Source organism: Chelon labrosus (genome assembly GCF_963514085.1).
Source record: "Chelon labrosus genome assembly, chromosome: 23".
Taxonomy (NCBI): Eukaryota; Metazoa; Chordata; class Actinopteri; order Mugiliformes; family Mugilidae; genus Chelon; species Chelon labrosus.
This window is the reverse complement of record NC_140356.1, coordinates 20,427,142-20,497,202: the sequence shown is the minus strand read 5'-3', so window position 1 is coordinate 20,497,202 and position 70,061 is coordinate 20,427,142. Positions and strand designations below refer to the sequence as shown.

At 41.9% G+C, this 70,061-nt stretch overlaps 5 protein-coding genes across 7 annotated transcripts in view; all 5 read left to right on the top strand.

The window, feature by feature from the left end:
• The window catches only part of LOC311508457 (uncharacterized protein), a 2,482-nt gene extending 2,380 nt beyond the window's left edge, over window positions 1-102 (top strand). Inside the window, exon 5 of the mRNA XM_084573220.1 lies at window positions 1-102. This exon is cut by the window's left edge and continues 356 nt beyond it. The gene's annotated coding sequence lies outside the window, so the exon portion shown is untranslated.
• Window positions 103-18,704: 18,602 nt separating this feature from the next.
• shank3b (SH3 and multiple ankyrin repeat domains 3b) lies at window positions 18,705-35,315 on the top strand (the record flags this gene model as incomplete). Its single annotated transcript, XM_084573008.1, has 26 exons — window positions 18,705-18,872; window positions 19,017-19,220; window positions 19,974-20,045; window positions 20,706-20,814; window positions 20,895-21,046; window positions 21,351-21,480; window positions 22,232-22,269; window positions 22,617-22,733; window positions 22,851-22,928; window positions 23,520-23,586; window positions 23,674-23,896; window positions 24,722-24,909; window positions 24,992-25,105; window positions 25,484-25,559; window positions 26,218-26,300; window positions 26,455-26,579; window positions 26,893-27,025; window positions 27,270-27,350; window positions 27,449-27,466; window positions 28,849-28,979; window positions 29,279-29,372; window positions 29,585-30,205; window positions 30,291-30,569; window positions 30,750-32,037; window positions 32,314-32,340; window positions 33,023-35,315. 26 exons carry the CDS (start codon window positions 18,705-18,707, stop codon window positions 33,615-33,617), a joined length of 5,211 nt encoding a protein of 1,736 aa, XP_084429134.1. The 3' UTR covers window positions 33,618-35,315.
• A 4,893-nt stretch (window positions 35,316-40,208) lies between these two features.
• On the top strand, window positions 40,209-51,223 carry LOC311508488 (thymidine phosphorylase-like). The gene is made up of 10 exons (XM_084573258.1): window positions 40,209-41,654; window positions 41,977-42,100; window positions 42,868-43,070; window positions 43,847-43,945; window positions 44,239-44,368; window positions 45,875-45,993; window positions 49,319-49,481; window positions 50,126-50,353; window positions 50,445-50,585; window positions 50,664-51,223. Exons 1-10 carry the CDS (start codon window positions 41,652-41,654, stop codon window positions 50,819-50,821), a joined length of 1,368 nt encoding a protein of 455 aa, XP_084429384.1. The 5' UTR covers window positions 40,209-41,651; the 3' UTR covers window positions 50,822-51,223.
• Window positions 51,224-55,218: 3,995 nt separating this feature from the next.
• On the top strand, window positions 55,219-65,542 carry LOC311508712 (thymidine phosphorylase-like). Of its 3 annotated transcripts, XM_084573639.1 has the most exons (11): window positions 55,220-56,184; window positions 57,376-58,025; window positions 58,351-58,474; window positions 59,271-59,473; window positions 60,272-60,370; window positions 60,664-60,793; window positions 61,896-62,014; window positions 62,174-62,336; window positions 62,977-63,204; window positions 63,296-63,436; window positions 63,512-65,542. In XM_084573639.1, exons 2-11 carry the CDS (start codon window positions 58,023-58,025, stop codon window positions 63,667-63,669), a joined length of 1,368 nt encoding a protein of 455 aa, XP_084429765.1. In that variant the 5' UTR covers window positions 55,220-56,184; window positions 57,376-58,022; the 3' UTR covers window positions 63,670-65,542. The 3 variants fall into 3 exon arrangements, with proteins under 3 accessions (XP_084429767.1, XP_084429765.1, XP_084429766.1); XM_084573641.1 differs by lacking the exon at window positions 57,376-58,025 and having other exon boundaries at window positions 55,219-56,184; XM_084573640.1 differs by lacking the exon at window positions 55,220-56,184 and having other exon boundaries at window positions 56,261-58,025.
• A 137-nt stretch (window positions 65,543-65,679) lies between these two features.
• Window positions 65,680-70,061, top strand: part of LOC311508713 (thymidine phosphorylase-like) — an 8,153-nt gene continuing 3,771 nt past the window's right edge. Inside the window, exons 1-5 of the mRNA XM_084573642.1 lie at window positions 65,680-67,656; window positions 67,982-68,105; window positions 68,564-68,766; window positions 69,496-69,594; window positions 69,888-70,017. Coding sequence (XP_084429768.1) covers window positions 67,654-67,656; window positions 67,982-68,105; window positions 68,564-68,766; window positions 69,496-69,594; window positions 69,888-70,017 — 559 coding nt within the window. The 5' untranslated portion in view covers window positions 65,680-67,653. The remainder of the gene's footprint in view (window positions 67,657-67,981; window positions 68,106-68,563; window positions 68,767-69,495; window positions 69,595-69,887; window positions 70,018-70,061) is intronic.

Sequence of the window (70,061 nt, the reverse complement as noted above, 5' to 3'; positions counted from 1 at the left end):
AAGTTTAAACTTGGTCCAGATCTGATCATTTTAAAAGTCAAAAGTGTCTCTAACTTTAACGATGCCAACAACATGATGCTGCTGTTAGCTTCAGGTTGTCTCTACCGTCACAGGAAACCAGGACAAACGATAGTTTAACAAGTTGCTACCAAAAGGTTTCTGTCCTTCTGACCCTGTGAGATCAGCACCGTCGGACATTTTGGATTATTTTTTACTAAAGACTTAAGTTTCTCTTCAGATTCGTTCAGATTCGTCCTCTGTCTGGTTTCCAGATTTAAAAGCATCATCGGATCAGACTGACGTGTTTGTGTTTTTTATTTTTTTTCATTCTTTATTTTGTGAACAAGTCAAGTCCGTCATATCTCAAAATCCAGACCCAAACCATCAGGGATGAAAGAAGATCTGAAAAGGTGGAAGAACAGTTGGATTTAACTCTAAATCTAGTCTAGAACCAGTTTAAAGCTGGTCCAAGACTAAGACCCAAATTAGTCTAAACCCAGTTAAAACCGAAGACCAGTATCAGTTTTAAGTCAATCCAATCAAGTCAGAAACCAGCCTTAGACCAAGTCCAAATCTGGTACGAATCTGGACCAAGTCACAAACTAGTCCAGAATCAAGTCCACATCTAGTCTAAGACCAGATGAAATCAACTCCAAGACTATCTAAACCCAGCTAAACCACCAAGACCAACATCGCTCAAAAACTAGTTCAGATTCTGGTATAAACTTCTCATAAACTAGTCTTAGACTCAGTCTAAACCCAGTCTAAAACCAAATCCAATATCACGCCAAAATGAATTTTAAACACCAAATCTAAAATAAGTCTAAGACCAAGTCTAAATCCGGTCAACATCAAGTCAGAAACTGGTCCCACATCAAGATATCACCACGTTTAGACAATCTTAATGTTTTACTGCTAAAAAGAAGAAGTCCAGATGTTTTCACTCAGTTTTAGCTCCTCTATCTCGTCTGGTGTACACTTTAAAGAAGACAACACTAGTTATTACTTAGAATGAAGCTACAGTATCTCGTCTTCAGCAGTAAGGACGGATACTGATGGTTCTGAGCCGACAGCAGGAGATTAAACACTTTTTATTCTTGTTGGCTTCAACCTCCTTCCGTCCAGCAGAGGACGCTGTAGCTCTGTTATGAAGACACTTGGACTTCAAAGCAGGAAACTAGAAAGTCAGTGTTAGTTCAGTTCTTCCATCCAGCAGATTAGTTTAGTCACAGGATGCTTCTTCGTCTTCTTCTTCTTCTTCTTCAGTATCAACTAATGTCCAGATGCGTTCATTAGTTTTTTGTATCTCTAGTCAACTGGTTGATTATTTCATCCATGCACAAACATTTGTTCATAGTTTTAGTTTTTTTTCTAGTATCATACTCACTGCTTCAGATTTCCAAAAGTCGATCTCCTTCTCGTTGACGTCATGTGTGAAAGATCTGTGACCTGTGATTGGTTGAGAACAAAAGTGTCTGAAGCATAGTCTGTATATAAACATGGACACCACGTCTCCTCTTCCTCTCATTGGTCAAACTGACTCTATGTTCCCGGGGATACGGGCGGCGCCATCTTGTGAGTTTGGATCCAGAGTCTGATCAGTACGGTCTGAGGGCGGAGCCACGTGGAGCCGTGATATTGATGCCCCGCCCACACTTCCTCCAGACTCACTCATGTTTTAGTTTCATTAATACTACGCTCTGCTCTACCTCCACCTGTTACAAGGACATGATGGATTATACACTGGACTTGTTTATTTTATTTTTTTACAACTCTCTTGGTCCCACGGGACCGCTTTACGGAGCGGTTGGCATGGCAACTCGTGGTCGCCATCACGTCACATCCTGTTTCTACAGCGTCTAAAACAAAACTTATCCAAAAAATTGAAACTTGAACATTCGTCAACATTATATTAACGACCTAAAATGACAGAAACCATCCTTGAAAATAATATTTGTGTATTTTAGTGTTTTAGTTTGGCTCGCCCACTAACATGGAGGGGGTGGAGCTTATGACCTATACTGCAGCCAGCCACCAGGGGGAGCTCTACTTTCTTTGGCTTCACTTTAGAGGAGCTGTTCATCTTTATACCGTCTATGGTCTGGGCCAAATCACAACAAGGATTTTATGAGTCTATAATTCTCAGATTTGACACTAATCAGACCAAAACATGGTGCAGGCTGAACCCAGCATACGCTGCAGTGCATTCTGGGCTCTCTCTCTGATACCATATGTGGCTGCATCACAAACAGTTGTCTCATTGATTCCATTTAAGCTCCATCTGTTGTCGCCGTTTGTCTCGGCTCATTCAGGAGGGAACCGACTTTACTTCAAACAGACGCAGAATGAACATCTAAAACCACGGGAAGGAAAAAAAGTTTGGGAAAAGTCTGAAGGAGCTGATGTTTGTTTGATCAGTTTGATATAAAATAAAGAAAATAATTAAACAGAATTAAAGCTTGTCCCTGTTACCTCCCGATAAATTTGTTATCAGAATGAACCAGATGCTAAGAGTCGTTGGTATCGAGTCGTCTACTCTGATCAAACTCCTGTTGAACTCACTTATTAGTAACCGCTAGCTGGTTAGCGTAGCAGCAACAAATCTGCAACTTTTTCTCCATGGACTGATGGTAGCCTTATCTTTAGCATTAGGTTAGCCTCATATAGTTTTAATGCAGAAAAAGCTAATAAAAGCTAATAATCAAGAAACAGTAACAGTAGTCACCTTGCTAGCTGTTAGCCTTGCTGGCTTCTAGATGCTAACAGTTGCGTATCAGCAGTGTTCTCATGATCCACAGCTGATTTCACCAACTGAACGTCAAACATTTAGCGTTAACAACTTTTTAATAGGAAAGTTAGCTTGCTAACAGTTAGCCTATGTAGCTTCTAGATGCTAACACTTGCCTAGCATTGGTGTTCTCACAACTTATTACTGATGACACCACCTGAATATGTCACAACTACCTATGTAAACTGTCGTTCGTACAGAAGGGGGCGCAGCAGAGAGTTACCTGCTCGTTAGCTTGCTAACTGTTAGCTTTGGTGGCTAACAGCTGATGCTACCACTTAAACACCAAACAGTCCATGTGCACAACTTCCGATGTTATCGACATTTGTTCAGTCTGAGCCGTTAACGTCGGTTCACATCATGAAGTTTTAACCAGTGGTTAACTTTTAATCTGCAGCAGAGCGGGGTTCAACCTCTGGTCCGTGGACGGATGTGAGGACGGCCGCCAGCGTCACAGGATCAGGGACATGAATGAATGAATGAATGAATGAAGAGGCCTGATCTCTGCAGTCAGAGTAAACACAGTCCGCCTCCAGAAGCGTCGGCGGGTGAAAGGTTGACATGTGGAGGAAACACCAATCAGGAGTCACATGACTCCGGGAGCACGTGGGCTCTGATTGGTCGAAAAGAAGAAGGAGAAAAAAAAAGATGTTTAAAGGAATTTAATGAAAACATTTTTCATGCATCATCTTCATCAGCAGCTCAGTGATCACCTCTGCTGGTGATGATGATGATGATGAGGATGAGGATGATGATGAGGATTGCTGAAGCCTTTTTTTTTTTTTTTTTTGCAATGACACCGTTGCCATGGTTACGGGGCCGCTCCTCCACACCCACGCTGCTTACCCCTCTCTCTCTCTCTCTCTCTCATCCTCACAGAGAGAGAGAGAGAGAGAGAGAGGTGTGTTTTCTAACCCACGCATTGGAGTGGGAGACAACGTGCACGCTCACATGCACACACACACACACACATACACACACACACACACACACATACAGCGAGTGTGTGTCATGCTAGCAGTGTGTGGGCTGAACCGATCAGCCTTCCACTCATCCTGCCTCTCCCTCTCTCTCCCTCTTCTTCTTCTTCTTATTCTCTCTTTCCGTCTCCAGATACTCCTTCTCCTTTTTTCCCCCACCTTCCATCACCTCTTCCTCCTCTTCCTCCTCCTCCTCTCTCTCTCTCTCTCTCTCTCTCTCTCTCTCTCTCCATCCGTCTCTTTCTTTTCTGTTCAGTTCATCATGATGGAGAACGAGTCGGTGATCTTCTTCTGGGTGAGTCTCTCTGCAGCGCTGTGTGTAGATGAGTGTGTGTTTGTGTTCTCATCATATGTTCGCCTCGATGTGTGTGTTAGTGTGTGGGTGTGTGTGTGTGTGTGTGTGTGTGTGCAGGTGTGTGCGTTAGTGTGTAATTGTGTGTCGGTCACTTGCTGCCGTTCTGTAACTTTAAAGATGTGATTATGTTTTCTTTATAGTTGACCTTTTTTTACATTCTTTCATCTTTCCTTTCCTTTCCTTTCCTTTCCTTGTCTCATCTTTCCTTTCCTTGTCTCATCTTTCCTTTCCTTTCCTTTCCTTTCCTTTCCTTGTCTCATCTTTCCTTTCCTTTCCTTTCCTTGTCTCATCTTTCCTTTCCTTTCCCTTCCTTTCCTTTCCTTTCCTTTCCTTGTCTCCTGTTTCCTTTCCTTTCCTTGTCTCATCTTTCCTTTCCCTTTCTCTTCCTCCTCCATTCATCTTTTTTCATGCTTTTACAAATTTTCTTTCCTCAGCGTTTCTTTCCTTTCTTTTCCTCCTGTCTTCTCTCTCTTTCTCTCTCTCTCTCTCTCTCTCTCTTTATTTCCTGTTTCCTCCAGCATCACTTTACTGTCCTGTGTGTTATGTGTGTGTTGTGTGCGTTATATAAGCTCAGCAGTGAGTGTGTAGGCCGTTGTCTCAGACCGAATATCTAAAGACATGATCTGCCCCCCCTCCCATCCCAAAAAAAACATTCAAGCACTTCAAAGAGGAACAGGAAGTGGATCTTCTTCTTCTTCTTCTTCTTCTCTTGCATCACTGACACTCTTTAACACCTGGGGTTGTTGCGGGAACGCCTTAAGCCCAGAGGCTGAACATCTGCGTTAGCATCGGCTAGCTGGCTAAATCCACAGAGAGCGTTATTTATGCTCAGCTAAGGGAGAACGCTGCAGCTAGCGGCTAGAGGCTAACCGGTTAGCAAGCTAGGAAATGTAGAGTCATGGTTAAAGGATCATGGGGCATCAGACGTAGTTAAGGTGTCATGGTCTTGAATGGTAACGTCAACTGTGAGTCTGGAGAACGCTGCTGCACTGAGGCTAACATTTAGCATGCTAACAAGTGGCTAGCTTAAAGGGTGAAATGTAAAGACATAATTAAATAATGAGGTTGTTACATTATGGGTCTTATTAAACTCCTCTTCCTCAGATCAGCCCTGCTGAGTAGGTGGTCTTTAATGTGACCCAGGACTCATTGTGTGTTCACACTACCAAAGGAAGGAGGTCACATGTGTCCTAGACCACCTCCACATGTGGACTGACACCAGATCAGTGTTCACACCTGGACCTGTTTAACCTGGACTCTAGAGACCAGATCAGTGTTCACACCTGGACCTGTTTAACCTGGACACTAGAGACCAGACCAGTGTTCACACCTGGACCTGTTTAACCTGGACTCTAGAGACCAGATCAGTGTTCACACCTGGACCTGTTTAACCTGGACTCTGGAGACCAGATCAGTGTTCACACCTGGACCTGTTTAACGTGGACACTAGAGACCAGACCAGTGTTCACACCTGGACCTGTTTAACCTGGACTCTAGAGACCAGATCAGTGTTCACACCTGGACCTGTTTAACCTGGACTCTAGAGACCAGACCAGTGTTCACACCTGGACCTGTTAAACCTGGACTCTAGAGAACAGATCAGTGTTCACACCTGGACCTGTTAAACCTGGACTCTAGAGAACAGATCACTCAGGACCTTTTCATAAATCAGCTTTGAGACTTTTAAACAACAGATATTAAATAATGAATCTTATTCTTATATGAAGCTGAAAAGTTAATTCTTTTTGCAGTCGTAGTTGTGTTTTTCTTTTTCTGGTGCGTTGGTGGAAAAGGTGTCAAACTGAACTTTATTAATTCAGTAAACAGTGCAGAACCCTCGTCCTACAAACTCACAGTGACTCTGTGATGCTGAGATCAGGACTTCTTGTGTTTTCCAGATGTTTGAGTGACTCTCAGGTTGTTCTTAGCTTCAATGTTCATTTAGTCCGACTCTCTCAGGCTTTAATAATTTAATATTTCTGATCTTTGAGAAGGAAACTGAGCAGATCCTCCTCAGTTTTTAGCTTCCCAGAGATGTGCGAAACTTGACAAGATAAAGTGTGTGTGTGTGTCGGAGGCAATGAATACAGTGTGTGTTATCAGCTCCTGCCATTGGTTTCCATGGTAATGGCCGAGGGAGCTTCGTTTCCAGGACACTCGCACACATTCACAACACGTCCTGTTCACACCTAACGATGAAATGCATCTTCGGTGACATGGCCACAACTGCACTGATTGAAATCCAGCTGTGAACAAACGGGCGTCCCGTCGGGATGACTGGATCCAGAGCGACGCCGATGGCTGTAAATTAAGTCAAGACGCCTTCAGATGCTGGAAGAGACGTCGGTTTATCTCCAGATTACAGTGAGAGTCTCGAAGTCAGAATTTAATGGAGGGATGTTTTCACACCGAGTCGTTCTCTGGTTCTGTTGGAGTAAACTCTGGTTTATTAGTTGTCAGGTTGGAGAGAAACCTGGAGTGGAAGCATTTAGTTTGTCCCAGACACATCAAACCAACGACAACTGTGTCTGTTGAGCTGCTATAGGTAAGCCAACGACCTGCTGGTAATAACTCTTCCTACCAGCAGGTGGCAGTAGTCTGTGTTCGTTATTCAAAGGGGGAAACAGGAAGAGCTCCTATTAGGCTAGGAAGCTAGTAGAAGCTACTATTAGCTGCGAGGCTAGGGAACTACATGGAGCTACTGTTAGCTGGGAGGCTAGGAAGCTACTAAAGCTAGCTACGTCAGGCTAAAACCCTCTTTTAGTCATGCTGCTATAGGCCTAGGCTGCTGGGGGACCTCTCTTCATCCATATGAGCTGCTTCTGCTCGAGTTTTCTTACATATTAACGGGCGTTTGTTATGCCAAGAGTCTTCAGACAATTAGAAATGTTTCTGACGTTTTATAATTAAAATAAAATTCTATCGTGTTAAAGATAAATCTGTTGAACCGAAATCGTCCCAGAGTATTTGTAACTATCGTTTGTTGTCGTCCGTGACTCCAGGTCTGAAAACGCTCCTAAACTAAAAAACCATGAATTAGAGGCGACAGTGATCGCTGTTATTAGCCGGTGGAGCTCTTTCTGAATTAACTACAGTGATCATGTTTTTCATAATGAAGGAACTTGTCAGTTTAATAATCAATCAAACAATAGAGCTCTTGTTGTTCACAGTCGGTTTCATCACCAGAGATTTAAATGTTCACCACATTAATAAAACTGTGTGTTTGTGAGGACATTCAGTCGCTAGGCTGTTCAGGGCTCGGGTTAGCATCTGCTTTGAGTCCAGGTTATCCAACACACACCCAGGGTCCTCACAAAGATACAAGTAATAAACGTGTGTGTTATCAGTAGCGTCCAGCTTCTCAGCTTCTTCCTGCCAAACATCCGTTTCCTTGGCAACGCAGACGGGAAACAGGAAGTGTGAGTCAAAGGAAGGAACTGCTCCTAATCTTTGTCAAGAGTTTTATTTTTTTTTAAATATTTTTTTCTTGTTTCCAACATGTCCTCCTCCTCCTCCTCTTCCTCCTCCTCCTCCTCCTTATCTTGCTGCTGCCTGCGTTGCTGTGGTAACGTTATGGTTTTTACAGACAGACTCAGGCTAGCAGCTGCCTGCCAGTATGCTACCATAAGCTAGCAGAGGTCAACAGCTGGTTGAGAACAGACCTGAGCTTCCATGTTACTCAGAGATGAGGTGGTGTTTGGGTTAACGTTCCCTGAGTTTGTCCCGCAGGCAGCGCCTCCTCCACCCAGACAGATTTACCAGGATATTTAGTTTTAATTTATTTATTTTTTATTTCCTGACGAAGATTTAAGATTATACATAAAATATCTTTGTGGGCCTTAAAGATCGATTCAGACACCACAGCACACCTTCAGAGCTCTGGAGGAGACCATGAGATGGACATAATGTTATGGCCATTTGGTGTATGTTACGTATGCTGCTCAAGAATCTGCTCAAGAATCTTGAGGACATCACTTAGTGGATGTTTTGAAAAGTATTCGTTGTTGTTATTCAAGGTGCTAGGTTTAGGGCTGGTGTAAACACAGATTTGGTCGTGAATGCTAGCCTCCAGCCGCTAACCGATGCTAATGGCAAATCCTGATCTGCTGCAGCGAGGCTCTCAGTCATTTATTTATTTATTTATTTTATTTATTTATTCTTTTTGCGTCTCAGCTCAGAATAGAAACAGAGAAATAAATCGATATGGGAAACTTTACATAATCAGTCAGAACCAGGTTTAGCGGCTCGGCCTCGTTGCCATGCTAACAGCTTGTATAAGGGACTGAACCTGAAATGGCCTCGACGAAACGCAACCGCGTCTGACCCAGATCTGATTTAAACTGCTGCACCGTCTCCTCACATGTTTTCTCTTTTTTTCCTTCCCCTCCTCCTCCTCTGTATCCTGGCCTCCCTCTTCTTTACCTCCCACCCCATCTTCCTCTCGCTCTTCCTCCCTCTTTTCCTCCCTTTCTACAGGATGGGCAGGGCAGCTCCCAGAATACAGTCTGAAACTCCCCTGCAGGATTACTTCACGTTAACTACAGCAACATCCACACATCCTCTGCAGGAACAACCACCACCACAGGATTACATCCCACACATCTGTTCAGACTGGACCACAACCAGAAACCAGAGCCAGAACCAGGCCAAAGACAGTACGGGACCAGAAACCAAGGCTTCCCAGACCAAAGCAGACCAGAAGAGATCACTAGAAATCAGTAAAGGCCAGTGGAAAAGTTTGATGGGACTGCTGACGATAGGTGAGTTGATCTTAAAGGTGTCACTGGGTTTGGGTTTAGAACCAATAAAACCAGTTCAGATCAGATTCAGAACGGTTCATTCGTTGGTGTTTCAGGGTCTTGACTTTAAGTCCAAACAGGCCTCAGTGCGTTGGTCTTAAACTCTGACCCCACTGGTTCACTGAGTGTGTGTTTTTAAAACTGTGAATTTATACCTTAAAGAAAAGTGATGTTTTTAAGTCGCTCTGCAGATGTTTTGTCATAGTTTGGACTATTAGTTTGTTTCTCTTTGAGGTTGTTTTGAGATGTTTTGCTGTAATCTTAAGACTCCTTGTGGTTGTTTTTAGTCTCTTTGGTCGTTTTGAGTCATTTTCTGGTCATTTCAGTCTTTTTATGGTTGTTTTGTGTCTCGTTGTTTTACATCTCGTTGTGTTTGTTTGAGTCTCTTTGTGGTCGTTTTGAATCTTGTCATCGTTTAAGAATCCCTGTGCTCTTTTTGAGATTTCTTGAGGTCCATTAAAGTCTCTTCGTCATAGTTTCGTGTCTCTTTGATTGTTTGTTTAGGACTCACTTTAAGTCTCTTTAGACCTTTTTGAGACTCGTACCTTTGAGACCTTGTAGTATTTTTGAGTTTAATCTCAAATCTTCTCATTTAGAGTCTCTGTGAAAACAAACAGTTTTCAACCTGTCTGTCCTTGTTTTGACGCCTTTTCATTTCTGTTGCATCTCCTTGTGGTATCCCTGAGTTGCCTTTCATCTGTGGATGTCAATGAAATCACAGTCACATTATGAATACTGATTTCCAGATAAAGGTGCTCATAAGAACATATTATTCCAAAATAGAAGTAACAGTTAGCTACACAATGCTGGGACATTTTTGTAATTAAATGAGGTTTATTTTATGTAATTAAACTCATTTAGACCCAGTTAGTGTGGAGTTTGAATTTAAAACCAGATCAGCGTGGCACCTCCAGGCTCCCAGACTCTCTCGGCTCATCCATCTTCATGTTTACGGCTGAATCTCGTGACCTGGTTCGTCTACATTTAGGTTTTCTCAGGATATTTAAAGTCGTCAAAGTCTCTTAATGTCTCGGCACCTAAAGAGTACAAACGACTCCTTAAAGAAGAAATGGATGAGCTTCTCTGCTGCTGGTATCCTGTCGGAAGTGGTGGAGGAAGTCCTCGCATTCTTTACTTAGTGCTTTTAAAATAACGCTTTAGTAAAATCAGGAAACTGCAGCAGGATTTCACTGCTGAAAATACTTTTAAGCATTATTTGGCTTTTTTTAAAGAAAAAAGTTGCATTTGTTCACACTGGTACTATAAAAGGTTTTGTTAAATAAATCCTCATCAAATAAAATTATTTCACTAGTGTACCTAATGAACTGGCCACATATATGACTATTGTCCTTCAAAGTCCTGCTCTTAATCTTCATGAATGTTCTGGTGTTCAGCTTTAGTTTCTAATAACTGAGAGAGAGAGTCAACTGTGTTTCTGAACTATACATATTAACAGTACAAGGACCTCCTAAATCCACTGTCCTCATATGTCTGTGTAGAATCCCATACATGGGTCCAGGTCAGGTTAAGTAATTAATTATAAATTTATGATTATTAAAGTAAGAGCTGAACGTACTGAAAAAAAAAAAAAAAACTTGATGATGTATGAAGTGCTACATGCATGTTATTATTATGCTAATAATAAAACAAACTAGCCGGCCAGTTCATTAGGTACACTAGTGAAAACCGTCCTGCTCTAAATCTTCATGAAGGTTCTAGTGTTCAGCTTTAGTTTATAATAACTCAAAGAGATGTTGAGAGACGTTTTCATTGTGTAGAACTATTGACTCGTAGCTTGTTCCAAAATATGGATCGTCTCCTCAAATCAACCCAGTTTAACTACATCCGCCACAATGATCACCCAGCACCTTTCTGACGCTGTTTAAACATCAGCTGAACATTATTTATATTAGAATGCACTCGCTAGTGTACCTAATGAACTGCCAATTGGGTTAGATCTCCAAAATGAGAACACAGTTGAATCAACATCTCTCTCAGTTATTAGAAACTAAAGCTGAACACCAGAACCTTCATGGAGATTTAGAGTAGGGCTATTTTGTACCTAATGAACTGGCCACTGAGTTTATGTATCATAATCTAAATATAAAGTTGTAGCTGAATATCAGTGAGTCAAACTTGGTTCCTGCTTCCTGGTTCCTCGGGACATTTTCTTCGTTTTCTTCATGTAAAATCACTGAATTATCGTTTCAGTGTCGGGCTGATTTCTGATTCTGATGGCTTGGTGTGTAAAACAGGCCGAGCTGTGATCGTAGTCAGCTGGAAACACAGACGCTCTTCTCACTACAGAGGAACATTCAGTCTGTCTGAATTATACAAGAGGATTGTAGACGGACATCTTAGCCTCTGATCGGCTCCTCAATAATTAATGTGAGTGAAATGCAACTTGCTGATATCAAAAATCTAATTTTAACCGTGAATTTGATGGCTGATGGAATCTCGACTCAGACTTCCAGCATCTTGATGTCTGACTTTAGACAGAAAAGGACAAAAATCATCTTCTCGCTGGTTTATTTTGTACATAATTATTAGTCTGAGAAGACCTGAAGGACACGCAGCAAATAACATGCTATACAGTAGTAGCACAAGAATCCGTGGATAGCAAGTGAGAAGAAAGAAGAAGAGGACAGGTGCTCAGGACATCATGGGAAGTCCCTCAACAGCCTACACCTATAGCAGCATAACTGAAGCCAGCACTAATAACAAGCTTTTAGCTTCGTGTAGCCAGATTCAGTTCTTATCAGAATCACAGTCTGGTAATATCAGCCCAAAGGGGCGGGGCCAGACGCATCCTGAAACATTACCCTGGAAGCTACCCCAAACTTCCCCAATCCCCTCCCTACATTGTTTTTGTGTAGTAAAGCTGTTCTGCAGTCTCTCTGTTGGGAACTGATTCTGCTCCAGCAAAGATCAGCTGAGCCAATTGGATCATTTGGGGCGGGGCTTGATGTAGTGATGGACAGAAGAGTAACAGTAGTCATAGACGTCATCTGATCGCAGTGGAGTTGAAGTAGTTTACAACTAAATGGCCACCGTCAGAGAAGCAAGATGTTTAGAGTATGCTATCTTGTTTGTAAATTTAAAGGACGAACAATTAACAGTGATTAAGACATTTGTTGAGAATGTTACATACTTCATTGCTTTGATTGTTGCTAGGACTATTCAATTGCATATTTTGTTAGCTGTTTCCTTGCTCCTAAACTTTATGCAGTGCTAAGCTAACTGGCTACTGGCTCCAGCTATACGTCAAACAACTGAAAGTCCTCAGCAGTGGAGTTCAAATTCTTGATCAACAGATATCTTTTGGCTTCAGGTATTTTGACTTTTAACCGCTTGCCCTCTGAGCCCTGTTAAAAAAAACAAAACAAACATTTTAGATCACCCTCTTACTTCCAGACGAAGAGCGTAGCATTGTTCAGGCCATGTGGGAGGATCTGCTCAGGACAAAAGCTGGAAATGATCAAACTGGTGACCCCCGAGTTATTTCAGGCCGAAGCCTCCTGCCGCTCGGATCGAACGAGAATTTCAAGATAGAGATCTGGAGCCAAACGTGGACGAGCGGCGAAACATCCTAGAAGAAAAGCTGAGGACGTTACATAACAGAGCACTCTGCAGAAACGAGTGGAGGAAAACAACCGCTGGGAGCGACACAAAAAGCTGCTTCTGCTCCCACTGAGTGTTACCTGAAGGACTCATTCACATTTACAATAGCAGGCGTGAAGATAACGAGGAGCTGAGCTTTATCCAGGAAAATTGTGCCCTGACTGTCGACACTGTAACAGAAACGCTTCGCTTTCTGAGGCGTGAAAGTGTTCGAAAAGAAATGAGAATGGGAGGAATAAAACCTGCATCACATGCAATCACTCCACAAAGTTACCAGTTCCCATGAATCCAGTGTCCCCGTATGTCTGTGTAGAATCACATACATGGGTCCAGGTCAGGTTACCTTAAATGGTCCAAGTCAATTTAAGTGTTTCATCATAATTTTATGATACTTATGGTACAATTAGATGTAATGACATACGATTATAAATTTGCTGAACTTAGATTTTTATTGTAAGACGAGTAGAAATGTCCGCCCAGAGACAAAGCAACCGTTTTTTATTGTTTTTCATCTTTGTGTGCAAATTGTAAAGATTTGAAAACGAGCTTTTTCCGAGCAGAGATACCGTGTCACTGATTTATGCTTGAACATCCGTCAGAGAGTCGGCTTGCCTTTTGTCTTTGCCTTCATGTTGAAGGTTAATCCGTCAACCAGCGGTGAAAGGCTCTAATTTAATGAGTTCTTATTTGAGGCGCTGGTGCGTGGAGACGTGGTGATTTCTGTGGTTTCTTTTCTTACGAGAGCGTCTCAGTTCAAAACCTTGAGAAATAAAGAACGAGGTGAAGATTAAAAGACGCACAGCTGCAGGGCTGTTCAGAAGTTCTTAGTCAGCGATAATGGTGTTTGGAGATCTCTCCCTGGAGTCGACCGTCTTCCCGCTCGGAGCAGGAAAGGTTTGATAAATGGCAGGAAGGTGTTTCAAAGCCTCTGATTGGTGGATCTGAAGTGTTTTCTGAAGAGCAGGCTGAAAATGACAAACCAACAACTCAGAGCTGATTGCGGAGGTAGCCATCGAGGCGTCAAGTGGTCGGAGCTTGGCGTCTCTATTTTATACTTTAATTTACCGAGACCATGTCCAAAAACAAGCTGATGCAACGTCAACAGGAACTGTTGCTACAAAGCTACAAATAAGCTAAAGGCTAGCGTTCTGTTCTGTTCTATAGCCAGTTCTGTTCAGATTTGTTCTTTCAAAAAGAAGAAAATTTAACCTCCAAAAAAAGAACGTTGAAAGTATTTGGAAATATTCTTGTTTCCTTATCCTTCATCAGCACAGACTTTACGAGGTGGCCGACGCAAATGGTGGAAAAATTATTCGCTATGAATGAATGGATGAATGGATGACTGAAAATAGAAACGCCAATAAAACCTCAAAAAAACAGACACAGCAATAAATATGTTGGAAATATGTTCAATTTGTTTCCTGATTCTTACAATGTGTCTGACAACACTGGAGACAATGAATGTAAATAGAAACCACAAAATACGAGCTGAGTCTTTATCAAAATATTGCACCAATTCTCACCAATTTCAAGAAAAAACATTTCCACTGACTATGGTTAAGTCAATATCAGGAGACGTTTCATGAAGATGAACATTAGGTGGAGCTAATTCTCCAATCTGTACCATTAAACTACTGCAGAAGAAGAGAGGTAAACCTAAAAATAAATAAATCATCAAAATGTTGCACCAACATCAACCAGAATTTAAGAAATCTGCTAAATAAAATGCAAATGAATTCCCACAAACAAATCTCCACTACTTTTATATGAACGTTTCATTTGATAAACAGCAGGTAGCGCTAACTCATCCAATGTTTGTCATGAAAACTTGGCCAAAGAAGATGAAACTGTTAAAAACACTGATGGAAATGTGACGTTTCTGACAGTTTCCTGTGTTATTTTGAGATGACGTCAGTGAAAGAAGGCGGACAATAAGATGAAATTACTATTTCTAATGATTTCTTTTATTTTTTTCTAATCACGATACACTGATCTGATGCTATTATTAGCTGAAGAGAAACGTTGGAGCTTTTCAGGATTTTCATCTGAAGGACTAAATAATTGAATAGCTTAAAAAAAAGAGTTGCATCATTACAGATTTAACGCTCAGTGAGATCTTGAATGAATATTAAGGTTTAGTAAACATCTCATGTGTGTTTGTGGCTGATCTGTTCATGACCTCCACCCAGTGCATGCTGGGAAACTCAGTGAGTGTTGATGGAAAAGGAATAAAAGAGTCTTTTAATGTGGTGAAATTTCAGCGGCTGACATGCCGAGGATTCCTTTACAGGTCGGATGTTAGCGTTAAACATCTTAGTGATTTCCAGGCTTTCACTCCAGTCAGTGAAAGGAAGTGATTCATTTTCAGCGAGATGCTTCTTTTGTGTCCTGTTAGCGCCGCTTGATCGTTTCAGCATGCTGTGAAAATCAGCTTAAAGAGTGTTTGGGGGTGTCGACTCTCCAGTGAAATCGTCGTCATGGGTTCGTGGTGATGAGAGCAGACGCTGTTTAGAATAAATTTCACCGCTGGTGCCTTGAACTACGCTCTCACATCTGAGGATTCAAAGATTAGAAGCAAGATTATAAGATGCTCAAAGTCTGATTGAAACAGAACAGACATTTATGAAACAGCGGTGGATACGGGTTGTCTAATTTATGTCTCCACAACCCACCTCCTTATACCAGCAGGTTACAGTAGTCTGTGTTCATCACTCAAAAGGGGAAACAGGATGGGCTACTGTTAGCTGGGAGGCTAGGAAGAGCTACTATTAGCTGGAATGCTAGGAAGCTAAGATGAGGTACAAACCGATGAACAAAGCTTGCCTCTTCTAAATCAGAGTCATTTTGTTGTTAACGTATTTAACTCCACATTTTCTCAGATGACATATATCATCACATAAAGCCCCGCCCCAAATGATCTGATGGAAGTTTCTCCATTAGTTTCTCCATTAACCGCATTACTAAGGAGCTTTTCGTTAGCCTCTCTTGTCCTTAATTGCTAAAAGCTACAAACTAGCTAAAAGCTAACGTTAGCATCTTCTGCTTTGATCAGTTTGATCTCATTCTCTGGTAAATGCAAAACTAATAAGCAATTGAAGCTTGCTTAGCTTTAATTGCTAAAGCAAGCAAGCTATATAAAAGCTATCGTTAGCCTCTTCTGCTCTGTTCAATTTAATCTCATTCTGTTGTTATTGAAAAATGAATGCGCTTCCCATTAGTCTCTCATGTTGTTAATTGCTAAACAATACAAAGAAGCTAAAAGCTAACGTTAGCATCTTCTGCTTTGATTAGTTTGATCTCATTCTCTGGTAAATGCAAAACCAATGAGCTTCACATTAGCCTCTGTTGTCATTAAGTGCTAAAAGCTACAAATTAGCTAAAAGCTATCGTTAGCCTCTTCAGCTCTGATTTGTCTCATCTTAATCTGTGGTAACTGCAAAACTAATGAGCTTCACATTAGCTTCTCTTGTCCTCAATTGTATTTAATCCTAATTAGTAAATGTTAGCATGATAAAAGGCTATGATAAACACTACAACTGCTAGCGTGCACCTGTAAATATGTAAATGAGGGGAATTCTTATTTATTAGCTTTTCTTATTATTTTATTCTAAGTGTCCCAGTGTTGACATTTGACAGTTTAGGGCTTCAATGGCCGAGCGAGGCCGACACACACTGAGAGAGAGAGAGGGAGTCAGCAGGTCGCTAGTTTTAAACGGGAACTGCGAAATTTGTTCAACGGCGTTTCCATAGCAACAGTGAGCATGTAGATCAGGAGGCTTTTTATAACACACATACACATACACACACACACACACACAGAGTGACACTGTGAGGTTAGCACAGGATTCCCTGCTATTCCAGTTTCTATGACAACTCACAACTCATCCTCGCCGTCTGCCTCGCTTTTCATCTTGGGCTGTAATGGAAGCAGCCATTAAGCTCTGACTCCAGCTCTGCCTCGGCTTTACTGGCACGAACGGTAATCAACGACTAATTAGAGCGACCGTCGATTAATACAAAACGATAATTAAAGTAGGTAATAATGTCACGTTGTTGCACCAGCTGCAGCGTTAGGAGCGGAGTCAGTCAGAAGGGACTGAACATGAACGGCTGTCACGACGCCTGCAGGTGTTTTCACCTTTAAATCGGTTTAATTTAAAATGAACTCTCTGAATCCACTGTTCCTGTACGCCTGTGTAGAAACACATACATGAATACAAGGTGACCACAGTCACATTAATCTAAGTTCATTTACCTGATAGTGTATTTTGTTTGACTTGTGTTGGTTTGAGATTCTTTGTGGTTGTTTTCACTTTCAAATAAATTCATTTAAAAGTCTCAAATAAAAATATGAGCAGTCCAGGGACTTCTGAATGCAGGTCAGGATAAGTGATAGATTATGATTTTATGATATCTGAAATACAAAAACGTGATATATATGTCAATAAATTCACACTAACAGCAGTGTGCTAACAATAATTAGAACATCTTCATGTTTTACCAGTTCATTACATTTCTATTGTTGTATTGATTAAACTAAATATTTAATGTCAGTTAGAGAAACTTTTTAGGGACTTGTACAGAGCAAAGATGCCCAGCTGCTTTTAGTCTTCATGCTAACGAAGATAATCTAACCTAGGCAAAGCTAAAGTGTTCCTGGCTGTAATATTTATTGTATATATAGAGTTGCATCAGTTCTCTCACTGAACCCTGCCAAAAAAATAAAAGAATGATTTTATAAAATGTTTAAAATAATAAATATGAAATCATTGTCAGATGACAGATGGATATTAAACATCAAAAGAGAGGAATCTCCCAACAGAAAGAATCATTTTTACCTAAACTTGCAGCAAAACAGACCAATCAGACTCTTTTCTCTGTTTGGACATTCAGCTGAAGGTGAAAAACAGGAAGTGATGTAACATCCAGAGGCAGTTATTAGCACCAGAGAAGGTGGAGGTCAGATCAGAGTCAACAGACAATCTGAATAAGAAGTCGTTCCACAATCAGAGAGAAAATAAACTGATTTAATGATGAGGCTGTGCAGTGAAACGCGTTAATGTTCACCTGCATTTGAAAATGCAAATTATCTGCTGTGAGAAATGTCTGTGGGAAGCTGTTAGCTTCATGCTAATATGTCTTTCCACAGATGCGTCTGTCTGACACCAAATCAGTTTTTAATCCAAGTATTAATAATATGATGATTCATGAATACTTGTTATGTCAAAAAAGTTTTTTTGAGATGTAACTTGTGTGTCATGGCAATATCAATAAGAGTAATGCAGGGCAACACTGTTTGCTCTGTTGTAATTGTATTAAATGTGGCACAGATAAAGACGCAACCCCAAACTTTTTCTTTCCGTTCATTACACCACAGTTTCATAAACACTGTTTCAGTATTTATGTGTTGAAATCCAGCAGGATATTGATGAGAAGAAAGAAAGAAGAAGAAAAGGCTTTTGTCATTGTATACATGATAAGTTCCAGGGACTTCCTGAATCCACTGTCCCCATATACCTGTGAAGAATCACACACATTGGACGACATGCAAGTACCCATCAGAGCAGTGCTATATATTAAACATATTGTACAAATTAATAAAGTCAGTGTGTTTATTAAGGGACTGGATGGGTTTAGGGAAAAAAAATGTTTAATAGGGTTTTTTAATGACCTGTAGTGCCTCCTGAGGACAGGAGGTCAAACATCATTAACTAAATAATTGAAATGTCAAATGCAAATTAATAAAAAAGAATATTCCTTTATTAATAATATTTATTTGTGTTATTTGTTTTTAAAATATAGATTATTTTAAATAAAATAAATAAATTAACTTTTTACATTTTCACCACAAAAATAAAAAATAAGAAAAATAATAAAAGAATAAATACAATTTAAGAAAACCAAAAGTTATTATAATGTTCCAACTTTCAGATTATAATCATTTATCGTGTTTCTCTTTATTGCTAAAAATGAAAAAACTTGACTTTTTACACATATTTTAACTCAGTTTCTCTGATAATTAGCAAAAACTTGCGAAACAAAACCAAAAAATCTGTAATATTTACCTGACTAGCTAGGTTTCTTTCAAAGGATTTTTGAGGAATATTTACTGAAAAATCAAAAAGAGACTAACCAGTTTATTGTATTTGTTTTCTAGCCACATGCCTTTGAGTCCGGCTGCTGACACCAAACATGATCGCCCGCGGCAACAGGCGGTTACTAACGGCAACCCGACAGGCTCTGCTGTTGCCAGGGACGACGACGTGGATGACACGCCCCCTGGAAACAGCATCGTTGTCCGCATCGGCATCCCGGACCTGCAGCAGACGGTAACAAGCACACCCAGAAAACGCTGCATGGTACATGTGCAGGATGGACATCGATATGAGACACAGCACAAACCTGTCTGTCTGTGTCTGTCCCTGTCTCTGTCTCTGTCCATCTGTCTGTCCCTCTGGCTCCGGCTCTCTCAGAAGTGTTTGCGGTTGGACCCAGAGTTACCAGTTTGGACCAGTAAGCAGAGGGTTCTGGTGACGTTGACTCAGTCTCTGTCGGATGTTTTGAACTATGGTCTCTTCCAGCCGGCGTTCAACGGCCGAGCCGGAAAGTTTCTGGACGAGGAGCGCCTGCTGAAGGAGTATCCTCTCCCCCCCATTACTCCCATCCCATACCTGGAGGTAAACGTCCCATGGAGAGCAGCGTGTTAACAGACTAAGCTGGGGACATCAAGTCTCACAAAAACCATAAATCTGAGAAAAACACACCTCTTTCAGTTTTTACAAAAGAGGAAGAAGTTGTGCATTTTCTGGGGACTATTTTCAGATGCAGATTAATACACATGTGGAGCTATAGCTAGAATTTTTAGCAGCAGGATTTTGTTTGTTTTTTGAGTTTAACCACAAAAATATAGAATAAATAAATAAATAATAAGATTACATGTTTGGTCTTGTAGATTTCTCTCAGAAAATTATACATTTATTTCGTGCAGAGAGGTTTTAAGGTTTTCGGTCCATTCCCACTTAATTCTACTATCTTCAGTTTTATTATTAATAAGACGTAAACCTCTGTAAAGAAGGAACCTGTTTGCTCAACAACATGTGGACTGTGAAAATGTAAATGGAGGGTTGAGGATAAATGAATGAAATGGATGTACAACTAGAACTATTTAATGAAATGTTTTATTGACGTATATTGACACAAACTAAAACTAGACTTTAATTTAGTGTACGTATGGTGCACTTCAAAATAAAACTAAATGGTTTAAGGATATTTGAATTTACATTCATTCACTTTTCCTCCAGTTTCACATATTTGTCTCATATGATTTGGCAGCAGAGGGCGTTGTGTTTTTATTATTAACTCAAACCTCAGTCTGAACAACTTTTAGCTTCAGTTCATTAAAAACTAACTTTCTGTCTCTTTTTGTACAGTTTCGTTATAAGAGGAGAGTTTACACTCAAAGCTACGTGGACGACAAACAGCTGGCAAAGCTGCACACAAAGGTAAAACCCCAGAGGATTACAGGTCTTTCTAAAATTACAGTATTAATAGTCCAGGGGCTTCTTATATCCACTGTCCCCGTATGCCTGCGTACAGTCTCGTACATGGTCCAGGTAACGTTGAGAAAACCTTTATTAGTCCCGCAATGGGGAAATTGCAATACGTTAATTGATTAATTATAATTCTATGGTGTTTAAAGTACAGCTGTCAATAAATGTCAACAAATTCATGAACAAAAAAAATATACATGAAACGCGGTGCTAAATGCTAACAGTTGATTGCTAACATGTTGGATGCACTGAATTACTAAAACATAAACATCTCAATGTTAATTACATTTCTATTGGCAGGATATGAGGAAGTTTATTATCACCACAGTCACAATTATATCCTTTACTACAGTGTTGTTAACATGTTCAAATAATAGAACAAAAAGAGCTGGCCAGTTCATTAGGTACACTCATGAATGCATTTAATTTAACAGTCCTGCTCCGGTCAGTGGACTAGGCTAAATACCAGAAACACAAAATGATCATCCAGTTGAATTACCACCTTTCTCACACTGTTATCATCTGTTATAACATTAACATTAGAACAGTCATGAAGGAGGATTAATTTGGTAAAGAGAACAATAAAAGAAGTTTTATTTTATTTTATTTCAGGCCAATCTGAAGCGCTTCATGGAACATGTACATCAGAAGAACGTGGAGAAGGTTTCCAAATGGTTGGAGAAAGGCCTGGATCCCAACTTCCACGACTCCGACAGCGGAGGTGAGAATAATATAATAAAAAAGTCAATCAGTCTGAGTAAAATGCAGGACTTAATCTAATTTTAATCTGTCATTTCCCAGAGTGTCCTCTGACTCTGGCGGTGCAGCTGGAGGAGAGCTGTGAGCTCATCAAGGTTCTTCGCAGTGGAGGAGCTCACCTGGACTTCAGGACCAGAGACGGCATCACGGCGCTGCACCGGGCCGTCCTCTGCAGGAACAGCGCCGCCCTCACGGTGAGCCAACGCCACTGCACTCTGGGTCCATGTTAGCGACTCACGTTTAGTTTTAGTCCAACATTTTAGTCCAGCAAAAATGCAAAAAATGCAAAATGTCTTCTAATCACTCCATCTTTGAGTGTGGTTACCATGGTTACAGGTGTTATTATTGTGGTGTACGGTGATGTTAATGAAAAAATCTGAGCACAACGGAGCTGAATTAGTTTAAATGGCTCTGATTGGTTGAAGGACTTTCCGATTGCATGCAGAGGTATTTCTTCCCTTTTGTTTCATCTTACACACTCTTGAATCGTGTCCTCAGACTCTGCTCGACCTTGGAGCGTCCCCGGACTACAAGGACAGCAGAGGCCTCACTCCACTCTACCACTCGGCCATGGTGGGCGGCGCCCCCTACTGCTGTGAGCTGCTGCTGCAGGACCACGCCTCCATCGGTAGGAAAAGATGGTTGAAAGAGAGACAAATCCGATGTCTCATCCAGATCAGTGTTTCATTGGTCATTTGTGATTTACGCACTTTTATCTTTCATAATTTTAGTTGATAAAAAGTCAACTTTTAATTATTACATTTACATTAATTTTATACGTTGTCCATAGATTAAACATTGATCAGAGTGTTTCTCTCTTTTTACATATCCCTTTCCAAAGTTTGATATCAGCCTGCTGTGCTGTCCTTGATCATTTATAAGGTTGGATCAGACATTACAGATAAAAAAGGAAGGATTCATTCCAGGAACTACATTTAAGGACAGTTTTAGCTAAATGCTAATCCATTATCCACTCTACTGTACACTGTAGAAGAAGGCAATAACTCCATGTAGTGCAAAACAGCAAGTTGTAAAGTACTTAGATGTGACTTATTTAACTTCATAGTTAGCTTAGTGACCGTGATGGAGGCTGCATCAATATCAGGGCTAGCCACGGGGTTTGTAGCAGCTAGCTAGTTTTGACAAACGCCCCTTATCCAGTCACATCACAGGGATGCACATTTTGAATGTCTGATATTTAAACAACAACATCAACTAACATTTAGTCTCGTCTCGTCATAGTTTCATCATCAGACGTTTGTCATATTTTCGTCATCGTCTCTGTTAATGAAGTTAACTCTGATCCACATGTTGCGTCGTCGTGTGATGTTCATTTATTCTGCCCGGCGCTGAAAGAGTTCTCGTTGTCATGGTTACAGGGATGACTGATGAGAACGGGTGGCAGGAAATCCACCAGGTGACTCACACACTACACTCACACACACACAAACTCGTGTTTCTGTCTTTGTGAGGCCCTTCCGTTGACATAACGCATTCCCTAGCACCTTCACCTTTACCATAACCTCTGAACCAACACCAGGTCTCTACAGGTTTTAACCCTTAAAACAGTTTGCACACAAAATAAAAAAATTTAAAAATTTAAAAAAGTCCCCACAACGTTAGCAATCCTGCAGGAGTTTGGTCCCCGCAATTACATATAAATAAGAACACACACACACGCACTGGGTTGAATTACCTGCATTGATCACATGTTCAGGTTCTGTACAATTATGATTTTATGTGTGTGTGTGTGTGTGAATTCAGGCGTGTCGCTATGGCAACGTGCAGCACTTGGAGCACCTGCTGTTCTACGGCGCTGACATGAGTTCCCAGAATGCATCGGGAAACACTGCACTGCACCTCTGCGCGCTTTACAACCAGGTAACACAAACACATACACACACGTATGAGTCGTGTTAGCGACATACCGTCTGTAGCGTGTCCATCTGTAGCGTGTCGCCGCTGACACGTCAAATAAAAAAATGTTTGGTTTCTCAGGACAGCTGCGCCCGAGTGCTGCTGTTCAGAGGAGCCAACAAGGACATCAAGAACTACAACAACCAGACGGCCTTTCAGGTAAAATGACAAGAGGTGTAGTAATTGGATACTTCAGGCCCTAATGCATCCTGGGAGCCGTAGTTCGTCTCCTAGTATTCTCTTAGCTTTGATTTTTTTAACTAAAGAAGGAGATGAATTCAAACGCATCTTTTTTTTTCTGATGATTCAATTGGAGAAATGGACAGACTTTTATTTTGAAAATCATTCAGCAGTTCTCGAAATGTTTATAGCCCTTTAAATGTTTTTGCATCTTTCAGAATTTTTTACATTTCTTCATAAAAATGAGTCACACAGGACCTGAAAGTAGAAACACATAGAACAGGAACATCATACCTGAGTGTCGGTTTATTCAGGAAACTGAGCCAATATTACATATCTGTTTTACAGCTCAATGATATGTAATATTGGCTCATTTTTCCAAATAATCAAACACAAAAGTATAATATTTCTGTTTCATTTGTTTGGTCGGGTTCTCTTTATCTACTTTCAAGACTTTTGTGAAAAACCTTTCAGCGGTTGTGTAAATGATTCATTCTGATTTCGTAGGAGAGTTGACAAACAGAAGTAAGTACCAGTATCAGGTGGAAAGCTAATGTTGTCTGTGTGTAGGTGGCGATCATTGCTGGGAATTTTGATCTCGCAGAAATCATCAAGATCCACAAAACCTCTGACGTCGGTGAGTTTAAACACATTTAACAGGGGTGCGTCGCGCTCGTCGTCGCGGTAACCGGGTGTTTACGTTATGTCTATTTGTGCGTCCAAGTAGTTCCCTTCAGAGAAACTCCCTCCTACACCAAGCGCCGCCGGGCCGGCCTGATCAGGACGCCGGCGGGAAACGGCCTCTCGTCTCCTCGCTCCCTGATTCGCTCGGCCAGCGACAATGCTCTGGAAAGCCCCGCCTCCTCGCCTGGCCCCTCCCTCCAGAGCCTGGAGACGCACCACGACACGCACACACACTCACTTCGACGACACACCCGACGCCTCAGGTAATCTATAGAACCAGATAAACATCAGAGTTCAACGTTAGAGCCATTGTAGAGGTCACAGGTCAAATATTGAGGTTTTAGTTTTAGCCAGTATTTTCTAGCCACCGAGACTTTTACAGCAACACACCTCTGAGACTCGTTGTCCCTGGGGAGTTACATGTGTCCATATTTTTATGGGTTCTATAATGTGCACAACGGTGGAATTTGATGACGTACAGGCTAAATAAAATGGGTGCGTAACTATAATGGCGTTGTTGATGGTATTTTCTTTTCAAGTAGAAGAAGAGCTAGCTCCGTCCGTTCACTGCCGGTTACACAAAGATGAACGAGATGGTTACCTAGGCAACCAGAGTGTGGGGCGTCCATTAGAGACAAACTGTTTAATTTGTGGATGGATTTTACTGGAAGAAGGTTTTACAGCAGCTAGCTTGACTTTAACTGAAGCTACAGGAACATCAGTACTAAGCTAGCCTTAGTTAACTACTTAGCCCTAGCTTTAGGTTAAAGTTGGTTTAAATTACAACAGTTAACACAAATGACATTAACACTTATCTCAGTTTTCTACTTAAAACTAGCTCCAAGCTAAGGCTAGCTTGCGCAGTAACATTAGCTCTTATCTCAGCTAATTGTAGAACTTCATGGCGTCAGACAGTTGCTGAAGCTAAAGTCTCCAAATAACTTTTCACCTCAGAAGAGACATCTGAACGTCGTCACAGCTGATCGGTCAAAACAAGTTCAGAAAGCCAAGATGGCGACCGGAGGAAATGTTGTGTAGAAACAGTTTCAGTTAAAGTTAAAGCAGAGTCCGACTCTTATCGTCTGCAGCCCGAGCGGTGGTGGCGGCGGCGGCGGCCACATGGAGAACAGCCCTCCCTCCTCGCCACCACCAACCCCTCAGATGAGGAAGAGGAGGCTGTACAGCGCCGTGCCGGGACGCACCTTCATCGCCACCCGGTCCCACGTTCCCCAGGGGCCCGGAGAGATCCAGCTGCATCGAGGAGAGAGGGTTAAAGGTCAGACAGAGGAGACTCCTGCTGTGATAGAAACACCCAGCTACATACATGTCTGTGGTCATAATGATCGTTGTGTCTGCAGTCCTGTCCATCGGTGAAGGAGGATTCTGGGAAGGAAGCGTTAAAGGCAGAACCGGCTGGTTTCCTGCCGACTGTGTAGAAGAAGTCCAGATGAGACAATACGACCCGAGACTGGGTAAATATGAAGAGCAGCATTTTTAACATCAGTAATGAATTATTTGACATACATGTACATAAGATGCTGTTTGAAAAGTCCTAAAAGTAGACGAAAGAGAACTCAATCAAACACATGAAACAGGAATATTATACTTGTGTGTTTATTCAGGAAAATTAGCCAATATTACATATCATTGAGCTGTAAAAGTAAGTGAAGCCTTGTTTCTGGTATCTGCTGTGACCTCCTTGTGCAGCAATAACAGCAACCTAAACGGTAACCGCTGATCTGTCTGCTTCCTTTGATTTTTAATGGTGACGCTAATAAAATGCAGAAATCTAAAGGACGCTAAAACGTTTAAGCGTCACTGTATTTAAATTTGACGTGTGTTTGTTACAGAGACCAGAGAGGATCGCACCAAGAGGCTGTTCAGACACTACACTGTAGGATCATATGACAACTACACCTCCTACAGGTAACACACGGTCACTGCAGCTCTAAATGTGTTATTAAAATATTAAAATATTCATATACTGACACATTTTCCATTTAAGATTAGAAGTAAATCTGTAATTTTTGATTTAAAAATGTCTTTATTCCTAAAAAAATAAATAAATAAATATATATATATATATATATATATATATATATATATATATATATATATATTAAATGTGATTTCCAGAAGTCTGCAGACGTCCTGATGCTGTACATTATGTTTAGTTTGTTATTTAGTTTTTCTCGTAGCTCTTCAGCTTCTCGTTATTTCTTATTCATGTTTTCATTTTGGCTTTTTCAGGACCGGTGTGTAACGTAATATAAAAACTGACGCAAAAATAAGTCAGAACATATTATAATCACAACATATGTGGCAAAATATTGGCCTTCCACTATTATTCATTTGAATTAGAACATTAAATTCACAAATTTATATTATTTAGTCTCAGAATATAAAAAAAATTACTTTAAAAGATAAAAATCTATTTGAAAAATGTTCAGAATTAAAATTAGAATGGGCTTTTATGGCTGCACATTGGAGAAATCCAAAACCTCATTAACCTCTAGATACCAATCTGCCATAACATTATGACCAGCTCCCAGCTTATCACAGCTCCATTTTCTTTGTGTTTCAGCGACTACGTGATCGAGGAGAAGACGGCGGTGCTGCAGAAGAGAGAGAGCGAAGGATTCGGCTTCGTCCTCAGAGGAGCTAAAGGTAGAGATGGAGGGATGGATGGAGGAGTGGCGTTACGTAACACCTACACGTCCTCATCATTTCATCCTCACAAGAGATTATGTTACACTGACAATTTAAAAACTCATCTCTGATCGATAGAAAGAGTTCAGCTCCTTCTATTCTGTTTTTTCAGCCGAGACACCGATTGAGGAGTTTGCCCCGACACCGGCGTTTCCCGCCCTGCAGTACCTGGAGTCCGTAGACCAAGGGGGCGTGGCCTGGAGGGCGGGGCTAAGGACTGGAGACTTCCTCATAGAGGTAACAATCCACAAAAACACCTCAACTACGCTCAGCTCATTGGGAACACCTGTTCAACTGTTAAGGCGAATAACTAATCAGCCAATCACATCACAGCAACTCACACAGTTGGTGGGAGCTGATAGCGCAACCTTCATGCTGTGATGCTAACCACTGCTAAAGATCGAGCAGAACGTTGATGGAAACTTACCTATATCACCAACCTAGGTCAATAGGTTAGCACGGCGCTGCCATGCTAGCCATTAGCATCACCATTAGCAATGCCTTTTAAATGTACTTTAGCATTAAGTAGCTAACAGCACCTGTCCTCCAGGTGAACGGGGCCGACGTGGTGAAGGTGGGTCACCGCCAGGTCGTCTCCCTGATCCGACAGGGAGGAAGTCGTCTGCTGATGAAAGTCGTGTCAGTGTCCAGGAAATCTGAATCCAACCTTATCAGAAAGAAAGGTACGGCCGCACACCTGCCTCCTGTCTCATTCATTCATTCATTCATTCATTCATTCACACCAAGGAGCAGCTGTTTGTTTCCAGTTTTATATATATTTATATATTTATATATATATACAGCAGAGGTGAAGTTGATCTAATCTCGACCAATGGGAGTGACTGATCCAGTTGATTGACATGTGATTCAAACTCATTCAACGCTGTACAACTGTGATCTGATTGGCTCCTGACTCTTACCTTGTAGCTCCGCCCCCTCCAAAACGAGCCCCCAGCACCTCGCTGACACTCCGGTCCAAGTCCATGACGGCTGACCTGGAGGACATCGGTAAAACAAACACACCCACAAACACACAAACACACAAACACACACAGTGTAGAGTCAGAGTGTAGAGTTTGTGTTGCTGACCTTTGTTCTGTCTGCAGCCAGGAGGAGACGCTTCGGTGAGTCCTCAGAGCGTGTTTCTGGCATGTTGTTGTTGTTGTTGTTGTTGTTGTTGTTGTTGATGATGATGTTGCTGTCGTTGCTGTTGTCGTGACGGCATGAGGTGCATTTCCACCGGGTTCTGAATTAAGTTTAGAGGAGATCAGAGATGAACCGTTTCTGTGGAGACCGGATCAAATGATGTGATCAGATACAAAACATCAATGACTGATGAAGAGGAGCATCACATCTACTGGAAACAGAACAGAAGAAGAAGGAAAAGAAGGAGGACGTGGAAGAAAAGGAGAAGAAGTAGAAGTAGTAGTAGCATGTCCTCCTCCAGTCCTGAATGTCTTAGAAGACGACCAAGATGTCGCCACGTCTCCAACGTCTCAGTCCACATGGATTCCAGCTTGGTTCATCTTTTCAAACAAGAGATGAAGAAGAAAAAGAGAAGAAGAGATGAGGAGACGAGAGAGAATACAGAGAAAGAGAAGAAGAAAGATAAAGGAAAGGAGGAGAAGAAGATAAAGAAGTGGGAGGAGGAGGGTGAGAAGAATGAGAAGTAGAAGAAAAAGAAGAGATTTGAAGAAGAGAGAGAATGTGGAAAAAGATGATGAAGAAGAAAGAAAAGGATAAGAAGAAGGATGAGTAGTATGTCCTCCTCCTCCATGTCCTCCTCCTCCATGTCCTCCTCCATGTCCTCCTGTAGAGTCTTAGAAGATGACCAAGATGTCTCCACGTCTCCAACGTCTCCATCCTCATGGATTCCAGCTTGGTTCATCTTTCATCTGGTCTGATTATGTATTTAAAAGTGGAGGCCATAACACAGGACATGTTTCAGGTTGTAGTTTGTAGATGTTCACTCATGACAAAGTACTAAACTAAAAAACTAAAACTGATTTAATTTCTTGTTTTCTTTTGGTGGGAAAGCACCGAATGTGTTTGATGGATGTCGTGAAGCTCCAGGGCCGTAGCTGACGACAACAAATACACTGAATATGTCTTAAAGTTTGATAGATAGATAGATAGATAGATAGACGACTTTATTGATCCCTTTGGGAGGTTCCCGCAGGGAAATTGACATCTCCATCGCAACCAGCACTTTCAGACATACATGTAGGAAACAGTATAAAAAGCCCAGAATACCAATACACCCAGTTTGAATCATATTATAAAAATGTTATGCAGATTTTAATATTTCTGACATCTTTGAAATGTTAATCTTTTTAGAGTAATAAAAAGCTATAAACAGATTTAGTTCTTTGGTTCTTTTTCTGCTGCGGCCCTGTTCACTGATGTTGTGCCGTGGTTTTATTTAATGACTTGGTCGTCGTGATCGTTTTAATTTTTCCAAACTAACTATCGTACAGTTTGTTCATGTTGCTCTTTGTGTCTCCAGAGAAACTGGACGAGATGTTGGCCGGAGGTCAACAGGAAGTCGTTCTGAGGGGTCGACCGTCGGACGACTTCAGAGCAGCGACGGTCAAACAGAGGCCGACGAGCCGACGGATCACACAGGCTGAGATTAATGTAAGAACAATGAGATGACTATTATCACATCACGATCTGAATGAGACAATTAACAGTTTAAGAACCAGAATAATATGTCACTGCTAAACAAAAGACTAAATTATTGGTCGAACTGCTTTGTTCAAAACAAAGACCAAAGGAACTAGGACCTAGGACGGAGCCTTGAGGTACTCCAACGTTCCAAAAGACCAATCTTTGCGTTTGCCCCAGACGTGGGAACCCTTTAAATGTATGATGACTAAAGCGACATGATTCGTGCTTGTCACGTGGCTAAAACTTTGTGTTTGTTGTGTCTGTAGTCATTGTTTGAGCGCCAAGGTCTGGTGCCTCCGTCGGCTCCAGAGAAGAGCACCATGCCTTTACCCAGAGGAATGTCCAGGACCAAGAGTTTCGGTGAGAAACTGCAGCCCGTCAAGATTAGAATGAACAATTATTCACAAATGAAACTCTACTGCTACAGTTAGCTAGCAGAAATATAAGCTAGCTAATGGCCAAGGTCTTTTATGATATTCATTAGGAGCAGACTTAGACACAAACAAAAGGGGCGGGTCCGTACAGTGTTGACTGGGGTATTTCTTTTAACGTCTCCATGGTTACCACGACAGGCACACCAGAGGACGACAGGATCACAGCTCTGATCAACGAGAGTCGGTTTCCACGGAGCTCCTCGCTGACGGACAGCTTCATCCCTCCGCCTCCTCAGATGGCCCCGCCCCCTCCTCCTTCCGCCTCCTCCTCCACATCTTCGCTCTTCCTCCTAGACTCCGGCCCACCGCCCTCCTTCCTGCCCCCTCCTCCTCCGGCGCGAGGTGATGGGCTCACTCGCTCCAGCTTCAAGCCAGGGGCGGAGCCGAGGCTACAGGAGCTCTCCGATTCGCCGGCGAGGAGCCACGCCCACGCAGAGCGACAGCGGAAAGCGAGGTCGATGATCATCCTGCAGGACACGCCTCCGCCGATGCAGCCGGACGTGCACGCCGCCGCCCCCGCCGCCACCCACACGCTGCACACTGCCACTCACACGGCCACGCACACGCTTCACACCGCCACGCACACCTCCACGCTGTCTCTCCACAGCACTAGCCCCGCCCTCGGACACTCACCACTGTCTCGCCGCCGGGGACGAGCAATAGAAAACCCTTATGCTAATGTGGGACAGCAGGCTCCACCCACCAAACCGCAGAGGAGGAAGTCACCGCTGTTGAAACAGCTTCCTGTTGAGGAGCAGGGTTAGCGTCATTATCCTCATCTGATTTCTAGAATATGCTAATTTATGCTAAGCTACAATGATAATAATCTGTTTGCTCCTTCTAGGTCTTGGGATGAAAGACCATGATCAATCAGGACCCAGCAGCCCGAGCCGGGCGGAGTTGTACCAGCAGCAGGTCCTTTCAGAGCGAGCTCGGGTTCAGGGCCGCCGCTCATCCCTCTTCCTGTCTGTGGAGGGGGCGGGGTCAGACAATCAGGCGCCTCCTCTCCTGACTCAGAGCCATTCGATGGACGACCTCGGCGAGCTACCACCTCCGGCACCGGTCCTGTCACCTTCGCCGACGCCTCATACCTTCCTCCACCCGCTGACGGGGAAGCCTTTAGGTCAGGAAGTTCTCATGTTTGTTCTCTTTCTTTGTCATTTGGTCATTTTTAAGCTCCTGGTCATATTACTGCCCCCTGCAGGATAGAATTATGTACTTAAGGGACCTAGGACAAAGCCTTGAGGTACTCCAACAACAACGTCCACTCACTCTAAAACCTTTACGTCTCTTCTGTCTCCAGATCCTTCTTCGCCGCTCGCCCTGGCTCTTGCTGCAAGAGAACGAGCGCTCACCGCCCGCACTCCGAGCCCCGAGCCTCGAACTAAACATGTCTCCGCCTCCACCACGCCCATCCCCACCCCGTCCGCCAGTCCCGAGGGCAGACACAAGCGCACTCCCATCGCCACCCCGCAGGGCAGCCCCGAGCCTCGATCCAAGCGCACCACTCCTCAGACGAGCCCCGAGCAGCGAACCAAGCGCACCACTCCCCAGACGAGCCCCGAGTTGAGGCATAAACGCATAACCCCGCCCCTTTTCCCAGACGGACAGGTGGAGCGCCCAGAAACAGAGGGAGGGGTGACATCCCCCGCAGGACCCTCCCCTGAGCGCTGGAGACCCTCCCCCTTGCCACCGCTGGCCAATGAAAGCCATGCGTTGATTGACAGACGTAGAAGCCTCACAGTGGGCAGCTCTGAGGAGGAGGGCGGGGCTTATACAGTGACACTGCCACCTGCCTTGTTATCGTCCAGCGATGAAGAAACTAGGGAGGAGCTACGCAGGATTGGTCTGGTGACTCCTCCCCCTGCCTTTGCCAGCCCTCCTGCCCCTCCTCCCCCATCCTCCCTCACCTTGTTGCCACGACGAGGTGGGGAGGGAGGGGGAGGAGAAAGTGGTCCCGACTCTCTTAGTAGACGAGATGAGGAGGAAGGAGCTGATGAACGGGTCCATGATAGCTCCTCCCCCAGCTCGCTCCCTCCCTCCATCACCCTGGCGTCCCCTCCTGCTATAACCTCCCCCTCCCCCCCACCCGCTGCCCACCCATCCCCGTCATCCACTGCCACCTCCCCATCAGGGCTGAAGCCTCGCCTTCGTTCACCAATCGGCCGGGGGCGCTCGGCACTCCGGGACCCGCTCCTGAAACAGTCGTCGGACAGCGAGCTCCTCCCCTCAGCGGCGTCCTCGTCCTCCCCCTCATCTCCGCTCTGCTCCTCCCCCACCAGCGGCGGTGGACGGCAGCCGCGCTATCTGTTCCAGAGGAGGTCAAAGCTGTGGGGGGGTGGGGACGAGGAGCGGCGGGGTCTCAGTCCGGAGGAAGGGGGGGGCCGTCCTGCGGCGCTGGGAGGTCAGGGGTCGGGTTCGGCGGTGGATCTGACCAGTCGATCTGCGTCTGCACTGGAGCTGAGCGGCCGGGCCGGGTCCGGGCTGGATCTGGCCAATCGGCTGCAGTTGCTCAACAAAGACAGTCACTCTCTGGGGGAGGAGCCAAGTCCCCTCGACCCTGGCCGGAGGTCACCAGTGGGAGGGGCCAGGTACAGCCAGTAATATACATGATATATATAAACAAAGTGCTGGAAAGCAGCGCTGCCATTAGCATCACCTTTAGCATTATCTTGTCAGTTGTGAGCTACTGGTCTCTGCAGGATAAGATTATTTACAACAACGAGCATCATCTCAATCATCAGGGTCTCTGTTTCACACAGATCAACATATTCGTGTAGTCAAAGAGTCTCCGCAGCCTTAGCGCTGATGTCGCCCTACCACAGTTTCTGTTGTTGTAACACAATCTGTTGTTTGTGTTGTTCCAGATGTGTGGACAGAGGAGAGAGTAAATCGTAGGTTTTTATCTCTGGTAAACATTTCTTGTTATCGATAAGAGATGACTGAAGCTAACGGCTAACTAATGTGCACCTTCTTGGCAGATGACTAACTACTAAAAAATCTGAAAGTACTCTCCCGTCTGTCTCCTGAACAAAAGTTTAAACACCTCGTCTGAAAAGAATAATCTTTCATAGCTCTGTGATGTTAACAAACCACGGCCGGCCTGCCCAGCTTCCCTTTTGTTTACATATTTAAAAGGACTGCAATGTTTCACACACACAAAAAAAAACAGAAGTGAAGGGCATAGATTAAACAGCATATTTAGGTTTAGCTAAATTGCTTCCAATCATCAGTAGGAGTTAGCATATCGCTAGGTAGCATAAAATGTGCCACTACAATGTGGATTATCTTTAGTCATTGAGGATTTCAAGACTCTGACCAACCAACCAACAATCAGACTAAATTCACTTTAACAGTCCAAATAATTAGCGGCTCAGTGGGGAGAAGTTTAGCACTGCTTAGCATTACTTAGCTAGCTAACTATAACAGATGTTTAATAACTTCCTTGGTACCATGTGAGAATACAAAGCTCGACAGGCCACATTAACTAATTCAGTAACTTAAACTAGTTAAACTAATCGTCATGGTGACGGCTGTCGGTAACAGTTGTCGGTAACGGCGTTTAATGTGTTGCAGGTTGTTCTCGAGTCTCGGTGAACTTCACACCATCTCCCAGCGAGGATACGGCGCCAGCTACACGGTCCGACCAGGAAGCCGCTACCCGGTCACCCGCCGGAGCCCCTCCCCGTCTCCCTCACCCTCTGATAGGTCGATAGGGCTCGCCTCCTCCCCCGCCCCCGCCCCTGAACGACCAGACCTGAGCTCGGGTCGGGGTCTCACCATCCTGAAGTCGTCCAGTCTCAGCCTTCCCTCAGAACCAAAGGAGGTTCGGTTTGTGATGCGAAGCGCCAGCGCACGAACCCGATCCCGTTCCCCTTCGCCCTCACCACACGCCTCCCCATGCCCCTCCCCGGTGCTTAGCGGGCCTCTGCTGGCCCTTCGGCCGTGGAGGCAGCGGCCCCTCAACCTGTGGAATAAATACGACGTGGGCGACTGGCTGGAAAGCGTGGGCCTGGCCGAACACCGCCAGCGCTTCCAGGAGCATGAGATCGAAGGCTCCCACCTCCCCGCCCTCACCAAGGAGGACTATGTGGAGCTGGGCGTCACCAGACTGGGACACCGTATCAACATCGAGAGGGCGCTCAGACAGCTGCTGGATGGTTCCACTTGACCCCTCACCTCCGACTGCTCACCTCTAGACATCCTGAACTGTGACCTCATGACCCCTGACCTCTGGTCAGACACTAGGTTAAAACTTTGACTAGAATATCTTAGCAGTGACTGAATCTTTAGACCTCTTTGCCAACGCTCGGCTCTCTGAGTGATCGCTGAGACATTTTGGCTCATCAGCTCTTTGATCAATGCTAAACAACTGATAGCATCTTCCTCTGTGTCCACCTCTTAGCTTTTATGTTGTTGTCGACCACTAATATCTCATTAGACTTTGTTAATGCACCAAAAAATGACCTTAGTCTCTTAACATAGGAAAACAAGAGACTGACCAACATGAATATTAAATTCTGCAATGCCAAAAACAGACAACCACGTTAAACTAGTGAACAAAAAACGTTTACTTGAGATGTTTTTAGTGACACAAAGAAAAATAACATTAAATAAAACATAATCTTTCTTCAAGGATCTTTCCTAAATTGCGCAAAATTTCAGTAGCTGTAGCTTAAAGTTAAAGCTGTTAATGTTCTGAGCTAGCTTGTTAGTTATACCAAATACTTACGTAAACCATTACCTGAAAGTTTCTAAGACAATTAACTAGCTACGCAATTAATCGACAGAAAACTCTAAGTTGTAAAAACTCTTAAAGTAGCTAAAGTAGCTGAGCTAGCTTGTTAGCTTTTTCCAAATACTGTCATATTATTAAGTATCAGGTGTTTGTTTGATGAGTATTTCTATGTGGATTATTTGAAAATACCAAGAAATACTTAGATATCCTGCTGAAACTATCCACACTTTATCTTAGCATACGTTAGCTGGATGCTAGCAGTGATCAAAGAGCTGATCTGACCACAAACAAAACGAGACGGGTTCTTCTCCTCGTGCCATTCTGCTTCCCCAGACGATTGACTGGGATCTCTACATTAACACCAGGAGACGACAGCTGAGGACGTTTATCTTACAACTTAGCCTCTTTCCTTTCTTTTTCCTTTTCTTTTTCTTTCCCCAAATATCATTCACAAAGAATTTGTGTTAATTTTGACTTCATATCTTGACGCAGATCATTTAGAATTTATGAATAACAAGTAATAATAATGTGGTGGTGATGACGTAAGAGTTTATAATAGTCTGGAAAATGATTTTGAGTTCCTTATGATTTGACAATGAAGTTGAATTTCGAGGTCGCTCCGGCGACGTCTCGGGATTCATGATGATTTGTCAATGAGTGTGACTTTGTGCTGATGTGCTGTGTGTTTCAGGGAGAGCTGCAGCAGAGCTCCAAGTGTAAACCTCTCTGGTTTCTAAACTGCTTCTCGAGGGCTTACTGTACATGGTGCTATCTGTTTAAAGCCATCTGTACAGAAATATTCCTTCCTCCTTCCTCCCTCCTATCGCTTCCTCACACCGACGCCTGAGATTCAGAAATTTAACCCCTAAACTTTCCTGTGTTTCCTCAAGTAATCAGTCGAATGTGGCTGCCATAAAGACGTGCAGTAACAGGAACAGGCCATACATGGAGTTTCCTCCCTGCCATATTAGGGATTTGCTCCCTGCCATATGTGGAGTTTCCTCCAATCAGATTTAAACGTGGATTCATCTGTGTTTACTTTTGGCACAAGTTGGAAACTGAATTTGAAATCTTTTAAAAATTGCAGCGCCGCTTAATTAATAACCAGAAACATCCAGAGACAGCTGGAGCGTATTTACAGGACTGTCATGACTATTTTGTGTTTAACGTTAATATATAAAACACGTAATAAATGGTTTATAAATTAGGTGTTAAATCGTTACTTTGCCTAAAACTTTCCAAGACAATTAACTGATTATTAAAATTGTGGATTTATTTTCTGTTTAAATTGTCTTCACTACAGATTAATTTTTAGGGCGTTATAAGCCGTTAATTAAATGTTTATATTCTGCTAATAAATGCTAAATAGGAGGAATTAAAGAACCTTTTTGTACAAATTTAAATTATATTTTACAGTGTTCATATGCTATAAGAATTAACCTAATTAGTTTGATGTGTTGCCAAAACCTACAGGAAGCTGTGTAATTTTCAGTTTGTGAAGCGCTACCGCTAGCTGACGCACTTTAATGCTTGAAACTCCGCCCACTCCACTCTTAAAGAGACAGTCCGCCTTTTTCTGCCAACTCTCTGGAGCTTTGTCCAGGAAGTGTTTAGCCTAGCTTAGCTCAAATGCTAGAAGCAGGGGTGAAACCGTTAGCTGTGTGAAAAACACAGATCACGAAGCTAACCGCTGCTAAAAAAAAAAAAAAAAAACGACACATTTTTATTTCTTTTAAGATTTGCGCAATAAACAGATACGTAAACACGACCTCTCCGAAGTCGGCTTTAGATTATTTTCTAAGACATTTGCTTTCCGTCGGATCTCTACAACTCCCCCTCATCTTAATAATTTAAACAGAATACCTGACCTGATACAGTCTCTCCCCTGTAAAGCACAATCAACGTTTCAGTGCCTGTTTCAACAACAACAACAGATCGACTGAGTCTGTCTGGTTTTTATTCGACTTTACCGAAGCTGCAGTCATTTCCAAAGTGTTGATGCTCTTTTATAGGAAAAGTAACAGAGATATAGAGGTATAGAATGTATAGTCTATGTACAGCACATTACAGTAGACTGTATAGTCTATATAATATATATTATGATAGAATGATGTAGCTATAGTGTAATATATAAAATAAAGTAGATAATTAAAATGTAATATTTTGGTAGACTGTAGTTTGAGGTCTTCAGATCTAAACGTGATGTTCAGACTTTGTAAACAGCTACACTTTAAACTAGATTTAATTTTTTTAGTAAATTAAATGATCAGCCACTTTATCAATAAAACATAATCATCTCAACCCTGAATCCTTTACAACCCTTTATCAGATCTAATTTTAAGACTTGGCTACGCTATGCTAGCTCAGTTTGATTTGATTAAAAAAACACATTCTAAAACTGGGCCTCTTCAATTTGTCAATATCAGCTTCAGTTCATAGTTGAAGTCAATGACTCAATGTTGATTTTTAACGGCTTAAAAAACTGCAGTGAGATTCGACCAGTCGTAGGTTTCCAATCATTGCGTAAAGTTGACGTAGGTCGTTGATAGTTAGAAGTTCAGGTGTCAGAAAAGGTTTAAACTGTTTCCACGAGTAAATAAAAACCGGTGCAGCTGTTTACACTGAGAGAACATCACATCATATCCTGTATAACCATGTAGTATATATTATATTGGACTATAGTCTACTGTACAGAGTCATCAGAATGAAAGTGAAATCAGGTTGGATGTGAATCAGCAACGAACCTCTGACCTCAGGTCTCTAATACACCTGACGTGAGGTCATTCACCTGTGGAGTTCTCAGCCAATCAGAAACCAGAGATTTTCAGCGAAGGCCACGGTGATGAAGTGAGGTCGGTTCTTTATCTTTCCCTGCCCCGTGTTTTGTTCTCTAGTTCAGCCTGGTTCCACGGTCCTGATTTATTTAGACACGCTCCAACAGAGTTCAGCCATTTTGTCTCCGTCTCATCAGTTTTATTGTTCAGGTTCAGACTAAATAGCTAACAAGATAGGAAGAGCTACTATTAACTGGGATGCTACGACTAGGTGGAAAGCCAGGAAGTGCTACTATTAGCTGGGAGCCTAAGAAGCCTGGAAGAGGTACTATTTCTGGCTTATATTGAAAATGTGTTAGAAGTTGTCTCACTCACTGCTAGTGTGAACGCACCAATAGCCTCAGTGGCTTCTAGATGCTAATCGTTGCCTAGCAGCAACAGTTGGTGGTTGGTGGACGTTTTGGGCTCTGGCTTTCAGAATGAAAGACGTCACAAAGCTTCAGTTTCCGTTTCATTTGTAGGAAACTTAGAGAAACTTGTCTGGGCCAATCAAATCAGAGGCTGATAAATGGAAACAAAATGGCGGTTCAGTTTGAGAGTTACCCAAGAACCAGGATGAATTTAGAAAGGGATGGAAAAGTGAGCCAAAATGGCCACCACCGGAGGGGGTAACAATAGCAATCCTCATCTTCCTGATGATTGGCTGAGAATCCCGGCTTTCTAACCTTGCGCGTGAAAACCTTCCTCCTCCTCCTCCTCATATTCTATACTCCTCCTGATAACTTTATGGTTTTATGGTTACCCTCCACCTCCTCATCTTCCTCATCTTCCTCCTCTCTAGCTTCCTCTTTTTACAGTATGTTTGTAGTTTCTTCTGGAGTGAGTGGCGTTGTGTGTACTTGTAGTTTTTTCTTCCCTTTTCTAAAAATCAAAGAGCACACGATGACAACTGATGAGCTCTGCAACGCAACAGATTGTAATCTTTATAATAAACTGTCATTTATTACAAAGTTGACGCTCCGCCTTCCTGTGTGGTTCTTTCACAATAAGAGCTCTGTGACTTCTGACCTTATTTGGCCACTGATGCGTGAAGACCAGTTAATAACTGACCAGTTTAACATCAGCGTGGTTTGGTCACAGAGTTCACACTGACCGACACTACTGTTCATCATTCACTGTCCCAGCAGAGTAAAATGGGTCGAGAGCAACAATCTAAAATAAATGTTTTTAAACATTTTTAAAAATCGTAGTAGGAATAGCTAATATTAGCTAGGAAGCTAAAAGGGCTTCTATTAGCTGGAAGGCTAGGAAGAGCTACTGTTAGCTGGATTTCAATGACTGGATGAAGATCACTTCCTGTTTTCCTTCAGAGTTGACAATTTTCGGTTCAACTTGCTGAATCGGCTAAAAAGGCTGCAGAGGTTAGTGCCAACGACGTAGGACACAACAGGAAAAGACGACCCGTCACCGGGTCAAACATTAACGGTTATCTGTGCACAGCAGAAACGTCACATTAGAGTCACAGGTTCAGGTTCAGGTTCAGGTTCAGGTTACTTTATTGGTACCCATAGGTAAACTAGGTTTACAGTCTAAGAGGCAGGACATCCTTTACACTTATAGACCACCACATGACATACACCACACAAACCATGAAACATACAGTATAGAACAAATAAAACAAACTGTAGATCATGGTCAACAACATGTTACATAAAACATATAGACAGTACAAACATAGATAAAAACATGACATAAAACACATGTTAAAAACATACAATAGATGCTAGTGCAGGACCAAAGTGCTTGTGCGTTATGTGCAAGGAATCTACAGTTTGTTCAACAGAGTGATCACAGCTGGGACAAAACTGTTTTTAAATCTTGTAGTCCTACATCTAGGGACTATTAACCTCCGTCCAGAAGGAAGATACTGGAATTCCCTATTCAATGGGTGTAGGCTATCTTTTCTAAGATGGCCAAAGCTATCCTCTGTAGTTGTTTAGCATACAGGGATGTGGGGTGCAGCTGGGACTCACCAATCAGTTTGCTTGACCATCTTACAATTTGATTTAAACTATTCTTGTGTTTTTAGTTTTATAAAACTACAGACCCATTTCCAAGCTGCCTTTTATTTAAAAACTTTTAGAAATAATTGTGTGTGAGCAGCTTCTCTTTGTGCTTGAATCCAACAAAATATTTGAAAGTTTTCAGTCTGGTTTTAGGAAGCACCATAGCACAGAGACCACTTTGCTTAAAGTCACAAATGACCTTTTAATGGCAGCTGGCGATTATATGAGCTCGGTCCTGGTCCTCAGACAACATCAGATACTGCATGATCAGCAACTTCTTGCAGACAAAATGGAAATGATGACTGTTGGACACAAACTGCTGCCAAAAAAAGTTCCACCCTTGGCTGGTTAGTACTGTTGTGAAAGACCTCGGTTGACTTCGGTCAGTTTCATATCACCAAAACTAGTTTTTACCATCTGAGGAAGATTTCTGAGGTCCATTTTATCTTTTAAAGACACATTTGTTAATACACTGGATAAGATGCTAAAATCTCTTGTACCAGGATTCCAGGCAAAACACATTTAGAGGACCTGTCCCTGTCCAACTGGAAAAAAACGACCAGCAGGGTAGCTGCTAGCTAGCGTTTTTGACACATTTGGTTTCAATTTGAACACATGTTGATCAGTTTGTGGTTGTAAATATTTCCATTTGTCTACAGAGGCATATGGGGACAGTGGGATCTTGTGATGAAAGCTAATCCCAGTGTCCCCATATGTCTTTGTAGAATCACATATATGGTCCAGGTCAAGAGATTAATTATAATATTATGATGTTTAAAGTAAGAGCTGGACAAAAACTTTATAAAAATGTCAATGAATTACTGACAAATGCTAACAGAAGAACACTATCATGCTAACAATTACTAAAACATATTAACTACATTTCTGTTGGCTGGGTTTATTGTCACCACAGTTACATTTATATCCTTCACTACTATGTAGTTAATATGTACAAATAACAGAGCATAAAGAGGTGGCCAGTTTATTAGGTACACTAGTGAATATATTCTAATTAGGGATGAGACTCGATTAAAAAAGTAATCTTTTTTTTGATCAAAGTCTATTTATTATCATTTTCCAAATTTTTCAATTATACAAAACAATACAAACAAAACAACCCTACATGGACAGACACAATCTGAACAAACATAACATGCACCCTTCCCATCCCGTCCCCAAAATGCCAGACCAATGTCGAAGTACATATACAATATAGCCAGATGTTTAAAAAGAAGTAAACAAAACAGAGATAATTGCGCATTTAGAAACAAACATTCCGTATGTTCCACTAGCAATTTCACAGGGTCACATATTTACTGTACACAGTCACATTAATTATTCAGTAAAGTTGGCAACAGCCACATTCTCAACGAAGGATATGAATGGCCGCCAGGTAGAATGAAATTTCCCAACAGATCCTCGGATAGTATACCTAATTTTTTCTAGATGGATATAACACATGACCACTCTAATCCAATGTCCATATGTTGGAGGTTGAGAATCTTTCCATTTAGAGAGAATAAGCCTTCTGGCCAGCAAAGAACAGAATGCAATTATGTTCATATTGCACTTACTAAGATATAAGAGATATCCATTGAGGTCACCCCAAACAGTGAAATGAAAGGGGATGGATGTACAGTTTTCCCACACATCTTAGAGAAGGCCTCAAAAATAGATCGCCAAAATTTGTGTAGCTTTGGACATGTCCAAAACATATGCAACAATGAGGCTGCAACTTGTCTACATCAGTCACAAGTTGGATCCAAATCTGGTTTAAATTAAGTTAATTAAAAAAGTAATCTAATTAATTAGAGGCTTTGTAATTAATTACTCTCGATTAATCGCATTTTAATCGCATAACAATATTAGCAACATTTTTCAATGTAAATGATGAATAAACAAATAAATAAAAATTAAGTGATGAAGTGATGACGTTCTCGCCTCGTGGGCTTTTACTTCCAGCTCTTCTTTGGCATTCACGCGCATTTGTGGAAGGTGTGGTTACGGAGCCGCTACTTCACCTGGCAACGAGAAATACTATTTTCTGATTGGCTGTTCGGTCGCTGATCCAAGCAGAGGGAGTTTTCTTTCTCCTCACCAGAATCAGAATCAGGATCAACCAGTCCTGGATTTGATATCGATCAGTGTTTGGGTCGATCCTCCCACCACTAGTCCTCCAGTGACTTCAGGCTGCAGCCAATCACCTCCTCTGCAGAGAGAACGCCACGTTGCAGTCTGGACTTGTCCTTGGCAGAGGCTGCAGCTTAGACGGTGATGGAGTCACTGATAGTGTAGAAGTGAACCAGAACTGAACCAGTGTTTTAGGTTGTTTTTAGGCGGGGGCGTGTTCTTCCTGTAATCCACAATCATCTCCACTGTTTTCCTGTAAGAGCTGCACCAGTCACCAGGCGGTCAGATTCCAGCCCGTAGGCGGTCTCATCTGAAATATGAGTCCAATGAGGGGGGTGTCATCTCAAATATGGGCCCAATGAGGGTGGTGTCATCTCAAATATGAGCCCGATGAGGGTGGTGCCATCCACAAACTTTAGGAGCTCCACAGACTCGTGACTGAAGTTCAGCTGTTCGTGTCCAGGGAGAAGAGCTGATCCGTGAGGGGACCAGTGCTGATGGTACGGGAGTCTCATCCATTCATAGATTACTAATCTCTTTTTTAAACAGTCTGTATTAATAATGTTCAGAGAGTTTGATCACTTCCCAGCGTGAGGAATGTCACGCGTGGCGTGTGAACGTGTGAACTTAACAATCGTCAGACTTGAGAGTCCGGAGAATCAGCTGAGCATTAATTAGATCAGATGTACCTAATGAACTGGACAGGAGGTGTTAAATCAGAGCAGAACAGCAGAGTTGGCGGTTTGTTCAGGAAAGTACCCATCTCACGTTCCCTGTTTCCTTTCCTCCTCGGTTCTCTCCATTCGTCTCTAACGGTACCAGACCGACATGTTCTCGATCCAGGACCTGATCAGGAAGAAGAGGGACGGAGGAACCTTAAGTGATGAAGAAGTCAAAGCCTTCATCCAGGCCGTCACATCTGGATCCATCCAGGACTGTCAGACAGGTATGGAGCCTCCGTCAACCTCCGTCAGCCTCCGTCAGCTCCGTGCTGTGCAGTACCGCTAGATTTAGTATCGATCCGATACAAAGTACATACAGGGCCAGGCAGATACCGATATTGATACTTTTAATACTTAAGTTGGATGCATCATCAGTCTGAATCTGAATTCATTTTTATGAACTTTAAGTGTTTTTGTTATTTACCTTTTGGATTATTATTCAGTTACGATCCAGTACAGACTTTAGACAAAGTTTATATGTAAATAGAAACACACACAAAAACACAAAATTATCACTTGACAACAAATTAATTTTTTTTTTTTTTGATAACATTCATCCAAGACAAACGTTCATCTTTATTTATTTTTACTTTATATTTGCAACATGCCCTCAGTTCAGTGGCACACATCCACAGCCACGCACAACTTTAACGACTCAACTTTCTTAAAGAGACAGCGATATTTTTCTAAAGGTGCAGTGCACCAATTTTTCTTGATAAAAATAAAAACAAAGATGATAGAGCTTTTAACACTGTAACAACAATTAATATGACTATTAATATGAGTAGATCACTTTGACTTGGTCATGGTAAAAGTAGCTCGCAAGCCAAAAAAGTGTGGGCACCCCTGGTTTAGACAAACACAGGCCGCTTTAATGACACAAGACAGAAACTGAAAGTAAAGTATCGGTCTCTTTATATTGACGTCGATCCAAAGTTGGTATCGATATTTGGCTCATCCATCATCGTGTTCCCTGCTCTGTGTCTTTCAGGTGCCATGCTCATGGCTATCTGGATGAAGGGGATGGTTGCCAAGGAGACCCAGACCCTGACCAGAGAGATGATGTTATCAGGGGAATTGATGTCATGGCCGGAGGAGTGGAGGGAGCAGATGGTCGACAAGCATTCCACAGGAGGGGTGGGAGATAAAGTTAGCCTGGTGTTAGCTCCAGCGCTAGCTGCCTGCGGCTGTAAGGTAGACCACAGATAATATAATATAATATAATATAATATAATATAATATATCCTCATTGTTTAACAACTGCTTCATTAAGGACATATTTAAGTTTTGAAACATATCATGAATTAATTGTGAATTAACGTGAAACCTTTTTATACCTTCAACATATAAAACTAATTAATCCTAAGAAAAGTTTGATACCCAATAAACATGAAAATAAAATTATGTAAAATAAAAAATAAAAAATAAATTTAAAAAAGTGATTATCCAAAATATTCTAAAAACATTTATATCTAAAAATAATTACAAAATATATAAAAATATACACATAAAAATAAATGTACTATGCAAATAAAAATTGAAATATACGTTTTATAGATAATCAAAATATATATAATAAATCCTAGAAAAAAGTTTAATATTAAAAAAATAAAAATAAAAATATCCAAAAATAAAAACTAAATAAATGTAGTATGTAAACAATTAAAAAGCTTCACATTTAAATTATTACATTAAACATGTGTTCATTATGTTTTAATGGAAAACACATGAAAATTCTTTGTTGTTTGTGGAAAATAAATCAAAATATCTATGATTCAGTTTTGGCTTAAATATAACTTGAGTACTTTGGTTACTTGAAGATCACGGTCGAGTTTGAGTTGTTTCTGAAACTGAAGTTTTAACAAATACTTTAAATAGTTGATATGATGTAATAAAACAAATAAATGATACTTATTGTTATTATTCAGAGATTAAGATGCACGATGTCTAACCTCAGGTGTTCTTGTCAGGTGCCTAAGATCAGTGGGCGGGGCTTAGCTCATACCGGAGGAACTCTGGATAAACTGGAATCAATTCCAGGGTACAACGTCAACCAGTCAAAGGAGCAGGTGAAACCAACTGTTCTTTCATCAAACTGAAAAGTTTTCATGCAATACTTTCTGAAATTAGGGATTTATTCATCCCAGATTAATTTGTAATGTGAGATTTTTACAGATCAGCTGTGATTAATATCAATATGTTTCATACTAGGCTAACGTTAGCTAGCATGCTACTGTAGAGTTAAAATCTCACCTCAGTTTATCCATTTCTCCTTGATCTGATAGGATAATCTGAATAAAATCTTGTAGTGTGTGCATGTTTGAGATTAGAGCGATTATCTGTGACTAATGACTCACTGCAGATTCTGGCGATCATCGGCTCGGTGGGCTGTTGCATCGTGGGTCAGACGGAGACACTGGTTCCTGCAGATCGTATCCTGTACGCTCTGCGGGACGTCACCAGCACCGTGGACAGCTTACCCCTCATCGCTGGTACTGACCTGTGCTCACAAACAGAAACCAGAACGGTTCTAAAGATAACTGGATGATCATGAAGGGGCCCATGCTGTGTTGAAGTTGTTCCCGAGCGGGATGCAGAGGCAAAATATTGTCAAATTTCAAGCAGTTTACTGTGGTGGTTCGTGACATATAAACATGTAGTCGTTGTAGCGCCCCCTACAGGCCGAATTTTACGAAACATAGCATGATTGTACGCAAACATATTATAATGGCGGTTTCATATGGATTGGGTGAATACTACCAAAGTTATAGGCCTTAAAGTCATATGAAATGTTTCAGTGTCACCCGTAGCGCCCCCTGTTGACGTAATGTCACCCGACTTGATGGGCGTCTACACAATATGTTACAGATTGTGTATGCCAAATGTCATGAAGTTAGCTATTGCAGTTTTTGAGATATTGAAATGTTGCTTTTGTAGCGCCCTCTAGAGACCAAGGGTCACAAAAGTTGGGATGCTTGTAGGGATGTCCCGATCCGATCACGTGATCGGAAATCGGGGTCGATCACGTGGTTTCAGACTCGATCGGAATCGGACGTTACATCCCGATCAGGGATCGAATATATATATATATATATTTATATTTATTCTCATTATTTTTTTTATCAGATCTATAATATTTCAAAACAAATGGGAAAAATAACAGCTCAGTATTTGCTGTTAAGTGGTGGTACAGAGTCAGACCGTCTCAACTCCACACAGAAACAACCTATGCGGCATGATGTCACTTTGCTTTATAATGTACTGTAGAAGTATCGGATCGGGACTCGGTATCGGCAGATACTCAAAATCAAATGACTCGGACTCGGACTCGGGGGCAAAAAAACCTGATCGGGACATCCCTAGGTGCTTGTACAGAATCATATTATTATCAATGATCTGAAGTTTGATTAAGTTTGGGTATATACTTCACAAAATATTAGCTTCGGAGTTATACTGTTGCACTCCATAAAAATTAATTATCCATTAACTTTGTAATCAATAACCCTGCTAAAGTTATTTAGAGAACTTTTCATTATCTTTAACCATAGATCCAAGTTTGGTGAGAATTGGATGAACGGGCTAGGAGGAGTTCGTTTTGCTTTGAGGTGCAATTTTTTCAAAATGGCAGAAAAAATGGTAGGCGAAAATGGGCGTGGCCTAGTCCATTAGAACCAGGACTATGTAAGGAATCAGAGGGAGAAAGAATTTTGTTTCTAAGGCACACAGTTGTTGAGATATGAGCCAAAACGTAAATTTATTTATTAGAGCGCCACTTAACAGCAGGCAAGTGTATTGACACCTTGGCAAAGTAAAAATGCCAGGACTTCTACCGAGTTACCAGGTTTGATGCCTTTCACCCTTGCAGTTTGTCCTGGGCAGACACTTGACCTAAGCAGAAGGAACAGAATAAAAATTGCAACAAAATCAATAGGGATCCTGCAACTGGTTGCATGGACTCCTCAATATGACTTTACATGTGTGGCTGTGTTGATCTCCAGGTTCTATCGTCTCAAAGAAAGGCGCTGAGTCTCTGCATGCTCTGGTGCTGGACGTGAAGTTTGGACGAGCTGCTTTCTTCAAAGATCTGGACGGAGCTAAAGAGCTAGCACAGATGATGGTAACACACTTTCATATAAGATAATTCTTTAATGTGAAACACCTTGGCAGGAAATAATAACTTTCACTGACAGCAGCTTAACACTAGAAGTCCCAGAGAGCAGCCATTTGGCTTTTCTACCTATAAAACCCACAGGGCAGCCGATCGGCTGGAAGGCTTTTAGCTAATATCCTAAATCACCTGTGAACCCTCCTTTGGTTATGTAAACGAGGCAATCACTGGGGCACCACAGGAGGGGACATGCTGAGCCACTTCAAGGAAACTTGTGGGGAGGGGAGGGGGAGTGGGCCCAGAGAGCTTATGGGGGACGGGGTAAGCACACAGAGCAGTGTTCACTTCTAACCTGGCAACACCTTGAGACAGAAACTGGTTCATCCCAAAGACAAAACACCTTGACATAAAATGGGGGAGGGGGGGAATCAGAGAGGAGCAGGATTGCTTGGGGTTTGGAGGCCAGAGTGTGTGGGGGAGGGAGGCACACCTGAGGGCTGTGAACTCATTTGCTCTGTCCGGGCTGCTAGTGACTGTCTGTCTTTCACCAGTTTCACCAGGTGGCAGCCTGGGCAGAACAAATGAGCTGAATCAAAATGTAATATATGTAGAAGGATGTAGAAGTTATCAGGACCCTACAACACTGGGCTTCCAACATCCCCACCAGACACATAGGAAAAGTAAAAGAACAGAACCACATCAAAAAAGCACTCAAAATCTGTGGTTATCCCAACTGGGCCTTCATGATATTTACACATATTTACAAATAATAATTAAAAAAAATGCATTATCAGGATACAGTGTTAGAGAGTGGAAGTGAGTGAGACTTAGACTTAGAACTTAGACTTAAAACTTTATTGATCCCTTTGGGGTGACTCCCTCAGGGAAATTTGAGTTTTCTGCAGCAGCAAGCACGCAGAGCAGTTTGCAGACAAACAACAGCAGTGGTTTGCAAATAGTTATAGAAAAAGTGATTGAATAATAAAATGGTGAACATTAAATAATGAACGGTGTACTTCCTTTGAGTGGGATTAAAATAAGCTGTAGTAAAACTCTAGTAGGGAAAAATAAACAGTAAGTAACAGTAAGCTCGGGTGGGGACTGACCGGACAGAGACGGGCGAAAGATGGCACAGTGTAGTGTGAAGAACAGGTGGGGACAAGTCTCCATTTCACCCCTCCATCTCCATACGACACAGATGGAGAGCCAACGGCTAAGGCCAGGAGGTCCATCTTGAGTCGTCTTCAGAGCTTCCTGTGTTTTATCACTCTGGAAATGCTTGGTTCCTGGGCACTGATTCTACCATGGAGGCCATTTCGAGACAGAATTCTACAAACTGTTCTGGTTGACACGGGGACTTGAGGTGACAAGGCCTGGTGGAGCTCTGTTGCAGTGGAAAAGGGGCTGGCCTTGGATTTTCGAGCCAACAAACGGTCCTCCCGAGCAGTTGTCTTGCGGGGTCTGCCGGACCTGGGCTTGTCAAAAACATCTCCAGTCTCTTCAAATCTTTTTCTTATTCTTTGAGGCTGTAATCTAGGATTGGGTGCATCATATGACAATCGACAAGACTTTTGTCTTTGCAAAAACTGACTCAGTGGGCTTTACCAAGCTGTGAACGTTAGAATGCTTTTCAGCAGTTTTGTTTGGCACCAAAACATTATTTCAAAAGCTTTTGGGATTGTAATTAGCCATTGCTTGTAAAACAAATTGATAATACATATATTTGAGGGGCACTTAGGGTCAACTTGTACCCAAGCGACAAGACTTTTGTCTTGCCAAAATCTGACCTTTCTGTGTTCATTAAATGATCAATCTTTCTTCAGTGAAGCAAATTTATTTTAGTATATCAAACATAATTTGGGAGGGTTTTAGCTTTCATATGAGCCATTTCTAAAACCAATGGATTAATTAAAAGTCAGGTTATAAACTGTTGTTTCTACAAAATGGATAAGTGACAAGACTTTTGTCAGGGACTGTACATTCTCAGCAGCATACACAGCGTGGTTCAGACTGAGAATACCACCAAAAGGAAGCCAAACACTGTCACCCTTTACAACACCACAAAGTGCGGCGTTGATGTGATGGACCAGATGGTGCGGGAGTACACTGTCCGCACAGGAACACGGCGCTGGCCAGTCGCTGTGTTCTATAACATGATTGATATGGCAGCACTGAATGCATATGTGCTCTATCAAGCATGCACCGGGAGGCATGCAGAAAGGAGATGGCTTGGCAGTGCCAGCATTGTGCGTGATTATTGAAATGTACTCACCTCACTCACTGTTACTTACTGTTTATTTTTCCCTACTAGAGTTTTACTACAGCTTATTTTAATCCCACTCAAAGGAAGTTCACCGTTCATTATTTAATGTTCACCATTTTATTATTCAATTACTTTTTCTATAACTATTTGCAAACCACTGCTGTTGTTTGTCTGCAAACTGCTCTGCGTGCTTGCTGCTGCAGAAAACTCAAATTTCCCTGAGGGAGTCACCCCAAAGGGATCAATAAAGTTTTAAGTCTAAGTTCTAAGTCTAAGTCCCACTCACTTCCACTCTCTAACACTGTATCCTGATAATGCATTTTTTTTATTATTATTTGTAAATATGTGTAAATATCATGAAGGCCCAGTTGGGATAACCACAGATTTTGAGTGCTTTTTTGATGTGGTTCTGTTCTTTTACTTTTCCTATGTGTCTGGTGGGGATGTTGGAAGCCCAGTGTTGTAGGGTCCTGATAACTTCTACATCCTTCTACATATATTACATTTTGATTCAGCTCATTTGTTCTGCCCAGGCTGCCACCTGGTGAAACTGGTGAAAGACAGACAGTCACTAGCAGCCCGGACAGAGCAAATGAGTTCACAGCCCTCAGGTGTGCCTCCCTCCCCCACACACTCTGGCCTCCAAACCCCAAGCAATCCTGCTCCTCTCTGATTCCCCCCCTCCCCCATTTTATGTCAAGGTGTTTTGTCTTTGGGATGAACCAGTTTCTGTCTCAAGGTGTTGCCAGGTTAGAAGTGAACAGCCACCCTCTCCCCCATAAGCTCTCTGGGCCCACTCCCCCTCCCCTCTCCACGGGTTTCCTTGAAGTGGCTCAGCATGTCCCCTCCTGTGGTGCCCCAGTGACTGCCTTGTTTACATAACTAAAGGAAGGTTCACAGGTGATTAGGATATTAGCTAAAAGCCTTCCAGCCGATCGGCTGCCCTCTGGGTTTTATAGGTAGAGCAAAAAATGCTGGGACTTCTAGTGTTAATAGAAAGAACTATATGAGTCGTTTAAATCGTGATTATTTAGAGGAGAGTTCTTCTACCCAGGTTCGTTCTTGTTTCAGGTGGAAACAGGAAACGGTCTGGGCATAAAAACTGCGGCGGTCCTCAGCCGGATGGACGCCACGATCGGTCGGTGTGTGGGCAACAGTCTGGAGGTGATCGAATCTCTGGAGACACTGAAGGGGAAAGGACCCGACGACCTGATGGAGCTGGTGACGGTTCTGGGTAACGAGACTTAAAGTCCGGCTCTAAACACCCTTGTCCTAAATGTCCCCTAGAAAAATGTCCCACCGTCATTCAGCAACTCTGCATAGAATACGTCAACGCGTCACAGTGTTTGCTGAAAATTATCTCAACCCAAACGAAAAAAGAGGAAATTCACTAAACACAGATCCTGATGTTTAAAAACGCTTGCATCCTGCAGAGGGCGATAAAACATACAATCCCAAAAAGACAAAGAACAAAAAAGAAGTTGAAGATGAAGATGAGCCGCTGAATATTTGGTTTATTAAGCAACGCTAATAGTGTATTCGGATTGCCAGTAGTAATATTTATCATTTTATTTTTTAATAAATTAAAGTTAGCTACATTTACCGCGATTTACCAGTTTGGAATGGTATCCATGATTTGTTCAGGGACACTGGGAGAAAAGATTGTTCTCCAGTGTTGGCGCCATTGTTTTTGTGATTTCCAACCTGTTTTAGAACACACACCCTAAATTAATTAAACTAAAGTAATAATTGAAACGTCAAGGAAGTATTACACTCTGTAAAAATGTTCATGTTTTTTTTTATTATTATTTTTGATTGTGAAACTAGTAATTTATGTAGTTTAGTTAAAGCTAAATATTTTACCTCTGGTTCCTGAAGGGGGTGTGGTGCTGATGATGACCGGCTTGGTTTCCGACCAATCAGAGGGCAGGAAGAAGATTTCTGACGCAGTGATTGGTGGAGCCGCTCTGTCCAAGTTCCAGCTCATGATGGAGGCTCAGGGCGTGGCCAGAGAGAAGGCTCGCACTCTATGCTCCGCCAACTGCGACTACTTCAGCGTCCTGAGGAAATCTAAACATCAGCTGGAACTAGAGGCTCCTGCCGATGGTAAGATAAGAATAAAAAGATAATAAATACATTTTATATTTAATAAAGATGTAGCTAAACTAAAAACATTCATTTGTTTGTTTACCTGCAGGTGTAGTTGAGGACGTGGACGGTTTTGTTTTATCACAGGTCCTTCATAAGTTGGGGGCGGGGCGTTCAAAGGTGGGAGATCCTGTCAATCACAGTGTGGGGGCGGAGCTACTGGTTTCTCTGGGTCAGAAGGTCAAGAAAGGTGAGATGATGATGATGATGATGATGATGAAGATGATGAGTTCAGGGGTAGACTCATGATGGCCTTGTGTGTTTCCAGGCGCCCCGTGGCTGCGGCTCCATCACGAGGCCCCGGCTCCGACTCCAGACCAGATCAGTCAGCTGCAGAGCGCTCTGAGTGTCGGGAAAGACGACGGCACCCGAACGCAGCGCAGCTACAAGCTGGTGAAGGAAGTTCTGCTCGGAAATCAAATTTAACGCTGGCATATTTTTAAAACTAACGCTAAAATCATTCATTTATTCATTTATTCATCTTTTGTAACCGCTTGTCCTGTGAGGGGTCGCGCCTATCCCAGTTGTCATTGGGCGAGGGGGGGGGGGTACACCCTGGACAGGTCGCCAGTCTATTGCAGGCGCTAAAATCACATATAACAAAAAAGTAGAATCACAGATGATTTATTAACGAACGCATGAAAATCTGCTTATAAACTGTTTCTGCTTCTAATCAGCCACAACATTATGACCAGTTTAATGACTCCTCTCGACCTCTTCAGATCATCATAATGATATGGCGGATCAGTGTATATTGTGAGAGCACTTGACAGATGATGCTGAGGACGCCTCATGAAAACAACAGATCATTGACATGGTGTCATTTTTTTAACCCTTAAACGGTTTGACTTAAAATAAATAGTCACTTTTAGTTTAATAAAAGAAACAAGATTTTTATTTTTTTTTTTCTACAACAAATGAAACTTTATTAAACAATCCCAGTTTGACAAAAAAAATTCCGCTTAACAACTTTTAATGATTCTTTTTATTTTCTTTATAAAAAAATACGAAGAGAAAATGACTCCTGTAGCACTTCATACACAGAGCCGGGGGTTGCCATGGCACGCTGTCATCTGTTGCCTTGGAGACGGCCATCCGAGGAGGGGTCGGGACGTCAGTGGACCACGGAGTTGAGCGGCTCGGCTCTGATGTTTTCCTAAGTGGAGTCCGTCTCCTCATCGATCTCCCCGATCACCACCCTGACACAAACAAACAAACAAATAAATTAAACAAGAAACAAATTTCAACTTGAACTAGATGATCGCAAGTGATCATAAAGGGGTCCATGCCGTGGCGAAGTCGTCCCGGAGTGGGACGCAGAGACATAAGTGGGTCGGACACAGCCTGAAAGTAGGCAAAGTGTCTGTGGAGGAATCCTTTGGCTGACAAGTGAATCAGGCGGGTCAGAAGCAACGAAATTTGGTGGGCTTGTATGCAGTCTTCCACAGATGCCAACAGGTGGGAAAAGACCTGACAGGAGGTCAAGTGTGACGAGGGGAAAGCTGGGTCTGCCAAATGAGTAGGAGATAGGACTCAAATATTTACACGTCACCAACCCTATAGACCGTATTGCACCAAACTTGGTGGGTTTGTAAGGAGTCATCCACAGATTATTATTGCCAAATTTCAACAAGTTTACTGTGGTGGTTTGTGACATATAAACATGTAGTTGTTGTAGCGCCCCCTACAGGCCGAATTTCACGACACTTCGCATGATTGTACGCAAGCATATTATAATGACGGTTGCCAAGTTTCATAAGGATTGGGTGAATACTTCAAAAGATGTTTCTGTGTCACCTGTAGCGCCCTACATGGGCGTCTACACAATATGTTACAGATTGTGTATGCCAAAGTTGGGGTGCTTGTACAGAATCATAGTATTATCAATGATATGAATGATAGGTAGAAAGCTAGGAAGTGTTACTATTAGCTGGAAGGCTAGGAAGCTTGGCAGAGGTACTATTGCTGGCTTTCATTGAAAATGTGTTGGAAGTTGTCTCTCTCACTGCTAGCGTGAACGCACCAATAGCCTCAGTGGCTTTTAGATGCTAATCGGTGCATAGCAGCGACAGTTGGTGGTTGGTGGACGTTTTGGGCTCTGGCTTTCAGAATGAAAGACGTCACAAAGCTTCACTTTCAGTTTCATTTTTAGTACACTTAGAGAAACCTGTCTGGGCCAATCAAATCACAGGCTGATGAATGGAAACAAAATGGCGGTTCAGTTTGAGAGTTACCCATGAACCAGGATGAATTTAGATAGGGATGGAAAACTGAGCCAAAATGGCCACCACCCGAGGGGCTAACAGTAGCAGTCCTCATCTTCCTGATGATTGGATCGAGAGCAACAATCTAAAATAAATGTTTTTACACATTTTTAAAAATTGTACTAGGAATAGCTAATATAAGCTAGGAAGCTAAAAGGGCTTCTATTAGCTGGAAGACTAGGAAGAGCTACTGTTAGCTGAATTTCAATGATCCGATAAAGATCACTTCCTGTTTTCCTTCAGAGTCGACAAGTTTTGGTTCAACTTGCTGAATTGGCTAAAAAGGCTGCAGAGGTTAGCACCAACGACGTAGGACACAACAGGAAAAAATGACCAGTCACCGCCACGCAGAGCGGTTTAGAAAGTGCTATTGAATCAAACATTAACGGTTTTCTGTGCACAGCAGAAACATCACATTAGAGTCACGAGTAGTTTTATAAATCTACAGAACCATTTCCAAGCTGCCTTTTATTTCAAAAATATTAGAAAGAATTGTGTGTGAGCAGCGTTTGAATCTGATGACGAAGAAACAATCCAAGTCTCGTTCCAAGTTTGCTGAAGTGGTACAAGTTTATTGGAGTTCCAGGTCATGGTGAGCCTACCGACACAGAGTGGGTCTGAGACCAGAAACTGACCCAGAATGCCGGGCCAGAGAACAGATATACCCTGTCCCCAGGTGTGGTTGCAGACAGTTCCTGAATAGATCGTATAGTGGCTGTATATTGGTCAGTCGAGGGGAACTTTACACAGGAGGGTGAACGCAGGGGGCAGAGGTGACTTTCAGACATGGTCAGTGATAAAGGAACAAAAGGACAAAGGAGTGACACTCAGGTAGTATGATCAGGAAACTCTGATCGGCAGGGGAGCAGACGTGTCAAGGCCAATGCCCCTTCAAACACAATGTATGTTGTTTTCTTCTTCAAATCAAAACAAAATATTTGAAAGTTTTCAGTCTGGTTTTAGGAAGCACCATAGCACAGACACCGCTTTGCTTTGGTATGAGCTCAGTTCTGGTCCTTCTAGACCGGAGCCTAAGATAGATCATGGAATTCCTGAGATCATTACACAACTGCTTACATAAATGATTACTGTTGGACCCAAACCCAAACAGCTGCAGCTCAAGTACTGTTGTGAAAGACCTCGATTGTTTGTGAGTTTCGTATCACCAACACAGTTCAAACTTGTTTTTAAGGGACATTTCCGAGATCCATTTTATCTTTTAAAGACACATTTGTTAATACACAGGATAAGATGCTACAATCTCTTGTGCCATGAGGCAAAACACATTTAGAGGCTCTGTCCCTCTCCAACTGAAAAAACGACCAGCCAGGTAGCTGCCAGCTGGCAAGCTACCAACCAACAAGGAGATGTCAGATAGCTGCACTGGTCAACGGCAGTATGCAGCATGTTGTTGGGGTTTTCTGTCTGCTCACAGAGACTATTTCACATGCTTTTATTTCATCACATCTGGATTACTGCAACAGCCTTTTTTTACCTGAGCACTAAAGCAATTTCACGACTCCGGTGGTCCGAAACTCAGCGGCCAGGCTTTTAACCAGAACCAGGATGAATTTAGAAAGGGATGGAAAACTGAGCCAAAATGGCCACCACCGGAGGGGGTAACAGTAGCAATCCTCATCTTCCTGATGATTGGGTCGAGAGCAACAGTCTAAAATAAATGTTTTTAAACATTTTTAAAAATTGTAGTAGGAATAGCTAATATTAGCTAGGAAGCTAAAAGGGCTTCTATTAGCTGGAAGACTAGAAAGAGCTACTGTTAGCAGAATTTCAATGATCCGATAAAGATCACTTCCTGTTTTCCTTCAGAGTCAACAAGTTTCGGTTCACCTTGCTGAATCGGCTAAAAAGGCTGCAGAGGTTAGCGCCAACGACGTAGGACACAACAGGAAAAGATGACCAGTCACCGCCACGCAGAGCGGTTTAGAAAGTGCTATTGAATCAAACATTAACGGTTTTCTGTGCACAGCAGAAACATCACATTAGAGTCATGAGTAGTTTTATAAATCTACAGAACCATTTCCAACCTGCCTTTTATTTCAAAAATATTAGAAAGAATTGTGTGTGAGCAGCTTCTCTCTGCGTTTGAATCTGATGAAGAAAAAAACAATCCAAGTCTAGTTCCAAGTTTGCTGAAGTGGTACAAGTTTATTGGAGTTCCAGGTCATGGTGAGCCTACCGACACAGAGTGGGTCTGAGACCAGAGACTGACCCAGAATGCCGGGCCAGAGAACAGATATACCCTGTCTCCAGGTGTGGTTGCAGACAGTTCCTGAATAGATCGTATAGTGGATGTATATTGGTCAGTCGAGGGCAACTTTACACAGGAGGGTGAACGCAGGGGGCAGAGGTGACTTCCAGACATGGTCAGTGATAAAGGAACAAAAGGACAAAGGAGTGACACTCAGGTAGTATGATCAAGAAACTCTGATCGGCAGGGGAGCAGACGTGTCAAGGGCAATGTCCCTTCAAACACAATGTATGTTGTTTTCTTCTTCAAATCAAAACAAAATATTTGAAAGTTTTCAGTCTGGTTTTAGGAAGCACCATAGCACAGACACCACTTTGCTTTGGTATGAGCTCAGTCCTGGTCCTTCTAGACCGGAGCCTACGACAGATTATGGCATTCCTGAGATCATTACACAACTGCTTACATAAATGATTACTGTTGGACCCAAACAGCTGCAGCTCAAGTACTGTTGTGAAAGACCTCGATTGATTGTGAGTTTCGTATCACCAACACAGTTCAAACTTGTTTTTAAGGGACATTTCTGAGATCCATTTTATCTTTTAAAGACACATTTGTTAATACACAGGATAAGATGCTACAATCTCTTGTGCCATGAGGCAAAACACATTTAGAGGCTCTGTCCCTCTCCAACTGAAAAAACGACCAGTCAGGTAGCTGCCAGCTGGCAAGCTACCAACCAACAAGGACATGTCAGATAGCTGCACTGGTCAACGGCAGTATGCAGCATGTTGCTGGGGTTTTCTGTCTGCTCACACAGACTATTTCACATGCTTTTATTTCATCACATCTGGATTTCTGCAACAGCCTTTTTTTTTACCTGAGCACTAAAGCAATTTCACGACTCCGGCGGTCCGAAACTCAGTGGCCAGGCTTTTAACCAGAACCAGGAGAAGGGACCAAATCACTCCAGTTTTAGCAGACCTCCACGGAATGGGTTTTAAGGTCTTATTGATGAGGAAATCAGTTCAGCTGAGTCTGTGAATGTTCTTAAAATCCCATTCAGGAAACACTGAACTACATTCAACCTATTGAACATTAACCTGCATAAAGAAATAAACTGCTCATCTACACCAGTCATCTAGACTTGGACCTTCTATTGACATGAAGCATGCTCCAACCCCGACCAGAGCTGGAAACTCATTGGCTCCCTCAGCAACTCACCTCCTCCTCCCTCCTCTTTGACTGGCTGAATCTGAGGCTGCTGTCCAATAAGCTGCAGCCTCCATATCAGTTCATGGTCGTGGACACCAGAGCAGGTGAGCAACTGTCCTCATAGAGACTGGACACAGGAACTCAGTCTGAATTAATGTCTAAAGTTACTCTTCATTAATTAACTTTTTAAATGGGAATTCATTTTTGACACATTTGGTTTTAATTTGATCACATGTTGATCAGTTTGTGGTTGTAAATATTTCCATTTGTCTACAGAGGCATATGGGGACAGTGGGAATTTTGTGACGGAAGCTAATCCCAGTGTCCCCGTATGTCTGTGTACAATCACATACATGGTCCAGGTCAGGTTAAGAGATTAATTATAATTTTATGATGTTTAAAGTAAGAGCTGGACAAAAACTTGTGTCAATAAATAAATGTCAATAAATTACTGACAAATGCTATACTAAATGCTAACAGAAGCACACTATCATGCTACCAATTACTAAAACATGTTTACGACTTTTTTATTGGTTGGGTTTATTGTCACTACAGTTAATATGTACAGATAACAGAGCATAAAGAGGTGGCCAGTTTATTAGGTACACTAGTGAATGTATTCTAATATAACAGTCCTGCTCTAAATCTATACTTCGTTTCTGGTGTTCAGCTTTAGTTCCTATTAACAGAGAGATGTTGATTCAACAGTGTTTTTATCTCGTATCATCTCCTCAAATCAGTCCAGTTTAACTTCATCCTCCACAATTATCATGCAGGTGAATCATCACTTTTCTGACGTTGTTTCAGCATCAACAGGGCTCTCAAGTTTTTAACTAAGCTTGGAGTGAGGGCCACGTGTGTTTGAAGATAATGTATTAGTATAGTATTAATGTAAAGGACAAAATTACAACTTTGAACACCCCTTGAACAGCACCAGTCATTATCTGCATTAATTAGCTCCTGTGTCTCTAGGAGGTTCAACCTGAACATGCAGACAACATACATGTGTACATTTACATGTTAACAGTTAAAAACAGAAACTCATTCATTTAAACAGTCCCATCTAACCATCACGTCCAAAACTGTTTAAATAAGGTGAAAATGATCCATAAATCAAATATCCTGCAGAGTTCATCAACTTCAATAAAACAGTTATTGTGAAAAAAATATTGACGTGATGACGTTCTCGCCTCGTGGGCTTTTACTTCCAGCTCTTCTTTGACATTCGCGCGCACTGGTGGAAGGCGTGGTTATGGTGCGGCAACGAGAAATACTATTTTCTGATTGGCTGTTAGGTCGCTGATCCAAGCAGAGGGAGTCTGCTTTCTCCTCACCACAATCAGAATCAGGATCAACCAGTCCTGGATTTGATATCGATCGGTGTTTGGGTCGATCCTCCCACCACTAGTCCCCCAGTGACTTCAGGCTGCAGCCAATCACCTCCTCTGCAGAGAGAACGCCACGTTGCAGTCTGGACTTGTCCTTGGCAGATGCTGCAGCTTAGACGGTGATGGAGTCACTGATGGTGTAGAAGTGAACCAGAAGTCAACCAGTGTTTTTAGGTTGTTTTTAGGCGGGGGGCGTGTTCTTCCTGTAATCCACAATCATCTCCACTGTTTTCCTTAAATTCCACGTTGTTAGAGCTGCACCAGTCACCAGACGGTCAGATTCCAGCCCGTAGGAGGTCTCATCTGAAATATGAGTCCAATGAGGGCGGTGTCATCTCAAATATGAGCCCGATGAGGGTGGTGTCATCTCAGATATGAGCCCGATGAGGGTGGTGTCATCTCAGATATGAGCCCGATGAGGGTGGTGTCATCTCAAATATGAGGCCGATGAGGGTGGTGCCATCCACAAACTTTAGGAGCTCCACAGACTCGTGACTGAAGTTCAGCTGTTCGCGTCCAGGGAGAAGAGCTGATCCGTGAGGGGACCAGTGCTGATGGTACGGGAGTCTCATCCATTCATAGATTACTAATCTCTTTTTTAAACAGTCTGTATTAATAATGTTCAGAGAGTTTGATCACTTCCCAGCGTGAGGAATGTCACACGTGGCGTGTGAACGTGTGAATTTATTGAAACTCGTCAGACTTGAGAGTCCTGAGCATCAGCTGAGCATTAATTAGATCAGATGTACCTAATGAACTGGACAGGAGGTGTTAAATCAGAGCAGAACAGCAGAGTTGGCGGTTTGTTCAGGAAAGTACCCATCTCACGTTCCCTGTTTCCTTTCCTCCTCGGTTCTCTCCATTCGTCTCTAACGGTACCAGACCGACATGTTCTCGATCCAGGACCTGATCAGGAAGAAGAGGGACGGAGGAACCTTCAGTGATGAAGAAGTCAAAGCCTTCATCCAGGCCGTCACATCTGGATCCATCCAGGACTGTCAGACAGGTATGGAGCCTCCGTCAACCTCCGTCAGCCTCCGTCAGCTCCGTGCTGTGCAGTACCGCTAGATTTAGTATCGATCCGATTCAAAGTACATACAGGGCCAGGATCGCAGATACCGATATTGATACTTTTAATACTTAAGTTGGATGCATCATCAGTCTGAATCTGAATTCATTTTTATGAACTTTAAGCGTTTTTGTTATTTACCTTTTGGATTATTAATCAGTTACGATCCAGTACAGACTTTAGACAAAGTTTATATGTAAATAGAAACACACACAAAAACACAAAATTATCACTTGACAACAAATTAATTAATTTTTTTTTTTTGATAACATTCATCCGTTGCAACTCCAAAACAAACAGCAAGACAAACGTTCATCTTTATTTATTTTTACTTTATATTTGCAACATGCCCTCAGTTCAGTGGCACACATCCACAGCCACGCACAACTTTAACGACTCAACTTTCTTAAAGAGACAGCGATATTTTTCTAAAGGTGCAGTGCACCAATTTTTCTTGATAAAAATAAAAACAAAGATGATAGAGCTTTTAACACTGTAACAACAATTAATATGACTATTAATATGAGTAGATCACTTTGACTTGGTCATGGTAAAAGTAGCTCGCAAGCCAAAAAAGTGTGGGCACCCCTGGTTTAGACAAACACAGGCCGCTTTAATGACACAAGACAGAAACTGAAAGTAAAGTATCGGTCTTTTTATATTGATGTCGATCAAAAGTTGGTATCAATATTTGGCTCATCCATCATCGTGTTCCCTGCTCTGTGTCTTTCAGGTGCCATGCTCATGGCTATCTGGATGAAGGGGATGGTTGCCAAGGAGACCCAGACCCTGACCAGAGAGATGATGTTATCAGGGGAATTGATGTCATGGCCAGAGGAGTGGAGGGAGCTGATGGTCGACAAGCATTCCACAGGAGGGGTGGGAGATAAAGTTAGCCTGGTGTTAGCTCCAGCGCTAGCTGCCTGCGGCTGTAAGGTAGACCACAGATAATATAATATAATATAATATAATATAATATAATATAATATATCCTCATTGTTTAACAACTGCTTCATTAAGGACATATTTAAGTTTTGAAACATATCATGAATTAATTGTGAATTAACGTGAAACCTTTTTATACCTTCAACGTATAAAACGAATTAATCCTAAGAAAAGTTTGATACCCAACTAACATGAAAATAAAATTATGTAAAACAAAAAATAAAAAATAAATTTAAAAAAGTTATTATCCAAAATATTCTCAAAACATTTTTATCTAAAAATAATTTCAAAATATAAATAAAAAAATACATAAAAATAAATGTACTATGCAAATAAAATTAAAATATACGTTTTAAAAGTCAGATATAATAGATAATCAAAATATATATAATAAATCCTAGAAAAAAGTTTAATATTAAAAAAATAAAAATAAAAATATCCAAAAATAAAAACTAAATAAATGTAGTATGTAAACAATTAAAAAGCTTCACATTTAAATTATTACATTTAACATGTGTTCATTATGTTTTAATGGAAAACACATGAAAATTCTTTGTTGTTTGTGGAAAATAAATCAAAATATCTATGATTCAGCTTTGGCTTAAATATAACTTGAGTACTTTGGTTACTTGAAGATCACGGTCGAGTTTGAGTTGTTTCTGAAACTGAAGTTTTAACAAATACTTTAAATAGTTGATATGATGTAATAAAACAAATAAATAAATTATACTTATTGTTATTATTCAGAAATTAAGATGCACAATGTCTAACCTCAGGTGTTCTTGCCAGGTGCCTAAGATCAGTGGGCGGGGCTTAGCTCATACCGGAGGAACTCTGGATAAACTGGAATCAATTCCAGGGTACAACGTGAACCAGTCAATGGAGCAGGTGAAACCAACTGTTCTTTCATCAAACTGAAAAGTTTTCATGCAATACTTTCTGAAATTAGGGATTTATTCATCACAGATTAACTTGTAATGTGAGATGTTCACAGATCAGCTGTGATTAATATCAATATGTGTGACACTAGGCTAACATTACCTAGCATGCTACTGTAGAGCTAAAATCTCACCTCAGTTTATCCATTTCTCCTTGATCTGATAGGATAATCTGAATAAAATCTTGTAGTGTGTGCATGTTTGAGATTAGAGCGATTATCTGTGACTAATGACTCACTGCAGATTCTGGCGATCATCGGCTCGGTGGGCTGTTGCATCGTGGGTCAGACGAAGACACTGGTTCCTGCAGATCGTATCCTGTACGCTCTGCGGGACGTCACCAGCACCGTGGACAGCTTACCCCTCATCGCTGGTACTGACCTGTGTTCACAAACAGAAACCAGAACGGTTCTAAAGATAACTGGATGATCATGAAGGGGCCCATGCTGTGGTGAAGTTGTCCCCGAGCGGGATGCAGAGGCAAAATACTGTCAAATTTCAAGCAGTTTACTGTGGTGGTTCGTGACATATAAACATGTAGTCGTTGTAGCGCCCCCTACAGGCCGAATTTTACGAAACATAGCATGACTGTACGCAAACATATTATAATGGCGGTTTCATAAGGATTGGGTGAATACTACCAAAGTTATAGTCATATGAAATGTTTCAGTGTCACCTGTAGCGCCCCCTGTTGATGTAATGTCACCCGACTTGATGGGCGTCTACACAATATGTTACAGATTGTGAATGCCAAATGTCATGAAGTTAGCTATTGCAGTTTTTGAGATATTGAAATGTTGCTTTTGTAGCGCCCCCTAGAGACCAAGGGTCACAAAAGTTGGGGTGCTTGTACAGAATCATATTATTATCAATGATCTGAAGTTTGATTAAGTTTGGGTATATACTTCACAAAATATTAGCTTCGGAGTTATACTGTTGCACTCCATAAAAATGAATTATCCATTAACTTTGTAATAATAACCCTGCTAAAGTTATTTAGATCACTTTTCATTATCTTACCATAGATCCAAGTTTGATGAGGATTGGATGAACGGGCTCGGAGCAGTTCGTTTTGCTTTGAGGTGCAATTTTTTCAAAATGGCAGAAAAAATGGTAGGCAAAAATGGGCGTGGCCTAGTCCATTAGAACCAGGGCTATGTAAGGAATCAGAGGGAGAAAGAATTTTGTTTCTAAGGCACACAGTTGTTGAGATATGAGCCAAAACGTAAATTTGTTTATTAGAGCGCCACTTAGCAGCAGGCAAGTGTATTGACACCTTGGCAAAGTAAAAATGCCAGGACTTCTACCAAGTTACCAGGTTTGATGCCTTTCACCCTTGCAGTTTGTCCTGGGCAGACACTTGACCTAAGCAGAAGGAACAGAATAAAAATTGCAACAAAATCAATAGGGATCCTGCAACTGGTTGCATGGACTCCTAAATATGAATTTACATGTGCGGTTGTGCTGATCTCCAGGTTCTATCGTCTCGAAGAAAGGCGCTGAGTCTCTGCATGCTCTGGTGCTGGACGTGAAGTTTGGACGAGCTGCTTTCTTCAAAGATCTGGACGGAGCTAAAGAGCTAGCACAGATGATGGTAACACACTTTCACATAAGATAATTCTTTAATGCGAAACACCTTTGCAGGAAATAATAACTTTCATTGACAGCAGCTTAATAGAAAGAACTATATGAGTCGTTTAAATTGTGATTATTTAGAGGAGAGTTCTTCTACCCACGCTTGTTCTTGTTTCAGGTGGAAACAGGAAACGGTCTGGGCATAAAAACTGCGGCGGTCCTCAGCCGGATGGACGCTACGATCGGTCGGTGTGTGGGCAACAGTCTGGAGGTGATCGAATCTCTGGAGACACTGAAGGGGAAAGGACCCGACGACCTGATGGAGCTGGTTACGGTTCTGGGTAACGAGACCTAAAGTCCCGCTCTAAACACCCTCGTCCTAAATGTCCCCTAGAAAAATGTCCCACCGTCATTCAGCAACTCTGCATAGAATACGTCAACGCGTCACAGTGTTTGCTGAAAATTATCTCAACCCAAACGAAAAAAGAGGAAATTCACTTAACACAGATCCTGATGTTTAAAAACGCTTTCATCCTGCAGAGGGCGATAAAACATACAATCCCAAAAAGACAAAGAACAAAAAAGAAGTTGAAGATGAAGATGAGCTGCTAAATATTTGGTTTATTAAGCAACGCTAATAGTGCTAAAGGCGATGCTAATGGTGACTAATGATACTACTGGCAATCCCAAGTATTGGGATTGCCAGTAGTAATATTTATCATTTTATTTTTTAATAAATTAAAGTTAGCTACATTTACCGCTATTTACCAGTTTGGAATGGTATCCATGATTCGTTCAGGGACACTGGGAGAAAAGATTGTTCCCTAAATTAATTAAACTAAAGTAATAATTGAAACGTCAAGGAAGTATTACACTCTGTAAACATGTTCATGATTTTTTCATTATTATTATTTTTGATTGTGAAACTAGTAATTTATGTAGTTTAGTTAAAGTTAAATATTTTACCTCTGGTTCCTGAAGGGGGTGTGGTGCTGATGATGACCGGCTTGGTTTCCGACCAATCAGAGGGCAGGAAGAAGATTTCTGACGCAGTGATTAATGGAGCCGCTCTGTCCAAGTTCCAGCTCATGATGGAGGCTCAGGGCGTGGCCAGTGACAAGGCTCGCACTCTATGCTCCGCCAACTGCGACTACTTCAGCGTCCTGAGGAAATCTAAACATCAGCTGGAACTAGAGGCTCTTGCCGATGGTAAGATAAGAATAAAAAGATAATAAATACATTTTATATTTAATAAAGATGTAGCTAAACTAAAAACATTCATTTGTTTGTTTACCTGCAGGTGTAGTTGAGGACGTGGACGGTTTTGTTTTATCACAGGTCCTTCATAAGTTGGGGGCGGGGCGTTCAAAGGTGGGAGATCCTGTCAATCACAGCGTGGGGGCGGAGCTACTGGTATCTCTGGGTCAGAAGGTCAAGAAAGGTGAGATGATGATGATGATGATGATGAAGATGATGAGTTCAGGGGCAGACTCCTGATGAACTCGTGTGTTTCCAGGCGCCCCGTGGCTGCGGCTCCATCACGAGGCCCCGGCTCCGACTCCAGACCAGATCAGTCAACTGCAGAGCGCTCTGACCGTCGGGAAAGACGACGGCACCCGAACGCAGCGCAGCTACAAGCTGGTGAAGGAAGTTCTGCTCGGAAATCAAATTTAACGCTGGCATATTTTTCAACTAACGCTAAAATCATTCATTTATTCATTTATTCATCTTTTGTAACTTAGTCCTGTGAGGGGTCGCACCTATCCCAGTTGTCATTGGGCGAGGGGGGGGTACACCCTGGACAGGTCGCCAGTCTATTGCAGGCGCTAAAATCACATATAACAAAAAAGTAGAATCACAGATGATTTATTAACGAACGCATGAAAATCTGCTTATAAACTGTTTCTGCTTCTAATCAGCCACAACATTATGACCAGTTTAATGACTCCTCTCGACCTCTTCATATCATCATAATGATATGGCGGATCAGTGTATATTGTGAGAGCACTTGACAGATGATGCTGAGGACGCCTCATGAATACAACAGATCATTGACATGGTGTCATTTTTGTAACCCTTAAACAGTTTGACTTAAAATAAATAGTCACTTTTAGTTTAATAAAAGAAATAAGATTTTTTTATTTTTTTACAACAAATGAAACGCTATTAAACAATCCCAGTTTGACAAAAAAAATTCCACTGAACAACTTTTAATGATTATTTTTATTTTATTTATAAAAAAATACGAAGAGAAAATGACTCCTGTAGCACTTCATGCACAGAGCCGGGGGTTGCCATGGCACGCTGTCATCTGTTGCCTTGGAGACGGCCATCCGAGGAGGGCTCGGGACGTCAGTGGACCACGGAGTTGAGCGGCTCGGCTCTGATGTTTTCCTAAGTGGAGTCCGTCTCCTCATCGATCTCCCCGATCACCACCCTGACACAAACAAACAAACACATAAATTAAACTAGAAACAAATTTCAACTTGAACTAGATGATCGCAAGTGATCATAAAGGGGTCCATGCCGTGGCGAAGTCATCCCGGAGTGGGACGCAGAGACATAAGTGGGTCGGACAAGGCCTGAAAGTAGGCAAAGTGTCTGTGGAGGAATCCTTTGGCTGACAAGTGAATCAGGCGGGTCAGAAGCAACGAAATTTGGTGGGCTTATGCAGTCTTCCACAGATGCCAACAGATGGGAAAAGACCTGACAGGAGGTCAAGTGTGACTAGGGGAAAGCTGGATCTGCCAAATGAGTAGGAGATAGGACTCAAATATTTACACGTCACCAATAGCGCCCCCTATAGACCGTATTGCACCAAACTTGGTGGGTTTGTAAGGAGTCATCTACAGATTATGATTGTCAAATGTCAACAAGTTTACTGTGGTGGTTTGTGACATATAAACATGTAGTTGTTGTAGCGCCCCCTACAGGCCGAATTTCACGACACTTCACATGATTGTACGCAAGCATATTATAATGACGGTTGCTAAGTTTCATAAGGATTGGGTGAATACTTCAAAAGAAGTTTCTGTGTCATCTGTAGCGCCCCCTGTAGACGTATTGTCACACAACTTGATGGGCATCAACACAATATGTTACAGATTGTGTATGCCAAATTTCATGAAGTTAGTTATTGCAGTTTTTGAGATATTGAAATGTTGCTTTTATAGCACCCCCCAGAGACCAAGGGTCACAAAAGTTGGGGTGCTTGTACAGAATAATAGTATTATCAATGATATGAATGATAGGTAGAAAGCTAGGAAGTGTTACTATTAGCTGGAAGGCTAGGAAGCTTGGCAGAGGTACTATTGCTGGCTTTCATTGAAAATGTGTTAGAAGTTGTCTCGCTCACTGCTCGCGTGAACGCACCAATAGCCTCAGTGGCTTTTAGATGCTAATTGTTGCCTAGCAGCGACAGTTGGTGGTTGGTGGACGTTTTGGGCTCTGGCTTTCAGAATGAAAGACGTCACAAAGCTTCAGTTTCCGTTTCATTTTTAGTAAACTTAGAGAAACCTGTCTGGGCCAATCAAATCACAGGTTGATGAATGGAAACAAAGTGGCGGTTCAGTTTGAGAGTTACCCAAGAACCAGGATGAATTTAGAAAGGGATGGAAAACTGAGCTAAAATGGCCACCACCGGAGGGGGTAACAATAGCAATCATCATCTTCCTGATGATTGGATCGAGAGCAACAATCTAAAATAAATGTTTTGAAACATTTTTAAAAATCATAGTAGGAATAGCTAATATTAGCTAGGAAGCTAAAAGGGCTTCTATTAGCTGGAAGGCTAGGAAGAGCTACTGTTAGCTGAATTTCAATGATCCGATAAAGATCACTTCCTGTTTTCCTTCAGAGTCGACAAGTTTCGGTTTCGAAATCGGCTGAAAAAAGGCTGCAGAGGTTAGCGGCAACGATGTAGGACAAAACAGGAAAAGACGACCCGTCACCGCCACGCAGAGCGGTTTAGAAATAACCGCGATTCAATCAAACGGTTTTCTGTGCACAGCAGAAATGTCACATTAGAGCCACGAGTAGTTTTATAAATCTACAGACCCATTTCCAACCTGCCTTTTATTTCAAAAATATTAGAAAGAATTGTGTGTGAGCAGCTTCTCTCTGCGCTTGAATCTGTTGAAGAAAAAAACAATCCAAGTCTCGTTCCACGTTTGCTGAAGTGGTACAAGTTTATTGGAGTTCCAGGTCATGGTGAGCCTACCGACACAGAATGACCCAGAATGCCAGGCCAGAGAACAGATATACTCTGTCCCCAGGTGTGGTTGCAGACAGTTCCTGAATACATCGTATAGTGGCTGTATATTTGTCAGTCGAGGGCAACTTTACACAGGAGGGTGAACGCAGGGGGCAGAGGTGGCTCCCAGACTTGGTAAGAGATAAAGGAGCAAAAGGACAAAGGAGTGACACTCAGGTAGTATGATCAGGAAACTCTGATCGGCAGGGGAGCAGACGTGTCAAGGCCAATGTCCCTTCAAACACAATGTATGTTGTTTTCTTCTTCAAATCAAAACAAAATATTTGAAAGTTTTCAGTCTGGTTTTAGGAAGCACCATAGCACAGACACCACTTTGCTTTGGTATGAGCTCAGTCCTGGTCCTTCTAGACCGGAGCCTAAGATAGATCATGGAATTCCTGAGATCATTACACAACTGCTTACATAAATGATTACTGTTGGACACAAACAGCTGTCAAAACAAGTTCCACCCTTGGCCGGTAAGTACTGTTGTGAAAGACCTCGATTGATTGTGAGTTTCATATCACCAACACAGTTCAAACTTGTTTTTAAGAGACATTTCTGAGAACCATTTTATCTTTTAAAGACACATTTGTTAATACACAGGATAAGATAGTAGAATCTTTTGTGCCAGGATTCCAGGCAAAACACATGTCGAGGCTGTGTCCCTGTCCAACTGAAAAAAAAAAAAAAAACAACCAGCAGGCTAGCTGCCAGCTGGCGTTTCTGACACATTTGGTTTTAATTTGATCACATGTTGATCAGTTTGTTGTTGTACATATTTCCATTTGTCTACAGAGGCATATGGGGACAGTGGGATCTTGTGATGAAAGCTAATCCCAGTGTCCCCGTATGTCTGTGTAGAATCACATACATGGTCCAGGTCAGGTTAAGAGATTGATTATAATATTATGATGTTTAAAGTAAGAGCCGGACTTACTGACAAGAACTTTATAAAAATGTCAATAAATTACTGACAAATGTTATGCTAAATGCTAACAGAAGAACACTATCATGCTAACAATTACTAAAACATCTTAACTACATTTCTATTGGTCGGGTTTATTGTCACCACAGTTACAATCATATCCTTCACTACTATGGAGTTAATATGTACAAATAACAGAGCATAAACAGGTGGCGTGTTCTTCCTGTAATCAACTATCATCTCCACTGTTTTCCTTAAACTCCACGTTGTTAGAGCTGCACCAGTCACCAGGCGGTCAGACTCCAACCTGTAAGAGGTCTTATCTCAAATATGGGCACAATGAGTGTTATGTCATCTCAGATATGAGCCCGATGAGGGTGGTGCCATCCACAAACTTTAGGAGCTTGACAGACTCGTGGCTGAAGTTCAGCTGTTCGTGTCCAGGGAGAAGAGCTGATCCGTGAGAGGACCAGTGCTGATGGTACGGGAGTCTCATCCATTCATAGATTACTAATCTCTTTTTTAAACAGTCTGTGTTAATAATGTTCAGAGAGTTTGATCACTTCCCAGTGTGGGGAATGTCACACGTGGCGTGCGAACGTGTGAACTTATTGACATGCGTCGGACTTGAGAATCCTGAGCATGAGCTGAGCATTAATGAGATCAGATGTACCTAATGAACTGGACAGGAGGTGTTAAATCAGAGCAGAACAGCAGAGTTGGCAGTTTGTTCAGGAAAGTACCCATCTCACGTTCCCTGTTTCGTTTCCTCCTCGGTTCTCTCCATTCGTCTCTAACGGTACCAGACCGACATGTTCTCGATCCAGGACCTGATCAGGAAGAAGAGGGACGGAGGAACGTTCAGTGATGAAGAAGTCAAAGCCTTCATCCAGGCCGTCACATCTGGATCCATCCAGGACTGTCAGACAGGTATGGAGCCTCCGTCAGCCTCCGTCAGCCTCCGTCAGCTCCGTGCTGTGCAGTACCGCTACATGGATGCATCATCAGTCTGAATCTGAATTCATTTTTATGACCTATAAATGTTTTTATTATTTTCCTTTTGGATTATTAATCAGTTACAATCCAGTACAAACTTTAGACAAAGTTTATACGTAAATAGAAACACACACAAAAACACAAAATTATCACTTGAGAACAAATGAAAACAAATAGTTTTTCAGGCAGAGTGTTCAGAAACTATGATACTATTAGAAGGAGGAAGTGAGTCTGCTCTGCTCTGGGACAGCAGCAGCGCTGAGACAAACACAGACCGGTTACAGCCGCTTCAATGACACAAGACAGAAACTGAAAGTAAAGTATCGGTCTCGTTATGTTGGTATCGACATTTGGCTCGGCCGTCATCGTATCCCCTGCTCTGTGTCTTTCAGGTGCCATGCTCATGGCTATCTGGATGAAGGGGATGGTTGCCAAGGAGACCCAGACCCTGACCAGAGAGATGATGTTATCGGGGGAAGTGATGTCATGGCCGGCGGAGTGGAGGGAGCTGATAGTCGGCAAGCATTCGACGGGAGGGGTGGGCGATAAAGTTAGCCTGGTGTTAGCGCCAGCGCTAGCTGCCTGCGGCTATAAGGTAGAGCACAAATAATATAATATAATATAATATAATATAATATAATATAATATATCCTCATTGTTTAACAACTGCTTCTTTAAGGACATATCCAAGTTTTGTAACATATCATGAATTAATTGTGAATTAATGTGAAACCTTTTTATACCTTAAAAATATAAAACTAATTAATCCTAAGAAAAGTTTGATATCCAATAAACATGAAAATAAAATTATGTAAAACAAAAAATAAAAAATACATTTAAAAAAGTTATTATCCAAAATATTCTAAAAACATTTTTATCTAAAAATAATTCCAAAATATATAAAAATATATACATAAAAATAAATGTACTATGCAAAAAATAAAATGTACTTTTTAAAACTCAGATATAATAGATAATCAAAATATATATAAATACTAGAAAAAAAGTTTAATATTAAAAAAATTATAAATAAAGAATTATTACATTAAACATGTGTTCATTATATTTTAATGGAAAACACATGAAAATTCTTTGTTGTTTGAGGAAAATAATTCAAAATATCTATGATTCAGCTTTAGCTTAAATATAAGTTGAGTACTTTGGTTACTTCAAGATCACGGTCGAGTTTGAGTTGTTTCTGAAACTGAAGTTTTAACAAATACTTTAAATAGTTGATATGATGTAATAAAACAAATATATGATACTTATTGTTATTATTCTGAGATTAAGATGCACAATGTCTAACTTCAGGTGTTCTTGTCAGGTGCCTAAAATCAGTGGGCGGGGCTTAGCTCATACCGGAGGAACTCTGGATAAACTGGAATCAATTCCAGGGTTCAACGTCAACCAGTCAAAGGAGCAGGTGAAACAAACTGTTCTTTCATCGAACTGAAATGTTTTCATGCAATACTTTCTGAAATTAGGGATTTATTCATCCCAGATTATCTTGTAATGTGAGATGTTCACAGATCAGCTGTGATTAATATCAATATGTGTGACACTAGGCTAACATTACCTAGCATGCTACTGTAGAGTTAAAATCTCACCTCAGTTTATCCATTTCTCCTTGATCTGATAGGATAATCTGAATAAAATCTTGTAGTGTGTGCATGTTTGAGATTAGAGCGATTATCTGTGACTAATGACTCACTGCAGATTCTGGCGATCATCGGCTCGGTGGGCTGTTGCATCGTGGGTCAGACGGAGACACTGGTTCCTGCAGATCGTATCCTGTACGCTCTGCGGGACGTCACCAGCACCGTGGACAGTTTACCCCTCATCGCTGGTACTGACCTGTGTTCACAAACAGAAACCAGAATGGTTCTAAAG

Coding starts and splice junctions, on each gene's coding strand:
- LOC311508488 (XM_084573258.1), top strand. Junction 50,354..50,444: donor ACTAGAGGCTCCTGCCGATG/GTAAGATAAGAA, acceptor GTTTACCTGCAG/GTGTAGTTGAGGACGTGGAC. Junction 50,586..50,663: donor GGGTCAGAAGGTCAAGAAAG/GTGAGATGATGA, acceptor GTGTGTTTCCAG/GCGCCCCGTGGCTGCGGCTC.
- LOC311508712 (XM_084573639.1), top strand. Junction 58,475..59,270: donor CATCCAGGACTGTCAGACAG/GTATGGAGCCTC, acceptor TGTGTCTTTCAG/GTGCCATGCTCATGGCTATC. Junction 60,794..61,895: donor CAGCTTACCCCTCATCGCTG/GTACTGACCTGT, acceptor GCTGATCTCCAG/GTTCTATCGTCTCGAAGAAA.